Consider the following 60,948-nt stretch of genomic DNA (forward strand, 5'->3'; position numbering starts at 1 on the left):
TTTGGAGTGCGGAGTTGGTTACGTGGGTGGGATACATGGTGTGTGAGGCATATGAGTTAGTTATACTGTTATAGTGAGTGAGTAATCATGGGAAGGGAAGGGGGCATCATTGTGTGGTGGGTTTTGGCTTTGGGACTGGAGCCACTGTAGAGAGACTTCTCCTCTGTAAAGAGCCGGGCTCTTGGAAACGTCTCAGCTGAGATTGTTCTTCTTTTATTTTCCTCATCAACAACAAAACCTCTCATTATTTCTATTTTTATTGTCTCTGTTATTTTGGATCCTACCAGGGTGAAAGGTAGTAAGAACGCAATGTGGAAATTATAAAATATCCCAAATTTTATTTGCCAGAGAACAGATTTTTTAAAAAAAATTATTTGACAGCAAATACTGACCATGTTCTGATCACTCAGTGCTTACTCTATAAAGTTAATTTTGAATATAATTCATGAATATAAACATACAACAATTAAAGGTCACTGCAAGCAACAGCATAAGTACTAGTAGAGACAAAACTTATTAATGCCATTTGAGATAAACACCATAGCAAGAACAGGACTCGGTACTATATATAGCTTATAGCCTTAATAACACTCACATTCATTTGCACATCTATGACAGGTTCTACAACAGAGTTAGATGCTCTTGAATACCAACCAGGATCTTCTTCCTACATAACAAAATAAATTTAAAAAAAAAAAAGAAAGAAAAAACACAATCAGCAAACATTCTTTGACACACCAAGGAAGAATGATTATATAAAAATTACTTGCATGACCTCCAATATTTTTACAAAAAGACGCATAGCTTCAGTGGAGGACATGTTTCCAAGCTGGTTCCAACTGCATCAATAATTACTACTTTTAATAATATACTCAACGAAATTAGAGTAGGAGTGCAATAGTGCATATTACAAGTACTATTTATATATAAAAAAAAATCACATTGATAAAAGAGTGTAGTATTCACGACAAAATATCTGCCCAATGTAAATGCAAAGTCTAGCATGGTAAAACCTTAATGCTACACAAATGCATATGTATATATTTTATAATAACAGCATACAAAAAAGTAAAAAGCACCAAGTGTGTTTTAAGCAAACAAACCTGGCCCATTTGCTATGCTCCACAAGTTTCCATGTACTGGGTTCTGGGATGTTACAAGGTCCTACACTAGCCTGAAATAGCAATTTTTCCAATAAATCAATATGAACTTGAACTTTTCCATTTCATTTCAGAAATATCAGTACACCTGACCAAAAAGAATAACTAAACAAACCATTGGCTGAAGAAGCTAGAATGGCAGGAAACACAAGTAAACCATCATCATTTCATAATTCCTTCAAGTTTAAACCGTGAGTTCTCTTATCTCTAGCTTTTGTCAATTAAGGCCTCTACCTCAAGCAAAATAATGATCATACGCATTTCATCCAAACATAGGTTTATCCAACTACATAATTTTGTAGACAGCAATTCCATTGAGTTGTATAAAAAGAAAAACACATAGATCAACGTCAAATACTTCAATGCACGGCAATTGGCAACAAAAAAAAAAACTTTCCATGAATGAATGAGCAAAAGGAAGAAAAAGCAGATCTAGAAGGTAGTAAGTACCTGTTGGTATAAGCTGTAGAGAAGAAGAGCGGTGGACTTGGCGAATTTGGAGGTGAGGGTTTTGGTTGGAGAGGATCCATCAAACCCCACATAAGACGCCGCAGCGTAGAACCGCTCTGGGTATTGCAGACCAGAAGTTGCTCTCGCCATCGCCATCTCCCTCTGCTGCTGATTCAGATCCACCAATTCGCTTCACTTTATACAAAATAAATGGATTGAGATTGAGGATGCAAATGCAATAGGAAGCTGCTGGTGTCTTATATATCAAGTTTTTTCTTTCTGCGCAGATCCACTCTGATTCTGTACCAAGTTTACCATATAGCCATATGCCCCCAGCTTCTGTTAATTTCTCTTTCGCCACTGTTCTTATTTATGGGGTTTTTAATACGGGGACATGCTTTAAAGGCAAAGAAAAATGTGTTATAACTTTGCATGCTCAATAGTTTTCTTTTTTCTTTTACCTTTCGGTTTTTGTTAGTTTTTTTTTTTTTTTCTTCCTCTCTCTAAGTAATACTTAAGATACTTTGGGTTTATTTAATTAGGATTTTAAAGAATTTTAAAAGTTTTTTTTTTAGAAAAAGGTCTGTAAGTAATAAAAAAATTTAAATAATAGAAATAAGTTTGGTGGTATTTAATTAAAATTATTATATTTTTTAAGTAATTCAATAAAATCTATTGATATTCAATTAAAAAAATTTATAACTTAAAAAAGTTATATTCAAAAGTATACATATTTAGATGGATTCTTTTTAAAGATGGATTTTAATGAATTTTATAAGACTTTTTAATAGAAAATAGATATCAAACAATTTTACCTAAACTATTAAGTTCGCGGAACTTTTTTTTCTTTATTTTCTTGCCTATTAACATGTTTTTTTTCATCATATATAATCATTTGTCTTTTTTGTTGAAAACAATAGATATTCATAATTTTTTTTACTCTTTTGACCCAAAGACAACTTATCCTCAAACATGTTCTATGAGATATCTTTTGCAATTCTTTGAATTTGGGATATCTTGATTACATGTTTATTTTTAATGGAGGTGAGAAGTTGATTTATGTATAAGTGAATAAATATATAAATGATATTTTAGCACATCTATAAATGGAATTTAAAACAATTGCTGGACATATATTTTTGTTTGGTGAGATTGTTGTTATAGAAATGATTACAAATATTTATGTTATTGGTCGACATTATGTAATTTTTATACAATTAACATGATTAATAATTAAAAGAAAATAAATATATTATGCTTGTGAATATGTTAGAGAAAATTGACATGTTAAATAATACATTTAGAATTCTTTGTATAGGATGATTTTATTTAGAGTGTTACGTTAGAAAAAAATTGTAAATTTTTATAAATAATTTTAATTTAAAAAAAATCACAGAATTTTTTGAAATCTTAAAAATTATATCTTTTTAAATCTTACAAATTCATACTTTATAAATTCATTAAAATCTAATTTAAATCTTACAAATTCATACTTTATAAATTCATAAAAATCTTTAAAAAAATCTTAAAAATCATTACATTCTTGCAAAATCTTTTAAAACTCACATGATTTTTTTATATCTAAATAATTTTTTAAAATTTTAATTCAATACACACTTTCGTAGGCTTATTGGGGGTAGAAATGAGAAAAATAGTTAAAAGGATAAATTATTTTGTCATTTGATTGCTAGATGAAAGTTTGAAAAAAATTAAAATTATTAAATAACAATCGTTGTAATTTTCAAAACACTAAAATGCATTTTTTGTTATGGTAAAATTGGACATATATGTTTTTCTTCTCTAAAAAATTTAATATCTTTTCCTCTCAGTAAAAATTACCATTTTTTATCGGAACAAGGTTCAATTATAACAAAACTTATTATTATGATTTTTTATATTAGTTATTCATATAATTAATATAAATATAATATTTAAAAAAAATAATTAATTATACTTATAATCAATGTAACACTACTAAAATTATTACAAGAATGAAAAGTTTATCTATCTAATTATGTGAGAACGAAAAATATATTTAAACATTAACAAATGATTGTATTTAATAATATTAATAATTAAAATCACATTCATTTAATTAATAATTTTAGATATTAAAATAAATACAATAATCAGTATTCATAATTAAACTATAGATTGCCTTCTAAAAAGATAATTAAACTACAGATTTTGTCGTCTTTTGTCCTACCTTTGACTTCTTGAATATACTACCTATCCTATTGTAGGGATGAAATATAAGAGTCATAGTCATAATCCTTGTTGGGAGTTGAGTTTTCCCGTCTTGTCTCCAAGTATTTATTTCACATTTTTACATATACTAAAGTTATAAGCCATAATTATGGAACCATAATTATGTTATCCGGAATTATGAAGGTTAGCTTTCTAATACGGAATTACAAAATGATGGTTGATTCATGAGTAATATGAAATCATAAGTTCGAATCCCAAATCCGAAGGTGAAGGAGGTTGTGGGGGTGATGCGAGGAAGGAGAGGCAGGAGGGAAGGGATTGATTCCGCAGTGGTGTCAACAAGGAGGTGCAATTCCATGGGAGAAAGGAAGAGGAAGAGGGTGAACGAGGGGAGAGAAAGATGGGTAAGCAAGGAAATATTACAAAATTTGGGAGTGCAGAAAGCAAAAAATAGGGTGCTTAACTTAGAGTGACTTAATTTTTTTTCCTTCTAATTTAGGATTTTTTTCATTTTTTTTAAATACATCTTTGTTCCTACAAGTTTTAATCCTTATAAATTTTTATTTTATTTTATTAGAATGTTTTAGATAATATTTTCTTTATTGTTATTCAAAGTGTTATTTAAAACACTTAAAAGACAAAAAATAAAACAAATACATTTTATAAGAATTAAAATAAAAAAATTGTGGAGATAAAAATGAACAAAAAATAATAAAATACATGAACAAAAAATATATTCAAATCTTTTTTTATATTTTTGTATTTTAATCCTTAAAAATTTATTTATTTATTTTTCCTTAGAATGTTATTCTTTACATAGTGCTTTTGAATAGTAGAAAAAATGTTTTGTATAATATTTTTTTATTGTTAAAAATAAAATTTACTTTTAACATTTTGATCAATTAAATTTACTTCTAATAAAAATTATTATAATGTTATTTTATCAAGTTTGAAACGTGGTGACTGCTACATGTTATTCTATAGAACTTAACTAAATCTGGACCATTTCGATCGTCTTATCATAAATGGCCAACTTAATACACAAATTAACGTTGCTACAAATTTTCAGCATATTGCCATATTCCATTCTTATTAATAAGATATGAAAATGGAATGACTGAAATTGAAATGCTGTGAAGTCGAAGTGTGCACATTGAACTAACTAAATGTGCAGGGCAATTCTTCTGATTATTCGCCATTTAAAGATACTGATGAACACTAATTTAAGGGACCAAATTAAAGTGTCCACACACTGATTTGTCACAGGAAAACCAATCAGTGTTAATGTGTAGACGATTAATTTCTGCAGTGTACTACTAGTTTGATATGGTCGAAAAGGAATTAATTAGTTCATAGAACCAAACTAAGCTGAAAATTCCACCTTTAATTTCCATAATAGAAGAGACATGCAAATTATTCTTCCCTCCCCCCAGCAAGGTCAGTATCATTCATATGGTGCTGTTTGTTGCTGAAAATGATTCAAGCCCTGCATTCTTATTTGACCAATTTCCCCATATTCCATCTCCACCAACCATTTCTAACTGTTGATCACCACCATAGAAATTACCATCACCACCACCACCACCACCTCCTCCTATCCCCAACAAGTCCAAAGTCATCACATCTTCACTCTCTTTAGTTCCACCAACTTCAATGGAACCACTTGACCTACCATTATTCATTGCATGCAAAACACCATTATAAGTACTGCTTCGATTGTTCTGCTCTATGATCTTCGACAAGGCCTTACTTTGATCCAATATAGCATTAAACATATCCAAACCACTCATTCCCATGCCATTGCTACCACCATCCACCACCCCATTGGCAATGAAATTATACTGAGACAAGTCTTGTTGACCGTTGTGCATGTTGGGGTTCATGATCCCATATGATGGTGGTGCCATGCTTGTGACATTAATAAAGCTTTTTTCTCCACTCATCATCATGCTGTTGTTGTTGCTGTTACTATTCACTGTTGCACCCATTTCTGCAGCTTTTTGGAGCAATGCTGTGGCGGACATGTGAGGTGAAAGGAGACCATTTTCCTCGAACATGTTAATGTTTGGTGATTTTGAGCTTAGTTGAGAGGTGGATGAAAGGCTTCTCGTGAATGCTGCAGCCATGTTGTTGTTAAAGGGTTTTGCGGGAATTGTTGTCATGAGGTCGTGAGGGAGTGATAGTGGGTGCTTGTGATTATTGGCGCCATTGATTGGTAATGATGCAACTAGGTTTGGGATTATTGTTGGTGGTTGCAAGTTTGAACCATGCATCTTTGGCAATTGTCCTTCGTTGAACTTGTTGTTCTCCTCACTCAGTGCATCGCAGAAAGCTCTGTGGGTGATGAAACTATCTCTTCTGCAGATCATAAATAAAGCATGGAGTGAGTTATTTTTTGTGCACTAAAATATCAATTAAATAAACAGAAATTAACATAAAGAATAATGGGAGTAGAACGAATTGAGATAGATAAAGGACATAAGATGAAGAAAAAAAATTAAAACGATGACGAGCACAGTGAAAACTTGATAATTCTGTATGAACACTATGCATGTGGAGTTAATATTATGGAATAGAAAAATGCTAAATGATACTAAAAGTTTAGAGATTGGTCACTCAAATTTTACTACAATCACTCATGCATGGTTATTCATTTTCTGGTTGGTCAAATCACTGGTTTGTTTGTTTTTTCTTTCTAACAATAGCATCACTTTATTGAACAAAAAGACTTGACGTTGAATCTTTGACTGGAAATACATTATAAATATGTAGTACTAGTGACTCAATTATAAATGCCGTGGTAGAATAGGATACATAGTGGATGAGAGAGAACCAATTTATTGCCAAAATGAATTTAATTAAAGAGATGAGACTGACCTATATGTATCACAATTTTTCGATTATAAGTAATTATGAAAATGACTAATGGCGTGCGTGGTCAAAGTCGAACATGGTACACTTTATCTGTGGAGGAGGAGGACCAAGCTATATATTGCATGCAACATGTGCACAAATTATGAATTAATTAATATTCATGAATCAAATAATATATATATTTATATATATATATATAATCATATTAGATATTATATAGTATGATTAAATTTGAACCTAGAAAAGATGGTGCCACAGTCACATTTGTATTCCTTTGTTCCACATATTTTCGAATGGGCTTTCCAATCAGACTGAACAGCATATTTCTTTGAGCACTTCTCACATTTCCACTTCTTCTCGCCGTGCTTTCTGCTAAAGTGCTTTTTAATGCCAGTAAGATCACCTAGTGCACGAGCTGGGTTGTGGTGCACACATGAGGGTTCTGGACAAACATAAACCCGTTTTCGAACATCAGTCGTGGTTCTCAGTTTCAGCTTCCACGGTAGATTATGGCCTCGTCGGTGCAATTGAAGGTTTTGGTCCCTTTGAAACCCTTTGTTGCATATTTCACATACGAACCTGTTTGTGGCCACTAGGGTGTTTGGTGATAGAGCTATGACTTCAGCACTTGGATCTGCACAAGCGTCATACAAATTATTAATTGAACTATGTATGTGTGTATGCATGCACATGTTTTCTTGTCCTAGTGTATGTGTTCATTATTAATTGACATGCACCGAAAGCAAGCAAACCGAAACCCTTCTTTCTAAATTTCTTCAAAATTAATATTGGGATAATGTGAGAAAGTGAAAAAAAGAAGACAGTGGAGATGATGCAATTCAAAATAAGGAAGAGAATGTGTGATAGTGGATTGTTTGTTCACATTGACAAACAAAAAGAGAACGGAAGAGAAAGGTTCAATATAGTCGTCTTGGGATAAATTTTACATATTTTACAATAAACTTCTGTTAAAAAATATATAAAAAAAATGTAATTACTTTCTTTTATAGATATAATGTTAAAATTAGCTTACACATAAATTAATTAATTTGTAAAAATTATCTCATTTTAAATTCTTCAAAAGCTGCTTTTTAATTTATGAATACTTATAAATAAACAAAAAAATATTTTTTATTTTCTTCTTCCAGCTTAAGAAAAAACTTAATAGAACAGAACTATAATTTGAATAAAATTCAAAATATCTCTCAATGATCTCCTCTTCTCTTTTTTATGTTGATACGCACCAACACAAGGAAACAAAACAAACACGTCAACCGAACACTCATGAGTAAGGAGCCGGTATGAGAGAGGAATTTATTTTTATTTTTTATTTTTCATATGTAAAGGTATGTGGTCTTTTACTTGAAACAGTTGTGAAACAAAAATAAAGGAAAAAGTAGGAGATCAAGCCAGCAGTGAGGAAAAGTCAACAGTGAACAGCAATGATTGTGATACCCTGCAGGCAATAATTGAGGTTCTTTCTTTCGATCGACTACTTCATCACGCACCAATAATTCTACCATTTTTGCTATTCAATTTTTGAATTAAAACACCCTAGATCCTCGTTTTCCCCGCTCCAAAGAAGATTCAAGAGAATAGAATTCAACTGACAGATCAAATCTTATACTAGCTTGAAGTATAGTAATTAGTAATTAATTAAGCTTGCCATTATCCTTAAATTTGGTGAGGCCTATCTGATTGTGGATTATTTTAATTAAACCCATTTTGGGCAATGATATATCAATTAAACTTCACATCATTTCATTTTTAATTAGAATTACTGAGAAGGGCTGAAGAGGTATAAACATACCTGAAATTTTAGTAAATGAAAACAAGATTACTAAGAATATGCAGGCCAGGAAAAATAATATTCATTTTATCATCCATTAACCAGTAACCAGAGGACGTTAGTCTAGTAATTATCATGGAGATTAAAAAAAAGAGTTAAGAAACTGAGATAGTTGTTAATTAGAGAAAAGCAGATACCTGGATTTCCTGGTAGGTTTCTTTTCTTCTTAGCAGGTGGTTGTGAATCTGTGTTTGAGGCACTACCATTGCTATTATTTGTTGTGGTTGATGTGTTTGAATTTGGACTATGTAACTGGCCAAGCATCTCCAATTGCTGTTTAACAGCTACTGCTGCATCTTCTCCACTATTAATATTATTCTCTGTAGAGAATCTCCAACTATCACAACTTGTGATGTTTGAGTTTGACATTGAATTGAATTTGTTGCTACTCGATCTACTTCTTGTTAATTGCAAAAGGAAATTAGTGAGAGGGAAATTGAAACAAAGAAGATGGGATTTGTGAAACTGAAGAAAGGTATGTAGACAAAACCCACGAAACTCTCCTTCTTATGGTGTGTGGAGGCGAGTGCGACTGAGAGAGCTTATATATAACTTAAGAATACGGGAATACATATGCATTTAATTAGCTGTAATAAAATATTATTATATATATAACGCACCTGTTATTTGTAGCTAAGCATATACTCCTAGATTTGCTTGAAATATTAAAATACTAATTAGAGAACATCCTTATTCACTTAATTTTCTAAGCATTTAATTTGCCACTAAGCATTATCCTCAAGAGTATTTACTGCTTAAATAGAAAATTTAACTGCTAATTTCTGCGACAATATCTTTGGCTTAAGATAATTATGTTTGAATATAAAATTTAAATTCAAAATTACTGGTTAAATTAAAATAATTTTACACCAATTGATACACATGTTTCTTAATTATCATCCAAATATATTTAAAAAGTAATACATATATTAGGTCTTATTTGGCTATTTTTAAATGCTTAATTTATTTAGATATTTAAAAAAGCTTGATAGATATATGGACAACTATGTATATATTATTAACTAATTAAAAAATATTTTTAATATAATTATTATAAAAATTAATAACTTGTTAATTATAATTGATAGTTTATAATTGAATACTAGTGTGTAACTTTTACAATATCAATACACCCAGGCTTTCATTCATGGGCAGCACAAATCATATAGAATGTGGACTGTTGTTAACAATGGCCAACCTATCCAAGTCTCCATTTTGCATTTGATTTTGTTTGACTCTGAAGTATGTATAATATCAATAAAATTTTGGACTTTTTACCTATCACTTAGAATATAACAAATTGTTTTATTTTTCCGTTTATCATACCCTGAGGTCTCACAATTTGTTTTTTTTTTTAGTTTAATAAAATTAAATTGAATAATATATCAAATTGGTTACATGTCAGCAAGAACATATTATTGTATATGTTTTTCTTCATGACTAATAAATTCACTATTATTAGAATGTGTGTTTGCAGTAATAATAAACCACATAGAGTTACAAACCACATATATAAAATTTTGGACTTTTTACCTATCACTTAGAATATAACAAATTGGTTTATTTTTCCGTTTATCATACCCTGAGGTCTCACAATTTGTTTTTTTTTTTAGTTTAATAAAATTAAATTGAATAATATATCAAATTGGTTACATGTCAGCAAGAACATATTATTGTATATGTTTTTCTTCATGACTAATAAATTCACTGTTATTAGAATGTGTGTTTGCAGTAATAATAAACCACATAGAGTTACAAACCACATATATAAAATTTTGGACTTTTTACCTATCACTTAGAATATAACAAATTGGTTTATTTTTCCGTTTATCATACCCTGAGGTCTCACAATTTGTTTTTTTTTTTAGTTTAATAAAATTAAATTGAATAATATATCAAATTGGTTACATGTCAGCAAGAACATATTATTGTATATGTTTTTCTTCATGACTAATAAATTCACTATTATTAGAATGTGTGTTTGCAGTAATAATAAACCACATAGAGTTACAAACCACATATATAAGTTGATTGTGGTGAGATACTTTGTAATTACATATATTAATATAGAAATTACAAGTCTTCTAATAGAGTTACAAACCACATATATAAGTTGATTGTGGTGAGATACTTTGTAATTACATATATTAATATAGAAATTACAAGTCTTCTAATAGGTTGACCATATCAACTTATGTAGTTATGTTTTATTATGAGAAAATCATTACTAATTTTATTTGTTGTCTTTTAAAATTAAATGTTTATGGATTACTTACCAGAATGTAATTAGAAATAACTTATATCAAATATGGACATCCAATCAATAGAATTTTCATATTTTTCTATGTGATGGAAAATAAATATACAATTTTTATCAATGTATTATTCTATGTGACAGAAAAAAAAATTCAAATAATATTTATAGAATTTAAATAGTTTAGCATTGATAAGAAATGAATCAAATAACAAAGTTTATATTAAAACAATTTTGCATGTCATAATCACCTGTCATATAAGAAGGTAAATATTGAGTGAGATTCACAATTAAATATATATAATTATATTATAGATTTAATTTTGGAGCCTCAGCCGTAGTATCAAACTTAGTTTTCTAAGGAAAAAAAATGTCATTAGCCTGATGCGTGCCAGCCATCTGACATGGGTACGTAATTACAAAAATAACCTTATGATAACGAGTCTTTTCGAAAACAATCCACTAAGCCAGATTTATATGCAAAAATACGTCTTTGTTTCAGTTTATTTCAGAACAAAATGTTTTGTATTTTTCTTAAAGTATTCATTTTTTAACACGGAAAATATTAAAATGTTCATTTTTTAAAATAAATTATTCTATATTTTATTTTTTTATTAATAAATGGTTTTCTTATTGAAAATCGCCATTTTTTACTCTATATTTTATGCTTAATGCTTACGGTGTACTTTTGACTTTCCTCTTTTTCAACGATTTTTTTTATCACAACCTCTTTTTCAACGTTATTTATAAATAAAATTGTCTAATATAATTTTAAAATCGATTAATTTCTTAGTAAATTTCTATATTAGTTTTACTTCTCATTGATTTTCTGCTTTCTTGTCTTTTTATATAATCAAAATTCAATTTTTTAAATAATATTATGTATATATTATTTGTATTAAGCTTAAGATAATTTCGATTAATTTGTTCCATAATATTAAATTTGAATATATATATATATATATATATATGACAAATTTTAATTTATTTTCTCACTTAAATGAATAATTAATATTATTTTTATTTTATCTTAAATTATATTTGCTTAAAAAGTAATTTACTTATATTAATTCAAATATTTTCTCTTTATTTACTCTAATTCTCTTCAATCAATTAATCTTTATCTTTACCTTATTTGTCACTATTTCTCTTTTCACCTATTTTCTTTCCTTTCTCATGCCAAAACAGAGAGTGTTAACTGTTCATTAGTTGGCAAGTACATCAAATTTGTCACAAGTAATAAAGTATTTGAAAATCTAAGTGTTGAATCTATAGGGATTTTGTTTGTATTTAAATTAATACACGCCCAATTTAAAGATAAAGAATAATACCAGAGAAAAGATAAAAGATTTAAAGATAAAATAGAAGATGAAAAAAACTAAAGGATAAGATGAATAAAAGATAAGTTCTGAGAGTGTGATAATGACCTAGCCTGCCTTATCTCAAAGTGTTCGTTTACTTGCGCCTGATATCCCATGATAACAAGCTTATTTTATTTCTCTGTCTCCCAAATGCCTTTGAAAATATTCAACAAATAAAATGCATGAAGTCTCAATTCTAGATGTTTGCAAAAATGCATGGATATAAAATTATCATTCTATGTCTAGCAATGATTTTCTCATGATATTTTTTTTGTTTTATTAGAAGTTATCCTCTGTCGAACGTCTAATCCCTAAAACTAATATATGCATACCTTCTTTAAATCTTATTTAGAAATTACCCTCTGCCGAACACCTAACTCCTAAAAGAATGTAAAGATGAATAATGCACGAAAGATAAACAGAAAAGACAATAGGATATAAAACACTTGGTATTACATTGATAAATAGTAAAAGTACATCATACATTATTTTGGCTTTTAGGTTTGTCAAGCCCTAACTAGGAGTTTAGCCTCTCATGGACATTGATGATTTTACACTAGATGGGGTATGAGAACTGGTGGAATAAAAGGAGTGAAAGAAAGGGAGAAAATGGTGTAAGGAAGGAAAGATTTCCCCTACTAGAGGTGGTGTATTTTTCCTCTTTAGTCTGGTTCTCTATTTATAGCTGCTGAAATAGGCTTTGGGTCTTTGTAGACTCGCTTAACGCGAACTGTTTCAATTTTGTCCGCTTAATGTCTGTTGCGCGCTTAGCGCCATTGTCTCTAGTCGCGCTCAACGCGAGCTGTGGGTTGAGCGAGACGTTGGACTAGGCCTTGTTTGCTGATTTCTTCTTTTCTTTATTTTTTCATATTTTTGCTTTTAGCATCACCAGTTTTCATATATGTAGTCAGAATTTAACGAAATATCAATTCTTTAACACTTAAACGCAAATAACTATTAAATAATTATTTTTAAAGATAATTTTACTTAATTTTATATTATCATAGTACAATTATTATTTAGTAGTTATCAGAGAGTAAAAGTGGTTAGGGTTGATGATAAAACTATAATTTTGCAATTAAAAAGAGGAGGTGAAGTTAGAAATAAATTGGGTTCAGAGTAACAGGTGATATTTGTAATTGTCCCACCGTAATAGAGCAATTTTTCGTAGTGTAATTAAACATGATCTCAACAACCGTGCATAATTAATATATCATTTTTCTCATTAGAATTAAACAGAAAATAATGATGTTATTTGTTAATTTATAAATTAAAGGTAATAATAGCATCAAAACGTCGATAATATGAAATTTATCAATCACTCAAAAGTTTAAGGATCATTTTCTACTCCATGAAATATATTGACAAAATGAAACCATTGTCATTATAAATTCAACCCACTTCTTTATTTATGCCCTTCTTTATTTTTTTATTTGAATAACAAAATGATATTATTTGGATAATGGTCAAGGGGGGAAAATACCGTTTTCCTCTATTGTTTTTCCAAAACCATGACTTTAACCTATTGTATTCATACATCTATTTTTTTTTTTTCAGATGAAGGTAATTATCATTGATTGTATATATAGTTCATAAGCCATCCCAACAATCTTGTATTAAAACAAAAAGGGAATGGCAGAAATTTTATTCCACAAAGATGGTGAAATACTATTATAGGAGTTTGGCCACACGTACGGATTGACCCCACTACGTTTTGAAAAAATTGGAGTAATCCTTAGGTCTCAATGCCCTAATTGGGAGACCTCAATTTTATAATATATGGTCAGTGTAATAATCAAATCTTAACTGTCAAATGTGACGGTTTGGCCCATTCATCATTCAAAATATTAACTCGATGGAAATCCAAACAATTTGGATATAGATTATATTTGGAAATCAGTTATAAAATTACTTTTGAGACAAAATATTTTTTAAAAGAATGATAATCCTTGCTTCTAATTTCATTTTACTTTTTTCCCGTTAAATATGCATTGAAATGCAAACCATACATCTAATTTTCATCTGAAAACTATCATTTCATGACTGCACTGACTAAGCAAATTATGGCTGCACCCAATTTGGATCTGGGTCTAAGTAGTTCCGTGTTGAAAATGTAAATATCATTCTCTATCAACAAAATATAAATAAGCAATTAAGTAATTTAAAAGTTAAATTTAATAGAATAGATGACACGGCTAAATTTAAAGTATTTGGTTCATGTGATATATCATATATATTTGATTTCCTTTAAATAAAATATTGATTTAAATATCGCAGGTGAAAAAAAAATCGCCTCAGAGAATTGTCTTAATTATAAATTGATCTCATTAAAAATCCTTATAGTATTAGAAGAAAAAAATAAGAAATTTAAATTTAAATTATTAGAAAAATAAATGATCAACTGAAACTAAAAACTAAATTTTAAATAATTAATTAATTATCCAATATTAGTTAGAATCATATCTATTTTAAGTCATGCTATTATCTGCCTGCACATGATGATACACTTTTCCGGAATATTTTAAATAAACTATTCTGTTGTGATGTGCTTAGGTTCATGGTAGAAGTTTCCCTTAGCCTATTGTATTGACAAGTTATAGGGTAAAGGAAAGTACAAAAATAAGATGTATAAAAAAGTTACACAATAAGACAAAGAGACAAAAGGCAATGAGGCAATGAAGCAATGAAGAAATAGCAAGTTGAGGACAAGCTCCCTCTCTGATATATACCCAGTACCCACCTCATTTTTGTTTGCTTTTATACTTAATTTGTCATTATTTCCCTTTTGCGGCATTGTTTATCATCGACAATTATTGACTCGTGTATGAAAGAAGCCGACATAAAAAGAGGAGAAAAATAATATAAATAAGTATCTATTTTAGTCCCTAAAAAGAAAAGAAATAATTATATATTCTATGTTGGGTTGTGAGGTGAAGTTCTACATCGAGTAGGAGTGAAAATGTTGAGCACCATATAATTAAGGAGAAGACCATAAACAGACTTCGTTATGTGTGGTTTCGTAATCCACATGTGTACCCCTCGAATCTCTCAAACAATTTTAGTCCCTAAAATTAAAAAAGTTGTTATATTTATTAGTCTTTAAAACTAAAAAAATGTTATATAAATTTCCAAAAGTACAAATCTACAAAATTTTAATAGTCAATTAGTCATCATTGACACTATAAAATAGTTTTATATTATCAATTAATCATAACTTATTGTTTTACATTTTTAATATATGACCTATTTTCTCAATCCACAATCACATTAGTTTAAAGTTCAAAAAACATGTATGAGCATTTGTTTACGAACTAATGTCAATAAGTAGTTAAGTCTAAATACTAATTTGACATTTTTTTTAGTTTTAGAGACGAATGTAGCATAATCTTAAACATAAATAAATAAATATATCTCTCCAAATAAATGAAAAGGAAAAAAAAAACAAAATCATTTTTTTGTGACTTGCTTAAATAATAAAGAATAATTTATGTAAATACTATGGAATAAGATTTGTTCTTATAATTCATGGAAACTAATTACGTAAACATTATATTTTATAAAAAATAAAATGACTTTTTTATACAATCATGATAAGAAATTTAGAACATAAGATCTTATACAAATTGTCTAAATTTTCACCACTAAACCGACCAAGTAAATTAATTTGAAACACTTCTAAATCTCAAACAATTCGATCGGGTCACTATACAAATAATTAAATCAATTTTAAATATGCTCCATTTCTAAATTCACAGCTTTCCCAATAACTTCATCAATATTACCCACTAAATAAAACACTTATTCAAATATCTCATCTAATTTTTTTAGAAAAAATCAATTTAAACTATTTAAATTTTTTCTATTAGACCAACAAGTTTTTTCAACATATCTTTAATATACTTCTTTTAATAATAATACTTTTATTATTAGTTAAAATATGAAAATTATAAAATTATGAGTGAACTTAATAGCTAAAATGTTAGAATAAGAAGAAAAAAATTGTGACTTTTTTTATATTTTTGAATTGGACTTCTCGAGTCATGTGAACTTAAATCATTCTCTCCCATTAGATTCACGTTTAATAGGGATACAAACACGCAAAAAAAGTATACTAACATGACCTTTTTTAACTGGATGTACTGATGTACGAGTAACATATTTTCACCTATTCCGTGATGATGTCTTGACCGTGAAATATATTTGGTGATGAATTTTGTTCATATCCTTGCACGTACGTGTATTTATCGAGGGTGCATATGTAAAGGATACTTCGTTCTTAATCTTAGTCCACAGTAATTCTGTAAAGGTCTAAAGACAATATAGTGTAATACATCTCATTGTGCAGACACAACAATAGTATTGAAATTTAATTTGAATATAAAGTATTTATTGATGTGAGAGGTATTAATTTGATTTTTTTTAAGTAAGATTTTATATTCAAACAGTATAGATGAAAAAACTAATTAAGAAAAGAAAGCTCACTAAAAGTGGCATTAGACATTTGATTATAATTTCGCACCAACATGATATAGTGACCTAAAAACTATCCAAATTCTTTATTACTAGCTAGTTCAATCCGTTTAGCACCTGTTCCACCTTAAATTACCATATGCATATACACACAATACATGTTAAAAAAAGCCAAACAGTCAAGCATGTCCCCATCTATACACAAGTACGCACTCTTGTGTTTTAGATCTATAAATATTCGCACTTTTACAGATGGGAAACGGTACCAAGTTCAATTCACAGTCTTATTTGTGAAAGTTCAAGAGACAAGTACAGAATAAGTAAAATAAGCGGAATTAAGGAAAGATAAATTAAATGGACTTATGAGCATCTTAGGAAAAAAAGAAGAAGAAGAATAGAAATACAACAATCGCATGATCGTGGCTTACAGCAGTTTTATAATTATTAAGTTGCACCTCATTTTCTTCCTTTAATATATAAGTTATTATATTTCAATTAAACAAGCAAGATATCATTAGAAAAACTTGAATCGTGACATGATTTTCTCATTTAAATGGTGTTTTTTTCCGATAACAGTTAACAAATTTTCAAACCTTAATAAGGTCCTTAGGTCCACGCCATTTATGAGGGGCTTCAATGCGACCCCTTACTACTCATTACATATATAGGTTGTGATCTTTCGAAGATTCTTTTAATTTCTATTCTGTTTATAGGATCGAAACATAACAAGTGATATGAACCTGCTCAATGGTGTGCTCCTCTTCATGTGATACATCTTTGTTTGAACTTTGAATTGCTATTCAATCAAAACTCTTTTTTTTTTCCTTTATCAGTTTGCATGGAAAAAGGGGAGGAAATAGATGGAGAATAATTGATGATGATTTTTCTTTTCTTTTGCATACATAATCTAACTCATGACATGGTTAGATCCTCTAAGAGATTATGAGCTCTTTTTGTTGGCGTTTGCATTGGTAGATAATAATAAAAAGAAAAACCAGATGGGTGAGTTGGATGTGCAATGATAGTTAGGCTTTTAGCCTTTTTTTGTTCCACCTTTATTTCAAAATTTGAAAACCTTTTTTCTTTCCTGTCCCTCCTTTGACGCTTTAATTATAAATTGGGTTAAAGAAAAATGAATGAATAAAAAAAGGGCACATACTTTTGGATTGAATTTTATATTATATTAACTCAAAATGATCGATTTGCAAAAATTGAGTGGCTTTAAAAAGGTATGTTACAATTATGGGTTACTTTGGGCAATCATTTGGTATGAACAATTCTTTGGAATTGTCAATACAATAATATGATTCGATAAAAAAAAAATTACATCTTTCAGAATTTCATAGAAATTTTTTATTAATCATTTTGATTTCAAAAAAATATATTCTTTACGAGAATGATTGGTTTGTTGGAAAATATGGTAGGTTAAAACTTCATTTCTTTTACTGTTCTTTATTACCAAGATTTGATAGGTATTAAATATATTTATATCTAATCCTAAGCCGGGGAAATAAAAAAAAGATAATCAATCTGAAAATTGGATAAATAGAAAATGCTTGTATGATGATAAATCGAAATTTATTTTATTTTTTGCTACAGTAAAAAACTCAAGAATTTGGTTTATTAATTTTAATGCTAATATATATATATATATATATATATATATATATATATATATATATATATATATATATATATATATATATATATTATCCAAAATTTGTTGGTAGTTAACCATATTCTGCACGTATAACAAGATATATATAGCTTTTGAAGATTGTTATTGAAGGAAGAACGAAGCTGATAAATATATTTGAAAAATGAACAATTGATATCTAATTTTGACATGAAGTTTATATTTATATATAATGATGAATGAAATGTCATATCCCTTCACTATATAATGAAAGACTTGTGAAAAGTATATCATCCCACCCTAGAAATCTTCATCAGAATGATATTTTCACCATTATTGAAAAGAGTTGAGATAGAGAAGAGTGAGAGATAGTATATATACCATCTGATGATAAAATTCATTGAGTGATTTCTTTTTAGTATTAAACAAAGTTTGTAATCCTATTTTCATAATGAATGGAGATGATTTTGCTGTTTTTCTTTGTTTCTCTACACTTATTTCTGCTTTTGCATAGTTCCCATCATGTGTTCACAGAAAAAGAAATTTGGTTTGTTGATTTTCAACAGTAGTATATAGTATCAGATTTCAATCACTAATTAGGGAAAATTTTGTACTGTGTAACTATTAAAAACAATAGCTTTATGTTAAACTCTTTTAATTTTTTAAAAAATAAGTAAATACAAAAATTCACCTTTATTTTGTTTTTAATAATATAAAATCAAATGATGTTTAACCATCATCAAATCGCGACACTGCTGTAAAGTAGTTTACGTAAGGATCGTTTAGTTTAGGATTAAAAATCAACTTCTCACATCATCATATATATTTTAATATATGGTTAAAATTAGCCTTGTTTTGTACATATCTTAACTATATCTAACAGTTTAAAATTATATCTATTGAAATATAAAATGAATACTTGATGATTTTCAACCCTTATATACGGCAGCAAAAAAAAAAAAAATCTTTCTTAGACACTTGTTAATTTTTTTTAAAAAAATAATAAAGAATATGAACTTTAATATCATAAAAAAATTATTTCTATTTAATAATTTTATTTTTTAAATCTTAACAAGCCTACTGATAAGGGACGGTGGCCGCCTACGCTATTAGGGGGCCAATTACGAAAATCAAAATTCATCAAATAAAGTATAATAATTTTATATAAAATATTTATAAGCAAAGATTTTAAATTGTGATTACAATATTATATTAATTTATTATAATCTTTATGTGTAAATATGATGATTATTTTATTTATTTCTCATGCATCTAGGGAAATCTTGATGAGTATTTTGTTATAATCCTTGATATTACAAGCAAATATAATTGATGCAGTTATAATTATGATCATAATAATAAACATAAATATGTGTCAATCCTATTGACAAGGGCTCTGATTCTAAAAGGCACTCGTTAATAGTTAAGTATAGCAATTAAAATCCATAATAAAACTGATTAGCATGATGATGATGATGGATGATAGAGTAGTAGTCCATTTCAATTCCTTGAAAAAGTGTGAATCTCACTGTTTGCGAAAACAACAAGGGGAAGATGTGGAATGAATGAATGAGTGTAGGACAATGGGGCCCTAACGAAATTGCCTGGTGGAACTCATCACTCCAAATGTGACAAAACAAAACAGCGTAAAGTGTGGAGAGAGTATCATATAACGTCCCAAACTTTTTCCCACATGCGAAATTTCCTCGAAGTGCTCTCACTTTGTTGTTTCTCAGTATAATAAATTTGCGAATACGTTATACGTAGCAAGCATCCCTTGTCTTTCTGCGCCAACTCAATTGCCACTATGGCCAAATGATATCTTAAAATTAGTGGTACAATACACTTTGTACAGTTGTACTTTTAAAATTATTATTGTTTGGGGTGGTCTATGTCTAACTCACCCAAAGGAAAAATGGTGTAAAATAATCCTATCTTAGATGATCAAATAAAATTAGAACAATTATATTATGAATTGGACCTATTTTTTTTAAGTTTTTATACGTAAATTTTTAAGGTCAATAGATATAAATTAAGAAATATTTAATTATCTAAAATATTTTATTCAATTTAATTAAATGCCTCGACTATATAAAGGTTTTCACTTGATTGATTATCTAATTACAGTATGTACGATTAGGTTATTGACATTTATAATAACTACTTTAAAAATTATATATAATATGATTTCTAATTTTTTAAATATCATATAAAAATCTCTACAACGATAATCTATGAAATTAAACTTATATTATTATTAATTAATGATAGTTAGGAGAAAAAAGTATTAATAAAATAATATAAAAGAAAAGAAAAATAATAGAAAATATATATATAACTAACTAGCATTTGAACTTTGTGGATTGTAAAAGATACATGTTTGTTTTTATATAATTAAAATCTATACTAAATAAATATTTTAAAATATATATTATATGATAATTCAAATTTATAATAAATAAATATCTTTAAATAAAAAATTACATATTAGATTTTCTGCTACCTATTGATGGTTTAGTACCATTGTAATTAGGGTTTTAGACTCCCTAGTAATAATAAGCCAAGATATTTTTATTAGTTGCATTCCTTTTGATTGACTATTTATCGTCTCACTCAATAATATATTACTCAATAATATATTATGTCGAAATAAAATTCAGATCTTATCTCATAAACTCAACGTGTATTGCCAACTAATCTACACTCATTGGATATTGTAAAATGTACATTTAAGAAAGAAAAAAAATATTGAGAAGTAGTATTTTAGTTTGTATATTTCACAAGATAGATGTTTATTTTTATATAATTAAATATATTATTAAAAATTATTATATGAATTATATTATAATTAAAATTATAATAAATAAATATATTTAAATATATAAGTTAAATTATGATAAAAAAATATTGAAATTTAATTTAGAGATTGAAGATATAAAAAGATATAAGATTGTTTGAGTCGAGTAACAGAAAATTAATTGCATATTCATATCAAAGAAAATAAAAGAAAGAGTATTGAAATGAGCATTGATATTTATTACAATTTACAAATTAAATAGCATAGGCACAAAATAGTGTACATGGCTTAACAGCATTTTTTTAAAAAAACAAAATATATTATTAAAAAACTAAAAATATGTTTTAACGAAAATCAAGGATTGCACATATTTAACGAAAAACCTATCCGTATGAAATAGTATTTTCCAATTTAAAATATCTATTTGTGAAGAGAGTCTTACTATCAGAGTTGTATAATCTAATTTACAATAATAGAAAGAAAATGTCTAACAAAGTAACAATGATTAAAAAAATTTCTGCTGGTTGCAAACATTCCAAAAATTAGTTTCCATAATGCATAACAACAATATCCAGAGTATATAACAATGCAGTAGAAACTCTTTAAATTAATACTCGATAAATTAATAAACTCTCTAAAATAATAAATTTGTCCGGTCTCGACTTGGACCAATGTAAAAAATTGAAAAATTCGATAAAATAATAAGATAATAATTTTTTGTGAGATCCCTTTATAATTTTCGGTCCTAAGAACATCATAAATTAATAATTCATAAAAACTAAAAAAAATATATTACACTCTATTGAAATATAATTCAATAGTTGTCTGTTTTCCAATGCATATGAACACAGTAGTTATTAATTTACGTTGAATATCAAGATTCGCTGTAACATAATTTCAAGAGACATAGACTAATTTGCCTTTTTATTTGGTATGTATAGTATAATTACTTAAAAACTCTTTAAATTAATAATGATTAATTTATCGATAAATTAATAATTCTCTAAATTAACAAATTTATCTGGTCCTAACATTATTAATTTATAGAGTTTTAACTATAGTTAAAATTTTAATATTTCATATGATAATCAATTGAATTAAATCTCTTTTAGAACATATTTAATACATTCTAAAAATTAATTTCTAGAGGTATTAAATATCTATAAAAAAAATTAAATGTATTTTTGAAAATAATTTCCAAAAGCATTAAAAAATCATTTATGAATTCCTTGAAATTACAACCCAAAAATATACTTTTGTGGAAAAATACAAACAAGTGGAAGAGAGTACAAAAATTGAAAGAGAAAAAAAAATGTGTGGAAATGGAATCCTGAACCAAAAGATTGACCGAATTCAATGGCCTAAATCGAAAGAGAGTAGCAGGTAAATGCTAGTAACGCATATTCTGCCATGCCATGCTCCATATAAATATATATTTTTAGCAGATTATATAGGTGAGTGGCTGATATTTAAGGCTATCAATTAGTATTTTAACAGTATATTTAATTTTAATGGAACCATCAAATTGACATTTTATAAATGGTGATTTAAGTTTAAGGGCAAAAGTTAGAGTGTAAAAAGATAAAGGAATTTTTCTATAATTAAAATTTTTAAATTTTATGTTTGAATCCATATGTTGATGTGAATTTTTCTATAATTAAAAGTTAGATTTCACAACTATAAATCAATAAATAAGAGTTCAATCTTAAGGACTAATGATACTAAACCAAAACATTTTGAACAATTATTTGTATTCAAACTAGCCATCATTTAGATTTTCAATTTGATAAAACGTATATTTTCTTACAAATGTGAACATTTTTCTTTTAAAAGTATGAAATAACATTTGGATTAACAACATTTAAAAATACATATATATATATATTTTTTTTTTAAAAAAAAATAAAAAAATGAGATATACATAGGAAGGAGTTATAGATAAAAGAAAGAGGTATCATAATAAGATGCCATAGGAAGATTAGTTTACTAAAGAGAAAATAAATGAACAAGAACATACAAGTTTTCCTAAATCCTAAAAACCATATGTGCGATAAAGTTGGTGTAGTGAAAATAAGCAAATATTTGTAACTGAATAAAAATAATACCTCATGGTTTATTTATAAAAAAACATAAATAATTGATATTTGAAACAAATGACGACATGTGTCTTCGATCATCAAATGACTTCTTCATATCTTGTCACTTGTAACATGTTTCTTCTCATTCAATCACTCTTCAACTATCATCTAATTGTCAATTTTACCGTTCGAATTCATTCATTATAGATAACATTTTCCTTATAAATATCGAATTAACTAATCTATCATTCAATTATTTCTTCCTCAAACTTATGTCACTTTGGGTGCATTTGATTCGCTAAAAAAATAGGACTAGACAACACAAAAATATTTGTCCAACGTGGACAAATATCCAAAAACTTATAACCCACTAAATCCCGATACAACTTTTTGTCCCATGTTTAACAAAAGTAAAAATACAATATCATCCCCATTCACCTCCCTCCTTGCCTCCACCACGCTCGTCGTTGCGGATCTCTCGGACCGCTCCTCCCTCTACATTCTCATCGTCCCCAAGCTTACCTCACCACCGACAACCACCTCTCCCTAGTCGCCCTAGTCAACGTCCTCATCACCACGCTCCTTCAAACCACCGACAACTTCAGCTTTGTGAACTTACCCGCAACTCCCAATTTGACATCATCTCGATCTGGTCCCTCACACCATACTTCCCCTCCAATGCCACCATCCTCCCCCTCTGGCTCGTCATAAACCACCATGTCGTGGAAGAGAAGATCCTCACGAAGCTAACAACGATGCTTACTTCCACTCGCAACGACGACCGACAATGTTGGATGGAGACAGTGGACTTTGAAGAAACGGAGAAACTTGTTTACTTAAAAGCAGTGTTAGCCGAAACACTGTGATAATAAATTTTATGTTAAATAATAAAATAATTTAAAAAGTTTACTTTATATCTTTTCCTAATACAAACCAAACATTACCCAATAAAAAGGATATTATAAGTAAAATTTACATTATTTTATCTAGTACATAAACACATTAAACAAGATACAACACAAAATTACTTGTATTGTCCACCACCAAACAACATACAATACAAAAAATTGTCATGTGACTTAACTACTTGTCCAACATTATTCTACCCATTCAGTATTATTCCACCTATCCCACCTATCGTGTCTTTTTAGCATTCACAACATTTAGGTTTTAATCCTCCAAATTTAAATTTGCAATTCTTGTCCATCAATTTCAAAAACTACTCTTTAGTCTCCATAAAAGAAATCTCAAAGTGAAAGTGGGATTAATGAGATGTTTTTCTAAAGACTAAACATTTTTGGAAATTGAGACAAAAGAAACAAATTTAAATTTAGAGAACCAAATACAAAATAACTCAATAACTCAAATTTGAGAGACAAAACATATTCAAGCCTAGATAGTATTTATAACGCAGAGAAGAAAAGAAGGAACCTTTAATTTTGGTAGAAACTATCAGGAAAAAGAAACACATATGGAAGAAAATTAATATAACATTTTTAGAAATTGAACTAAAACTGAGACAATCTGAGAAAATAACAGCTTGAAACCAATACCAAAAAAAAAAAAAAAAGAGAATCAGCTTGCTTGAAACGGCCATTGTTCATTGTTCATCAAAGTATTTTCTCCTCACTTTTCAACCTTGCCAGTTGCTAACCTTGACTTTGTTGTTACATACATCATATCTGCAAGACTGCAACCTCATCCGCCAAAAGGGGAAGGCTGCATGCCTCTACAATTCATCAAGAACAAGAGTACCAAAAAATGCCCAAAACCCTCCTAAGAACCTTAGCGCAATGGCAAAGTATAACGCCTTTTCTTTTTTATGGATGTTGCCATATGTACCTCATCAGTGATAAAAAAGAGAAAAATGGCAGGAGGATATGTGGGAAATGTTCTTTGTTACGAAAATAAAAGACAACTATTGATTCCACCCCAACACACTTAATGGCTCCCACTTCCCCCATATTATATTATTATCATAGCAAGAACAAGGGAAAAAATAGCTAGAAAAATAGCAATTCAATATTGTAGTGATATTGCAATATTAATGAGCATGCAAAAAGATAATATGACAGAAAACAGCATGACACTTGAAGCTATCTTTAAAGCTTAAACCAGATCGAGCAAGAAATATTCAAATAAGTAGTATCACTGTCATTTAAATTGTTCTTGTCCTGACACAAGTATACAGAAATTTAGAATTGGAAAAGGTCGAAGTCCCAAGAATTTAGCAGATGTTCAGATTCCACAACATCATCCGATGTTAAATTTCAATGAGTGAAAATTACAAGGACATTTGACATCTAGAAACCAGAGACAAGCTGTATACTCCCATTCTCATATACCAAATATAGCCAAAATACAGAATACTGAATTACTCTTTTTCCCCATCCAATGACCCAAAGTCAAGTGTATCAACACAGATAAAGGCACCAAGAAGCAAACATCAGAAGGGTATGGTAACCCTGGAAATTCTAACCAAAGACTCATTAGTGATTAGACATCCGTGACATTCTAAACAAACTTCAGGTCCCTTGAAAGTATACAAAGGGTCACAAAAAGGAAAAAGATGATGAAATTCTTTGTACTCAATACATCAATTTCATGGAGAAAAAATGCCCTCGTGCCAAGCAGAATGAATGCAAACTCAGCAGAAACCAATATTTGTGAATTGGTTGTATTTGACCAGACATACTTGCCATACATTTGTTAAAGCAGGTCAAAAGCTGAGAATGATATCATCTATGGGCCAAACCAATGCAGATGCAGAATCGAGACCCTAGCAGTGAGCTGAAAAGAAACTATTTTAGTGGAGGGAATTTGCTAAATTGCTAATATGGTGTTGCAAAACTCAAGTTTAAAGTTAAAAAAAGAAAAAGATGCACATCTATTTGTGATCTTTACACTGTTCTCCACTAAATGTACGATTATCATTAAAGGTTTCTTGCATATGCAGGACACATTATTTACACTCATTATACAAACATAAATGTTCTAGGAAAATAATTACCAGAGCAGAAGGCATCCACTCCTAACAAATGACTGGACTATGCTACTTTCCCATGTGAATCATCCTAGACTGCATAAACGGGTGAAAATCGACAATTCAGTAATCACAATCTATAATCTATACCATAAATCAACAATGTCAAAGGCAAGAGTACAAATGCAATGAAATGCATTAGATTTCATGCAACAAAATTTATAAGTTGCGCATATAAAACATAACCCAGTGGTGTTCAAAGAAAAATTTGTGCATATCTAAAGCACCAGTACAAATGTAATGGAAGTCATCAAATCTCATGGTACAAAGTTTAAAAGTTGCAGATATAATACATAACCTAGTAGTGTTCAGAGAAAATTGGTACACAAAGGATGCCTTTCAAATTTCCCCTCTGTAACCTCCAGATCCAAAATAATCCTTTCTATTATTTGCTATCGCCATGCTCTTCTGATGTTCTAATTTGGGACAATCACGGATACGATGACCAAGCCCACCACAATATGCACATCCTTTGACCCCACTTATGTCTGTGATCTCTTCATTATCTTCCATTGGATCATTCAACTCAGCCAAAACTGGGGGAATCCTTTGCTTTGCTTCTTGCAAGAGGTGTTTCAAGTCAAGTAATGTTGTCTCACTTTGATTCTTGTTTATAAATGTTGTCGCTATACCAGTCTTTCCACATCGTCCAGTCCTTCCAATCCTATGGACATAATTTTCAATTTCAGCTGGCATATCATAGTTAATGACATGCTGAATATCAGGAAAATCCAAACCTTTGGATGCAACATCAGTTGCTACCAACACATCTTTCTTTCCAGCCTTAAAAGCAGCAATGGCATACTCTCTCTCTTCCTGATCCTTGCCTCCATGGATGGCCACTGCTTCCACTCCTTTCAAGAGAAGGTATTCATGGATGTCATCAACGTCAGCCTTATTCTCACAAAATATCAGAACAGGAGGTGGGGTTTTTTGTAGACACTCAAGGAGATAAACTATTTTTGCCTCTTGCTTAACATACTCTACCTCCTGAATTACATCAAGATTTGCAGCCCCTGCACGTCCCACATTGACAATAATAGGTTTCACCAAAGCGCTTCTGGCAAAGTTCTGAATTTTGGTAGGCATAGTAGCAGAAAATAGAAGAGTCTGCCTTTGAGCTTTGAAGTGATCAAAAACTTCTCTAATGTCATCTTCAAATCCCAAATCTACCAATCGATCAGCCTCATCTAATGTTAAATACCTGCAATTATCAAGATTCATTTTCTTCTTGGCCAACATATCTTTCAACCTCCCAGGAGTGGCAACAACAATATGAACACCCTTCTTCACAATATCAAGCTGCGATCTCATATCCACTCCACCAATACAGAGCAAAGGCCTGAGCTCTGGATATCCAGCTTCCTTCAAAGGTATCAAGAACTGTTCAATCACTTCATATGTCTGCCTTGCCAGTTCCCTTGATGGACAAATAATCAAACCAAATGGACCTTCTCCAGGAACAATAGGCATCATGATTTCCTCTTGCATTGCCATCATGATCATCGGAAGCACAAAGACCAGAGTTTTTCCTGAGCCCGTGAATGCAATCCCAATCATATCCCGCCCAGATAAGATAACAGGCAGACCTTGCACCTGAATGGGTGTTGGTTGTACAATCCCCTTAGCTTTCAACTTCTTCAAAACCGGCTCCGGAAACCTCATATCCTTAAAATTCTTAATCGGGGGTGGGATATCACCGCCATCAACAATTATATGCCACTGCTTTCGAATCAAATCACACTCCTTCTTAGACATCCTTCTCACATGCAAAGGCGGCTTCCACCCTGTAGGCAAAGGTTCCGTATAAGTAATCCCCTTGGCCAATTCGCGGACAGACATGAGGGTTTTCCTATCTGACAAGTTTTCAATCATCTCCTTCTCCTGTTGAACAATCTGCTCGGTCACACTGATCTCAGGTTGCTCTCGTTTCAGCTGCGACGCTTTAACCAGAAGACTGGGCTTAGTTTCAGCCACTCTTTGTTTCTCCAAATCATCGTCAGTGACAGCAGAGGCCTTCCCTTTGCGTTGGAGAATCTTCTGAGCTTCCAAGGCACGACGCTTGGCCACGGGCACATACTCCACATAATCATCTTCTTCCATATTCGCCGGCAGTTTGTACACACTATAACAGTTCTTTTGGTCCTAATTTCATTCCAAAGAAAAATAAAAGTCAGAAATAAGCAACAAATTAATTCCAAAGTATAACAGCTAAACCTAATATAGCCTTATCAAACTCAACAACCAGTGAATAGGCACTACAACATAAGTGAAAGAGAAACCTGCGAAGCGTTGTTGTGGTTCTACGCGCTGATTAGAGAAGAAAGTGAAAGGCCACAGCAAACGGAGATACTCGGAATTCGTAAGGAGTGAACTGCAGATACAAAACAATCGGCGAGAGACCTCTCTTCTGATGCTGTGATTGTGATTTGGGACTTATATTAGGGTTTGGTTTCCTATTTTCTGTGAACCAAAGCCCCTCCAATTCAGATGCAATACACCGATTCTCTCTCTCAAGACGAAAGGGAAAATTGAAACGATGTTAAAATGGGCCCCGACCCAATTTAACACTGAGTTTAAAATCTCAGTCCAACTCAACTAATGATTGCGGGTTGGGTTGTCACACCAAAATTTAAAAAATAAATAATTCATAAGTTATTTAATAAATAAGAAATATAAATAACTTAAATGTAAATGTATAATAATATTATCTTTTAAAATTGTTTTGACATAAATACTTCATGTAAGTTATTATGATCTATTAAATAATAAAACAGTACAGAATAGTAAAACAACGTAAAATTTATAAGTTTATATATTATATTAATAAAAATAATATATAAAAATATTTAAGTAAAAAAAACTCAATATGGCATGTTCGTCCAATTCAATCTAACCCAGATATATTTGATTAGTAGGTCATGTGAATTGAATCAGGTTGATTAAGTACATATTTAATTTGTAATTGAAATTGTTATATTATGATATGTGTTTTTAATACAATTCAAGATAAAAATAAAATAAAAACAAAGGTCTTGATCTTTTTGTAAAAGTACTTCTTCACCTTATTTTTCAACACATGCATTAAATTATATAACCTAATTTAACTCATTTTTGCAAATCAAATTAAATAGATTGACCACTTGGCAATAAGTTTCAATCTTTTACAACTTTTTGAAGAAATTTTTTTATATTTTTTATAAAAAAATTAAAATTTAAGTTTAGCGATTTATTTAATATAATTTAGTATTTTAAAAAACTCAATTTAAAAATCGGTTTACAAGTTTGGTTAATAGTAAGACCTTTTTTTCTTTAGGAATTCAATAGTAAGACTTTTTTATGTGTTAATATATACAAATTTATACATACTTACATCCGTACGCGTGTGTGTGTATAAAAGTATAGCATTAAAGTGATTAAGGTAATTATAATCGGTATAATTTTATTTTGAACATTCAAATTAATAATACAACATGATATAATAATGTAGAAAATATTGCATACAAGGTTACTGTCGTGATCTACTACTCCTCAACTTCATTGACTACTTGTATACCCTTTGCATCACTTTTTGTCATGACTTATGTTATGAAGGCAACCAGAACTTCATGCAGGGTGAATCCAACCATTTCCAAATCGAAGTAGCTGTTTCCAGTTCCTCGTACTCCATATAATTAATGGTTTTACTTTTGCCTTTTCAAGAAAAGAAAAAGTTGAACATTCAGGAAAGAAAGGCATGGGTTTGTTAATTATAAACTAAATCAGAATTACGTTGGACAAAAGGGAGGCCAGTCCATCAAGGTCTATGCTTTCCCGAATTGATCTTGATCTCATAAAAAAAAAAATTGTTAGTTGTAATAGTCTGATTCAAAATTCAAGAGATCAATTCAGTATTCACCATAAGAATAGGACACAACTCACCGTCTGACCCATTTCTTGCTTGTCAAGCAAGATCACACAAACAAAAGTCAATTTGTAATTGCTAAAGCACACTCAAATTTCCCGACAATATTATCACCAGCTAAAATATTTTATTATAATTTCTACGGGACAATATTAGGCAAGTTTTACTTGCAAATTGGTGAACAAGCATGAGGTTGGGATCTTTCTAATTTTTTTTTTTTTAAAAAAAAAAACTGATCTTATCAACATTATGTGCAGTATGTTGAATCACTATGGCAGCTTTAGAACATAATTTGTAAGTCAGACAGGAGAAGCTTCAGTACTTCTCAACAACAATTTGTTTCTAGATGCCAAAAACTTCATGATGATAAGCAGCTTCAAAGATACCTGGTATAATGGATCACTAGTCTTAACTTAATCTAATGGTTCACATATATTTCCTTATCATTGCAGTCTCCATTCAAATGTTTTTCTTCCGCTACAACAGCAGTCCCATGATCAGAACTATGATGGTCCGGCGGTGTTTTGCCTCTTGTACGTGCCCTGCGGCAAAATACTAAATTCATCGTTGTGTTTGGATGTTTTTCCTCTTCTGTCTCCTTTCCCCAAGCGTGAATTCATTTGCTAGAGATTCCAACGCTCTAAGTGACAGTGATCGGTTTCTTGTGCTCTGCCTCCTGGAATTCATATTAGGCTGATTTTCCATAGAACCAACATCACCAGAGGTTCTCGGTGGCTGTTCAACCACTGCCTGAGCATCAGATGATAAACATTGATCATTTGCCTTTAGGCACTGCCCATCTTCCTCCACCGTTGCCCTTTCACCATCTTCAGAGTTCAATGCAACTTGGGGTATCTTGAAGGTGACTGATGACTGTGATTCAGATTTCTCAACTTTATCATCAGAAACACTCGTGCATTGACAAACTTCATTGAGAATGCTTTCTTCGTTATTCTCTTCCACACTTTTTTCAGCAGATGCTCCACTCTTCTGACAGCTAACAGGATCATCAACATTTTCTTGAGAGAATGTCATTTTTTCGGATCCCAAGTCTCCTGAGGAGTTCCCAATGATTTGGCTTGTCTCTGCCTTGGCACAAGCAGTCAATCTCCTCTTTTTGAAGGGAAGAATGGGATGTTTGGAATAACCTGGTCTCACTCTCGGACTGAATCGTTGCTTTATGGCGCTCTTTAGTTGATTATCATTAGACACGGAGGTCTTCTGATTCTCCAGGCTTTCTTCCATTTTCTTTGCATTGTTTTGGCTATCAGCATTACTAATATTATTTTTGTCATATATCAGCATATTAGCTTCCATCTTAGAAGTATTTTCCACTTCAACTGACAGATATTTCAGTTCTCTCGCCGGCAATAATTTACCTTCACAAAGCATGCTGGTATCAGTCAACTTTTGATCAATGTTTTCAGGCATATCCTTAATATATTTGGCCCCTTTATGTGTACCAGCAGCATTTACCTCAACGTTACCCACTGAATTAACAGGTACAGATTTAAATTCTCGTAAATCAGATGACTTCCTTCCATGCACCAAACTGGTATCGATAACCGTGAATTTTATATGATCTGTGTTGTAAGTAGAAGAACGGGGCTTGAGGTATGTTTGAGGATGATAATCAGATTGATCATCCTTATTCAATCCCCTTTCTGGCTCTTCATCATTGCAGATATCAACTTTAGCTTCTTCAAGATCAAGTAGATTTGGTTCAGCTACCACTTTGCTCAAGATATCACAAACAGAATCAAAGTAATGGTCACCTTTCACAAGTTTTGTTCTTGAAAACTCCTCAACACCAGGGACAAGAAAAACCAGATAATCTTTGGAGCTGACATAGCCTTGATTCTTTGGTTGCTCAGAGTGCCAACCTCTTGCCAGTAAGCGGGGCCAAACAGCTTCCCAGAAGAGATCCTTACTTTTGGCCTTGCTCAGTCGAAATCCTGTTAAAAATTTCATTATATCACTAGGTCCAAGAGAAGACCAAGCTTTGCAAGTTGGCGCTGAAAACACCCAATTGTTCTTCCCAGGTTCCACAGCAAGACATGTAAGGTCTTCCTTCTCCTTTCCAATACCTACTGCTTCCACAAGAACACCAAGTCCAACAGTGGACTTTAAAGAAGATATGTATTCTTCTAAAGAAGCTCTGCCCTCCGTATATGACTTAGAAACCTGATTATAGACAAAAGCAAACTGAGAGTGAAGCATATAAATAAACAACTGAAAAGATAAATAAATAAAAATCCATTGGCCATAAAGGTTCAAATAATCACCAGTGTGCATCACAATTCACAATAAGATCATAATTCAATCAGTTATTCATTCCACTTTAAATACAATTGTTTCTAATGTAAACATCGGATGGACCAGAAGAAATACTATAAGTATTGTTTGAAACTCATAAACAGAATGTATTAGGTACTTCCAAAAGATATGGAATCCTTTTATTGCTAATGTCTTCTATTCCTCTGCATGGTTAATACACCCATAAAAATGGACAGACAATCATCATCATCATTATATAGATAAATAGGTATAGATAGATACATATTAATGTCTTCGACAAAATCACGGCACTTCATGAAGTTAAAGAAGATTATATTGAAAACTACAAGGGGAAAAAGTTTATAAAGGACTATATCAGAGAAGTGACACATGAGAATAAAAGAAATTTCAAAATCATAGAAGGCAGAGAAACAGGCTAAGCCACTCATCAGGCAAATGAAATATACTTGCTGTAGTTCAGTAACAACACTGAAGATGAGATGACACTGTTGATACCTGTAGCAAAATGTCTTTAGATTCTTCTGAGACATGGGGAATCAAGCGAGACAATAGTTCATGTAGCCTCCGTCCAGTGAAAAGTTTTTGTCCTATCGTAGACTTTCTCCCTTTTATCTTCCTGCAGTCTGACCATCTACGATATTCATCAGATTTGTAAAACTTTCCATAGTAAAATGCAAGTATTTCCCCTATCCCTTTGTTCTCTAAGAATCTTTTTATCTGAACAAAATTCTTCCGAAAAATATACAGCCCAAGGAGAAAACTTTTTGCATCAGTGTCACTCCAGGAGTTACTTAATGTGCCAGGGACCAATGCATAAGTTTTGCTTTTACCCAGTTGGCTTGAATTGTTGTCTCCTGTCATCACAGATTGAGATGTGATTGGTTTCAATTCTTTCCTGTTGTCTCTAAGATATCCCCATCCTTCATGTCCACTATTCTCCACTTCATTATGTATCCATGTAACAGAGATGGGTAAACCAATTGCGAAGGAAAGTGAATTGTCATGCCCAACTTCTGACTCAGCAGGATTCATTAGAAGTTGAAGCTGTTCTGATTGTTTTATTATGGAAGGAACTTCCACCTGGTATTCAAGACCAACCCGAGGATCCAGCTGTGGAGCACCGACTAAACCGCTTATATAAGAGGAATTTGGAGGACTATTAGATGCATGATCCATGAAATTATCGTTAAAATTCTCCTGAATTAATTCCATCTGCCAAGAAACATAGTATAATAAACCAGGTAAGAAGTAACTATAAACTCAAATCTTCAGAAATATTATAAAGGACCTGTAGATTAAACAACATTATGAAGGAGCTCAATTCAAACGTGACTTTCTACTAGATATAAAAGTAATGACAGAGTTATTCAACATGCATTCATTTACCTGGCCATTTATTTTACAAAGCATCACACTTATTGAAGGAACTAAGATTTCCTGACCATTAACTATCCATAAGGAATTGATACTTAATTTCAGAACTTTTCAACCCTTTCATATCAGATAATAGCTATAGAACAACAACAAAAGTCTTATCCCATTAGGTGAAGTCAGTTACATGAATCACACAACAAATTGAATGTATTTTTCAATTATTTCTATAAGATAAAATCGATATAGATAGATTTTATCTTATAGAAATGATTGAATTCCGCTCGGATAAAGACCAAATCTTTTATTAGCTAATAGTTATGTAACAAAATGTTAGGTCTCTAACTATTTTTTCTTTCAATTATTTTCACCACTATCAAATTCTTAAAAGAATCCATTGTTCACAAACTCGGGATTAGAGCACAAGTAACAGGATCAATGGGTAAGGAATTCTTCATTGGCCAGTGACTAAAAAAGGATTACAACAAATAAAACAATTTATTTCCATCCCTAAAAAATTGAAACACAGCTGAAGCTACAACAATTGCCTATAAGATAAAGTATCAGAATCCTCCACGTAGATACCTAAATCACTCACATAAAACCCTATTAATTTTTCTATGCCAGAAAAGCAAAATTTGTAAACTTCTTCTCAGGCACAGCATTCCTCAATGGCTGTAACAGGTTAAAAACAATCACACCATACAACAACCGCTATACATGATTGCATGCAACCTAAGAAGGGGAGAGAATAAAATAAATCCCTGTGTGGAAAACGATGTAAAGGCGAAGAATTTTGATTACCAAAGAAAAATATAATAACCAACCCCAGATCCACTTGTATGCAAGTTCACAACCAAAGTGCTTGTAGATTAACACATAACAAACTGATTCACACGTACAACCCTGTAGGAAGAGCAAAAGAAGAAGAATAAATCAGCGAAACCAGAAGAACATAACAAGTACATTCACTGACACAAAGATTGAGCACACCCCACATACCACGTACTGCTAACAATTAATCAAAATACCAACGACCCAGAAATATTCACAGGTATCTTTCTCCATATCCTATGTTATTACACATCACACACATATAAACTGTATGATCCAAAGCAGAACAGAAGAAACACGCATTGGACATGTTAAAGGTTGATGACAAAGAGAGATGAATATTTCTTAACCTTTTGAGTAAATGGTGGAAACGTCAAATGCTAAGGCTTTGGAGGGGAAGCAATAGCATCATCAAGTAAGCACACACATAAGTTAAAACAAATAATAATAATAATGGGCGGTGATAATATTTAGAGTTCGTTGATTTTCATATATATGGTGTTATGAAAGTGAAGAAAGTGTAAAAGAAGTTAACGTGGAGAGAGAATGGGAAAGAGAGAGAGAGAGAGAGAGAGAGAGAGAGAGAGAACCTGGTGTGGTGCTTAATGGCTCAAGTGAACGAAACACGAAGGTGAATTCATGAAGTGAACTACTACTGCTTGGTCCCTCCTCACTTTTAAAACACAACCGAGTCTTGTTTCCCAACGTGACTCGCCCGAGTTGAGTTGAGTTGAGTTGAGTTGAGTTGAATTGACGACGTGGTTTAGAAGCAAGTCCTACTTGCTGTGTTGTATTTTGACGTAGAACGGTAATTCAAAACTTGAACGAGGGTTTACTTATTAGATTTTTGTGTTTTTAACCGTGGTCAGTGTAAGCCTCTTATGTTACTAATTAAGAGAAAATAAGTTTTCTATTGATAATGTAAAATAATACTTCGTCCGATCACAGATGACAATGCATAATAAAATTTATTTTTTTTACAATAAATAACTTAAAAATCACATCATGTGAAATTACTTTATATTATTAAAACATGTCCATTAAATTCATTAATATAAATGATTTTGTAAAATTCTTACACATAATTACATACATAAGTTTAAGATTATATAAAAATTATAATTTACTGACTTCTTTCTTAAAGTTGAATAGTAATAAATTTAAATATAAAATTTAATTTGAATGTATAAATGTGGATTGTCTTATATGATAAAGTAAAACCGTTACACCGAATCTGATTTTCTTAAAATTAAGCTACAATAAATTTTAAAATATAATTTAATTCAAATATATAAATGTGGATTGTCGCATATGATCAGTAAACTGACTGACTGATTGAGACTGTTAACCGTCCATATATTTTATATTTGGCATTTGAGGAGTTATAAATCATTTGAAAATTGGACTTACACGTAGCCAACTTAGCAAGAAAAGTTTCATCGAGCCTAGCACCAAATATAGGTTGACCCACACTTGTAGACTAAGTGAAGTTCATAGATTGATTGTTTGTTGTATTTGGCTCACTCTCACATTGCATGGCTTAAAAAACTTATGAGATATGTATAATTAACTCTAGTAGAATGAAATTTTAGATTATTTTCACATGTGACTAAGACAACATTAGCATTACCCACTTTTTACACATGAGGGACATCATACACACCACCCCATAAAAAAGTGAAAACGATTGGAAGTTGCACTTCTTAGAACATAACCATTAAATTCAATAATTAATTGATTGTATTTTGATGTGTTGGTGAAAAAATTAAGAATATAATTGATTATTTGAAATTCATATACATAACTACACAAATAAGTTTAAAATTGTAAAAAAAAACTATAATTTATTGGCTTCTTTCTTGAAATTGAATGACAATAAATTTAAATATAAAATTTAATTCGAATGTATAAATGTGGATTGTCGTATATGATAAAGTGAATTGTTTGACCAAGTCTGATTTTCTTAAAGTTGAACTACAATAAATTTAAAAATATAATTTAATTTTAATGAATAAATATGGATTGTCGCATATGATAAGTGAACCGTCTAACTTAGAATGGTAACTAATCGTCTAGGTTTTAAGTTTGACATTTGAGGAGTTATAGGTCATCTGAGAATCAAGTTTTACATGGCCAACTAAGTAAGAAAACTTCCATCAAGCCTAGCAAGTAATATAGATTGATCCGCACTTGTAGATTGATTGAAGTCCATAGATCAATTGTTTGTTGTATTTGGTTCACTCTCACATCACAAGGCTTAAGAGACTTGTGAGTTACGAGCCCTTGAGTTTAGAACAATAAGATTTTATATTATTTCCACATGTAACTAAGACACATTAGCACCACCCACTCTTTTTGAAAAAAGTGAAAATGTTTGGAAGTTGCATTTGTTAGAACATGACCATTAATTTCATTAATTAATTGATTGCATTTCGATGTGTTGGTGAAAAAATTAGGAATATAAATGATTATCCGAAATTCATATACATAACTACATACATAAGTTTAAAATTGTAAAAAACTATAACTTATTGGTTTCTTTCTTAAAATTGATTTGCAATAAATTTAAATGTAGAATTTAATTTGAATGTATAAATATGGATTGTCGTTTATGATTAAGTGAATCGTTGTCAGCGAGTTTGATTTTCCTAAAGTTGAGTTGCAATAAATTTTAAAATAGAATTTAATTCAAATATATAAATGTGAATTGTCGCATATGACAAGTGAACTATTTGATTGAGACCGACAACCAAGCACCTGTGCGTTTTAAGTTTGACATATGAGGAGTTATAGGTCATCCAAGAATCAAATTTTACATAACCAACCAAACAATAAAAGTTTCATCTAGCTGGGCCTAATATAGGTTGATCCACACTTGTAAATTGGTTGAAGTTCATAGATGGATTGTTTGTTGTATTTGGGTCACTCTCACATCACAAGGCTTAAAAAATTCATGGGTCATGAGTCCTAGAATTGAGTCTAATACAACGAGATTTTAGATTATTTTTATATGTGACTAAGACACCATTAGTATAACCCATGTGTGTGAGGGACACCATACATACTATCCTTGAAAAAAGTGAAAATGATTGAAAGTTGCACTTGTTAGATGTGATTCATTTGGGTCAAGTCAAGTTACATATAGTAAATATTCACATTTATAACTTAACTTGTCTTGGAGTTAATTAACTTAAAAAATAAATTGATAAAAAATGACTAATATATCATGAAAGTTAAAAAAATGAATGTTAAAACTTGTTAATTTTATAACCAAATTAAATTCTTAATTTCATCAATTTTACAATGGAATGACAAATTTATTAAGCAATGTAAATGACACATTTAAAAAATTATTTTTGTTTTCATATTGATAAATGCTTATATCATATTTTTTTAACTCTCTGATGACAATTGTTAATTAGTACCTTTCAGATATTCATACTTAAATAAAAATAATTTATTATTATAATAATATTAATGCATTCTATCATTCATATTTAAAATGTAAAATTTATAATCTAAATATAGGATGATTCTATTTAAACTAAAAATAATAATTTTAAAATAAATTTTTATATATGTATTTTTTAAGAAAAAAAATAAGATTTACTTCTTAAAATAAAAAGAAAATTATTTTTTAAACAAAAAAAATTTAGATAAACACTTTAAAAAAATATAAACTATTTATTTCTTAAAATAAATACTTATTAACAAATGAAGTTATTTTATTAAAATAATCATATTTATAATTAATTGTAGTGGTAATTAAAATAATCAGTTTTTATTACGAGTCCTAAACAAATATTGTGTATAATATAGACTTTAAATATAATATAGAATTATTGTGTATAAATACCAAATAGTATTGATTAAACAAATATTGTGTACAAAAATTATGTCCAAGAATATTGTCATTTTTTTTATTGAATATTCTTAAACAGATAATAAATTAGAATTAGTTATTATTGACTAATTAATATAAAATAAATAATAATTAATATATCATCAATTTGAATGAATCAAAATAGACCTCTAAATTTTATATTTTCACGCGTGACTTTATTTGAATCGTACAACATATTTTATAAAAAGAAATAAACTTTAATTATAATTTCATTACTAAATCTCTTCTGCACCGCCATAGAAGAGTCAAAGACGTTTACCAAAAAAAAAAAAAAGAGTCAAAGGCAAATTTTGTCAAAGGAAAAAATGAGTTGATTATATGAGATGTATTGAGATTTATGTTTGATTACATTACTTGTTGCGAGAAATGACAACCAAAGTGTGTTAGTAAATGATTTTGTTTCTTTTTAAAAAAGTAAATGATTACATTTTGTTGCTTACAAGAAATAATGTATTTAGATTGTGGTATATGAATGAGTTTTACATGATAAGCTTTACAACAAATGATTGGACGTGTATAGTTTTGTCATTTGACAATTTATTGTTATTATGTATCTTATCCATCATATATAAGTTTTTTTTATATTTTTTTAACTGTGGTTTTTTTACATAATTCATAAAATTTATTTAATAGCTTGCATTGCATGTTGCACAAACAATTTAACAGGTTTGGTTCATAAGTACTGACACAAAAAAGGCTTGTAAAAATATCAAAGAATTTACTGATTTTTTGTCAATTAATTCTCCTTAAATCAATTAACCATAATTTCAATGTACTTTTTTTTTTTTTACTAAAGGGATAAGTGTCAGTGGATTTTCCCTATCTTAAAAGAAAATATATTATTTTAACAAAAGTTAAAGAAGTTATCAATATATTTCCATATATATACAATAAATTTACACTTCTTACAATTCTTCCGTGCGGACTGTGGTTCGCACGATCTACGGTCTAGTTATATTTGTATTATACAAAATAAAAATATAGACATATACCGAAAAAAATAAGAGGCAAATGTTTGCTGCCTTATAGCTCGTTGATTGAACTTCTCATCAATTTAAAACATTTAAATACAAATAATAATATAACAAATTAGAGTTAATCGTATTTTTTTAACAAAACTCACTTTTAATCCCTATACCATTTTTTTATGTTTTTATTCTTATATTTTTCCTCTGTTAACAGTTTTAGACTTTTAGCTCTTGTTATCAAGTAATAACATTAAGTGTTGATTTAATGTTCTCATGATTTATAATGTGATTAATGAATTTAACTTGATAAACATGGGTAATTTTTTTGAAAATTACATTTTTGTCCCTTATTTTTTAAGATTAATTATGAAATCATATTAGTTAGCAAAAAAATTAAAAATACAGTTTTATCAAAAAATTTAAATGTGACTATCAAGTTATACTTATTGACTATGTAATAATTTAAGTAATTATCATGATTATCATTAATATTATTGCTCGATAGAAGAGATTAAAACTATTGATAGAAGACAAATATATAAATAAAAAAATACTAAAAAAATGTTTAGGAACTAAAATAATTTTTGCAAAAAGTTTAAAAAGTAAGAACATAATTAACCCATTAAATTATTTTCAATAGAAAACCTTAAATTTAAAATACAACACAGGTACATATAATATACATTATTAATTATTGATAAAAATATAATAATGTTTATTTGAACAAAATATTTTTTTGTCTAGAAAACAAACACATGTTTTTTATATTCAAAATCAATCAAAAATTAAATATTTAGAGTTTATAAAAAAATATAATTGTTGCAAGCTGAAAATAATTTATGAACATATTATAAGTTATTATCATTAGTACTCTCAAACATGTACTATACAAGTGTTTATATTATAAGTTGTTATCATTATTTATTTAAAAAAATGGTCTAAATTTGACTCTATCATAAGCACCTTTTTCATTTCATCTTTAAAATAACACAACCTAAAAAGAACCACATATAAAACTATAAAAGAATAATTAATAATACACTATCTAACACACTTTTTACTATTAGTTAAAATTTATTAAAAATAAAAAAATAATAAAAAAATCTCATCAAATAAAAATTAAGACCTACAAAAAGTCACAATTTCAAATAAATTTTAACTAATAGTAAAATATTCTATAAAAAAAATAATAGTAAAAGATGTATTTTTAAAAAATGACAACAAAATGTATTGTTACCATTTCTTAAACCACAAATGTGTTTTTATAATTAGGAATTACAACAAATAGAACTAACTCAAAATTAGTTTGAGACTCAATTTTATCATTAATTTAGTAAACTTAATTCAACAATAAAATGAGTTGAAAATTGAACTTATTGAATAAATTAATTGATTTTTTTTACAAATTTGTATAAATTAATTGAATTTGAGCCGTTTAACTTATTTAGTTGATGAATTAAATCAAAATTTTGAAATGAACTAAGCTAACGAAATACTTATTTGTGAGTTTAAACTAAATAAAAATATTAATATCAAACTCAAGTGAAATTAGTTATCGATCAAACGAATTCAATTTACTCAACTTAACTAATTTCAAGCTCTATTCCCAACATCCGTTATGACTCATGACCCAACGAACAATAAATTGCAGTGGGGGAAGCTATCCGAGAATCACGTTTAGTTGTAGGCCATTGCCGCAGCTCGTCAATGGGTCTTGATTATCACCGTCAATTCAATTCAAAATCACTTACCACTCAAGAAAAGAAAAGAAATTAAAGTTCCTAATTAAGCTACTCATGTTTGAGGCCCCACGATAAGATCCCATTATGTCATTTTAGTTTGTATCTCCTTTTCATTGGCAACAACGAAAAAACAAAACAAGAGATTCGAGGGTCCGTTTGGTTGGCAGTAAAATCAATCCCCCCTATGATGAGATACATAGCTTGCTTTGTGAACCAACCTCATAACCTAGATTCCATGGAAACTCATACCACCAGCACCCACATTGTTTCTTGACGTGAACACATCTTTTGGATTTCTCATGAAAAATGCAAATAAGGAAACCATCGTGTAGTTTCACTTAAACTTTTTTAAATGTTTTAACTATTTTCAATACGTGCGTTTCATGGTAGTTTTTTTTTTGTTAAATTATAAAGTTGTGATATTACTAAACTAATATTAACATATGTGTTTTGTTAAAAAAATATATATTAGCATATGTGCAAATCCAGAAAACAATCTTAATTAAGCATGTACTGGGAAGCAATAAAAAAACTATTTTTTTTTTATTTTGTTTCTCAACTTAAATTATCACTGATAAAAAAACTATACATACAATCCAATATATATTAGATCATAAAAGGTGTGAAATAACATGAAAGTGATGTTTTAAAAATTATGTTAGATATGAATTAGTCGTGTTCTTTAATACTATAAAGTTTAATTAACTTTATCAATTAAATCATATGAGCCATGATCAGTGAATTTTACAGGTTTGGGTTTTCAAATTAATCTTCAAGCTTATATATAACAACTAAAATATAACTAAAAATTTAATTAAAATATCTGTCGATTTTTTTTTGATTAAAATATATTGATAGTGTAAAGTTGTTTTTTAAAATTATTTTAAAAGTTGTATTTTTTGGTACATAGCATGAAACTTAAAGTTATATTTAGAATAATTTTTGAAGCGATAAAAAATGATTATTTTTCTTTATAGAAAATGAGTCGGCTCAAATAAATATTTATAAAATTTGACAGTTGCACTGTGATATTGCATATAGTAGCTTTTTAACCCAGTTTAATTATTTAGATTTGGATGTGTTCTTCTGATTTCCGAGACCCACTGTATTGTTTCCCTCTGTTTCTCTTCTCCCTTTATTCCCTGCCTGCCATTTTTATTTTTATTTCTTAACCATTTATTTATTTAATTAGTGCTTCCCCCTCCTCCATTCTCATTCTCCCTGCATCACATACACACATCATTCTCTCTCTCCTTTTGACCTAAATCATCTTCTGCTGATTCCGCGCATTTTTCTGTGACGAATTGCTCCCAAATTGTACTCACCTTTCGAGACTCAATGGTGCTTTGAATTACTTTTTTTTTTAATTGTTATTGACGTCAGTCTAATTCGTTGATTTTCTGGCGGTGAATTGTTGTCGATCAAGAGGTTTCGGTTAACAGTGCTCGTGATTTTGGTACTATTGCAATTAGGAGTGATTGCGAAGGTGCACTGCATGTTCGATTGTTGAGGAGAGGGGGTCCTCTGTTCCGAGGATTCCCGTCGCTGGTTGTTCAGATTCGAAGTTGGCTCTAAATTTTCGTTGGGGAAATGTTTGCTTCGGTTGCGGATGGGGCATTTGAGGGGAGTGGAGTTTCAGGACCCTTTTTGATTCCACAGCGCTTTGTTTGGCCTTATGGGGGAACAACGGTGTTCCTAACCGGTTCTTTCACCAGGTATCTATCTTATTACCTATTATTGTTACAACACAAGTTTTTGATATGATTTGTTATTCAACGTCATAGATGTGGTTGTTTTTTCTGATGTTAGGAATGGGAATTAATTTACTAATAATGACTTGTTTGTATTATCTACACAGATGGTCGAACCATATAGCTATGTCTCCGATGGAGGGATGCCCTGCTGTGTTTCAAGTTGTTTGCAACTTAATGCCGGGGTTTCATCAGGTTGTTTGCCCTCTCTGAATTTGGTTTGCAAACCATGAGGATATAATCCATTAGTATAATTCACACTTTTATTTTACATTGTTTACTTGTATGTATGTACGTATGTATGTGCCGGATGGTCATTAGGTTCAAAAGCATGTGCTTCTCTTTGAAAGATCAGTGTAAGGGGATGAGCTTGTCATATTGAGTTTGCCAGTGTTGCCAGAAAAAAAAATGAAAACCAAAAAAGAGGAGTGAGCTTGTAAACTAATTATGAATTAATTACTTTAAACGTCAACTTGTGTGGTTGTGATTTTCTATTTAGATTTTGCGGAAAAGGATAGGAACTTCATGATGATTTTCAACTTCCATTAGGAGTTTGTATCTGTAGTTGATGGGTAAAAATTGGCATGGCCTTCACGGAAGGCATGAGAGTTGGCCTTGTTGGAAAGAGTGGACAAGTAAACATTGATGGTTGGATTTGAAGTGACAAAACATTTGGGTAATTTGCATCATTTTGACTGTGGAGGAAGTCATGGGAGCTTGTTTTCTCAGAAGCAGGATGGTCAACTTGGTGGTAGATTAGATTGATGATCTCTATTTGAGGGTACCATGTAATGCTTTAAGCTTATTATAACTTAGATTGCCAATCAAGAGCTTTAACACATGAATTTGAAGCATATCATATTGCTGGAGCTCCCACCCTATCAATTTTACAATATTTCATTTTGACTTGCAGCTTTTTCCTATTGTACCTTTGTAGAATTGAAAGCCTGTGAAATTTTTCTTGTTTTAATTTATACATCAGAACAACTGACTACATATATAATCAAGCCTTGTATATTTTGAAGGAGCAATTTCTGTCATAATTGATTTTTCTTAAACTCTGTTTCTCCTCTTCTAATATATGTAATGGCATGAGAAAAAATATTATTAAGGGGCTGTTGGGTTTGAGAAAACATTTTTTGTTTTCACTTTTAATTACAAAAATGTCACATTGTTTTCACTTTTTTTTCCTTCCTGTTTTAAAAAATTTATATAGGAAACAGGGAAAACAGAAAACAATAAAAAGTTTTTATTGTTTCCTGTACAAGATTTTGTCAATAGGAAATAAAGTGAAAAACTGTGGCATTGTTGTAATTAAAAGTAAAAACAGACAATGTTTTCTCAAACCAAGTGGTCCCTAATTTTCATGTATTAGTTACCTCTTGAACAAAGGTGGGGTGGGATTTGGGTACAGGTATAGAACATTCCTTATAAAAAAATGGAAAAAAGAGTGGGAGTGTTATTTTTATTTTTATCATGATTCAGACTCATGAATAAACATGCAATGTGATACTTTTGGTAAGTTCTACCAATTTTTTTAGTGTTGTAGAAATTATTTGTCATCTGTCTGGTTGTTTCTCGGGAATTAATTTCCTTATTGTGGGAGATCTAAAATTTTTGATAACTAGATTGAAGAAATTTGGTAGGTAGGTTGCGCTCATATTTTGTTTTATCATGGAACAAATATTGAATAGAATAGAACCTGGATGCTCACATTTTTTTTTGGCACATCTAGATTTGTTTGTTTTTTTTTAAATGTTCCATTGTTACATATGTTAATATGTAGATATTAATTTAATATTCCATTTATCTATGTAGTATTGTACTTTTCTTCCTTTTACATTCACTTATAGTGCTGGTATGTTTAATGTAATCCACCTTGTTGATATAATATCTGATCTGATTTAGGAAATTTTAAAATACTGCTAAAACACAATATGGCAATGGTAACTGATTCATACTGACAGGGATAATATTGTTTCCAATCATGTGCAGTACAAATTTAATGTAGATGGTGAGTGGCGGCACGATGAGCAGCAGCCATTTGTAAATGGGAGCTGTGGAGTAGTGAACACTATTTATATAGTGAGAGAACCAGATATCTTACCTTCCATCTTAAATACTGAAACACCTGGTCGATCACACATGGAGGTTGACAACATGGTAAGTTTCTTTTCCTTCTCACTTTTTCCCCCTTTGGCTGTTGTTACACTTTAGTGTTTGGATAGTATTCTAAATGACACAGGAGCTTGACTCCTCCTGTGTGGATGGACTGCATTTTCCAATACAACAGGAATGGCAGAGGAGCTTGAATCCCACATTCACTCTGTTGCAGAAACTGAATTCCCATTTAATATAGAGGCTTTCCCCTCTTTAGAGACTGGCTTTTGGGAATGGATTCTCCCCTGTATCATGAATGTTATGTTTTTAACATCAGTTTTATTATTGTTGTCTTCAATGTGGGATTCATTTCATGCAAAAAAACATGCTTGCATTTGTAGTCCTATACATGTGACCGTAAAATCCCAGTTTAATAAATTATTGAAGTCAGAATTTACTGTAAGGTGAAAGTTATCAGCTATTTAGAAGAAATAATGATGGTCTGTTTACTTTAAAGTGACTTCATTGCCTTGTTCGTCATACAGTAGTGGCATAGCAAGATAAAATTACCAGAGGAGGCAAATGTGATTTTTGCTGGATTATTTGAGCTGCTTGCAAGACCAACTATGTTTGCCTAATTCCCTGAAGGATTTGATCATATTGGATTTGAATCTTCTAGATTTCCTTTTGCTTTGAAAAATTAGATATCTTAATTTTCTTGTATATAATATCATTTCAAATGGTGTCAGATTGCATGCCATAATCCTTGATTCCCTGTAGTCTTAGACTATATGCAACACAAAGAAAGCTACTTGACATGACCTGGAAATTTTACCAGGAAGCTAATCCCAGGATGACTGTGTCTGATCTGGAGGTTTCTCGCCACCGTATATCGGTATTCCTGTCCACGCATACTTCATATGATTTGCTTCCCGAGTCAGGAAAGGTATGAATATTTGTAACTTCTCATTTTCCATCCCCATTCAATAAGGATTTGAAAGTTGAAACTTATGTTGTTTTAGCTCATTTTTCTTGATTGGTTTGTTATAATTGCAGGTCATTGCCTTGGATATAAATTTACCAGTTAAGCAAGCATTCCATGTTCTTTACGAACAGGTTTTCCCTGCCTCTTTACTCCATTTTTAATCATGCCTTCCCCCTGTTCTTTAATTTACACGAGGGCACACACACCCATGTCCATGGAAGGTATGTCCATCTGCACATTAGAGTTTTACCTTGTATGAATTCTAATGCAAGCTGCTTTCAGGGTATATCTATGGCTCCTCTATGGGATTTTTGCAGGAGCCAGTTCGTTGGAGTTCTTAGTGCAATGGACTTCATTCTAATATTGAAAGAGGTTTGTGGTGAATAAACATTTATGCAATTCTTACAATAAATCATTTAAACTGTTACAAGATAATTTAGGCTTGTAAAAAATATTTTAAAGAGACATTTTTTAGCATTGAAAGTATTTACATTCTAGAATCTCTTTGATACCTTTGTTTTTAGGCAATTATCTTCTAGTCCTTCCAATGTTAGATATGTATGGTTTTAAGAGCCTTCATGTTGTCATCATGATTGTTCATTGTTACTAATTCAGTATCTAATATATGATTCACTCTTATAATGGAATGCATGATGCATTGGTGCATATTTCTTTGAATTCTATAATGATGTAACTAGCACAATTGCAGCTGGGGAACCATAGTTCAAATTTGACTCAAGAACAACTCGAGACTCATACTATAGCTGCCTGGAAAGAAGGAAAATTTCAACAATTCAGAACACTTGATAGTAATGGGGGATCATATCCTTGGCGATTTGTTCATGTAAGTGCTCATGAGCTGTTGTGATAATATTTTGTGTGTTTTCTACATTATTCTTCCGATTGCATATCATGTAAGATTGTCAACTTTTTATATGTTCAGGGTTGTAAGCTGTGACATATTCAGGAATGCATTTGCAACATAATTGATGAGTATTAAGTCCTAGACAATATGAATATCTTTTAAGACATTTAGATATAGGTATATACCATTGGTTCAATTTTCATTTTTTTAATGTGCAAGTTTCATTTGGTTGGATTTTGAGAAAAATTGTACAATTTAGTTCTTGGTGGGCTTTTGAGCCAAACAATGTGTACTGAACCAAATGTATATAGTATATATATGCATACATGATATGTGAACAAAAAGCAGCGAGACATTATCTTATTTTAGAAATCATACTAGAGTTTGGTTCTGAAAGTTTGTTTTGGTCGTGCATCTAAATTGTATGTAATAGACATATGTAGAGGGAGTAGGATAAGGCTTCTGTTGTTGTATTCCACATAAAAGGAACACCTTTTTTAGTGAACTGGTCAGGTACCATAATATCATCCTTTCCTTGTGATTTTCTCTTATTAATTGGGACACGCTTCTGCTTCATTGCTTGATTTGCTTCTCCCAGTTATCTGTTATTCCTTTTGCTCCATGCTCTTTATCATTTTGTTTGATGTAAATCTTTATGTATTCTTTTGCATTCAGATGCTTGATGATGATTTAACATTGTATAGAAAATGGATTTTTTAGTCCAACCCTTCATTCTGATTATGTTTTATGATTGGATTTTTTTCTCCCCCCCAATCTTCAGGCCGGACCCCATGAATGTCTTAAAGATGTGGCTTTGAAGGTTTTGCAAAACAAGGTGTCATCTGTTCCTATCATCCACTCTTCTTCAGAGGATGGTTCACATCCTCAACTGCTACATCTTGCTTCGCTATCTGGAATACTAAAAGGTAAGCTACTGAATCAATTGGCTATAGATAAATGGTTTGGAATTTGAAACTGATGTATGGATTCAATTTTCAGTTATATGCAGGCAGTTTAAGCACTCCTTGAGTTCTTTTCCCATTCTTCAACTTCCAGTGGCTTCAATACCTTTGGGTACATGGATGCCTAGAGTTGGGGAACCAAATGGACGGCCACTAGCGATGTTGATGCCAAGTGCTTCTCTCGGTGCTGCTCTTTCAATGTTTGTTCAAGGTGATCATTCTTCTGTAAGAAATTAACAAGGTGCTTGTTCTGTTTAGTTGCTGAGTTATGGTTTTCCCCCCCTACTATTTTTCCATGAAGGGTTCCAACTTCAAATTCACTCCAAGGCTATTCTTTCAATGACCTTCTTTAATTAAAAATTATTATCAATTAAGAAAGGGAACACAAAATTGAAGGGGAGGTTCATGCACACATTATGCAACCTTTCATTTGTGCACTAACCAATAGGAGCAATCATTTTGTTTGACAAATATTATATGTTGAGACTTGAGACTCAAATTTGAAAATGTAAAAAATTTAGTTTCAACAGTACTGTGTATGGAGTGGTACAACATGTTTCACTTAGAATTTTCTTAATTAAAGTGTCATTTCATGAATACGATTATGATTTTTTTTTTGGCAAGAGGGTAATATTTGGTGAATAGCTTTCACCGTTCCCATGGGAACTGAATTTTCTTTTCATAGTGTTGCAAAAGTTAGAATACTTGCAAGAGAGATGTGTATTGGAATCTGTGTCAACTATACAGAAAATATTCATACTGAAAGCAATGAATACAAAGGATTTATTGTTACACAGTATACCACATAATTACCCTATTTCCATTCTTCTTAGCAAATATGCTTTCTCTTTGCAGCCAAAGTTAGCTCAATACCGATTGTGGATAATAATGATTCGTTACTTGACATTTATTCAAGAAGGTAGTATTTCTTTTCTCCCCCTTCTGTCCCATGTGTATGATGATTTTACTATGTATACTTTGAAAGGTTTCCTCAAGCATATATGAAACGTGCCTATTATTTTCTTTTCAGTGATATTACTGCATTGGCTAAAGATAAAGCTTATGCTAGGATATCTCTCGATGAAATTAGTATTCACCAGGTGATTACTACGTGATGGATAGCACATTGATTTTGCTTGTTAGCAGAAACTAGATCTAAATATTTGCACTTATGATTGTAGGCATTGCTTTTGGGACAAGATGCAACTTCTCCTTATGGGCTTTACAATGGTCACAGATGTCACATGTGTTTGAGATCTGATTCGCTTTACAAAGTGATGGAGCGGTTGGCTAATCCTGGTATTGTTTTCTTTACTAAGAAGCTCGTTCTACTTTCTTAGAAGAAAAGGAAAGGGTTAAAAATGACATTAGTTTCTCGGTCACCAATTTCCTCCTTCATTTTACAGGGGTTAGGAGACTTGTGGCTGTGGAGGCTGGCAGCAAGCGTGTGGAAGGGATTATTTCTTTAAGCGATGTGTTCAGATTCTTGTTAGGCTAGTTGGGATATATTGGCCGGCTTATATGAAGGAAATAGCTGTGGTTGGCATTGGAAGGAACTCGTTTGTTCTATTTGCACTGCTTTTCTGAGCTATCCCCAGTCTTCCTTGGTGCTGTTGCCCTCGTATACTGTTTTAGGATAGAAACTGGAGAGAAAAATCTGTAAATTGAGGATCGTTTTTCTCCGTTAAACATCTTAACGAAATTGTTTTCTCCTTGTGTGCCGGCACATCTGCAATACATGTGTCCAGTGCTAATAGAAATCAAGGAGAAGCTGTGGGAAGAAAAAAAAAAAAGACTAGGAAAAGATAAAAATATAAAGCCGTATGCAGCACCATGCGCTAATAGAAATCAAAGGAGAAACTGTGGGAAGAAAAAAAAAAAATAAAGACTAAGAAAAGCCGTATGCAGCAGAATGCTGTTGGATGGAGTTGGTTGTATCGTTGTATTTTAAGAGTCTTATTTTTTCCGGATCATCATGACTTCAGATTTCAGCTGACAAGTTCATCAGAGCGTTTCCAATTGAGAAGGCTTCTTGACTTTCTTTTAGTGGGTTTTACATGGTTACATAGAATTTAAAAACTTCAAGCATATGTTCCAATGGTGTAATTCCTTTTCACAAAAAAGAAATGGTGTAATTTTTAAGAGGTTGAAAAGTATTTCATGGACCACAGTGATATTTATATATTTTTATTTTAATTTAAAATATTAATTTTTATTTTTAATTTTGAAATAATAAATTCAAAGAAATAAAAATATTAAAGTATATTTACCTGGAAGTTCGTTAATTGCAAAAGCTATCTTAAAAAGGTAAAAAGAAAAAAATGTTCCGTTAAGATTTAAAAGCGTACGTGATAATGATTATTATGTTTCAGTTTTTTTCTTAACAAAAATATTCCGCAGCCACAGGCGAATAAGCAAAATTCCTATTTAACCCGGATGTTGAGTGCCCCCGGCTAACAGAATATCCGTATTCCGAAGCTATTTTAAGAGACAAGGAAATATTACAAAACTGGATTGGTCAACTATACTAATTCCAGCGCTTGACCCTGTTGACCATGATATAGATGGCCAGAAACTTCTATTTCAGCATATCCTATATACAACAACAAGAAGGCGAGAAAAGGAATCAATTATTGATATGGGCTAAAATCTGGCTCTTAATTCTTTGCATGTGCATTTGAATATCTCTGTAAACATGAAAATTTCGTAGACTGCGTGGATGCAGGATGGTAACAGCAGTATCAAATATTGGAGTCACATCAGCTGGAGGACATTGTTGGTTGGCACAAGTCTGCAAGTTAAAGAACATTAATTAAAATGTGGTTAGAATATTCTCAAAAACATGGTGTAATAAATGTATAGAAGTTCAAAGGCAAGATGGTAAAATCCAATAAGATGTGCGCTCAAAACCTCACGGAAGCATTTTTGTGGCCAAGTTACCTAGGCTCTGCCTAGATAGAAGGGATCGGGTTCAAATCTCATCGTTAGAAAAAATTAACAATACTAATAACTAATCTTTCTCAATAATAATAATAAAAAAAACCTTAGGCTCTGGCCTTGAGTATGACAAGAAACAAGCTTTTGGGCGTTTCATGTCTCATTTAAATTACCTGTATCGTGATCCCTGTGGCGACACAGGAAGTGATGAGGTCCAGGAGAATTTGAGTATTAACTTTGTCAGAATCATTATGCAGTTTTCTACCAGATGCATTATTGAGTAGAGGCTTCGATGGATGAGAAATTGACCGATTATGGTAATCAAAACTTCCACTAATTTGCCCTTGGGACCTAATCACAGGTAACCTTGAGTTGGTTGCCAGCTGCTGATTATCCGCACAATCCAATGCCTGTTCAATCCTCGTCAAAGCATCTTCACCTTCCTTCGTCGAAGACAATGCCTGAATTATAACATCAAGTAGAGTTTTTAGAAGCTTATAGATTTGAGGCAATACTTAACAATATTCCAATGTATAGTCGTCTTCTATGGTTCTTCTAGATTATTGAGCCGTTGCAATAAAATCAGTACGTCTGACTTTATGTTTAGTGGCATATCATATTATGATTGCAGCTTAGACTAACGATACATCATTTTTCAGAACTGGATCATCAACAATAAATGATTTGCAAATATATAGAAACATAAGTGTTCCTGTATTGCCAAAGCATGGACAGAAATCACAGAATAAAATGTGTTAAAAAACATTTTACATATAACTCATGTAGAAATTAAGAGACAAAAGCTTTTCTGAATGTGCTCATGCTAATAAACACCTAGCTGAATGCTTTAATTTATTCTAAGTACAATATATCCAGTAGTGTTCTTGAATATGCTTGAGTGTGAATAGACACCCAACTGAATGCTTTGGCTTATATACGTGAAGTTTACAAAGATAATAAATGTACAGTATAACTTGCAAGAAAGTAATTAAGCTTTCACTATTTCCTAAGATGCATCAAACCTATTCTACTTGTTATACAATGAATCTAGACTACTTGGGAAGTAGAACATTAATGTGATTCTATTTCCAACAATTCATAACGATACCAAAAGCAAAGGCGGCAAAGGATCTGTGGGCCGTCCATACCTGAAATGCAGCATCCACCATAGCATGTGCTCTAAGTTTGGATCCTTTAATAATTTCAACAGCTGACCCTAACTCTTGCACCAGAGAACCATCCATTGTATTGGGAAGGCTGTCATGATTGTCAAAACTTGCTTTGGGATTCATCTGTGGTGGCGGAGAGTTTCTGATGTGCTCTGTATTATGTTTCCTCGAATAACACAGAGCATTAAAAACCTGAAAATGAAATAATCAACCGCAAGTTGCTTCAATGTTACGACAGACTGTTGTAATGATAGATTTCTGTGAGAAAATGTAACTGTATTTGTCACTGAAAAACCGAAACTGAATTCATGAATTTACACTCACGTCAGAGAGGGCTCAGCTATTTATAGCTTCCCCAGACTCATGATCAGAAAACACAAAAACAGAAAGACTTAAGTAGCTGTAGTTAGTTACAGAAGCTAATGTTTTCCCTTTTCTATATTGTTAGTACATGTTAGTGACACACTATACTTAAGCTGTAATAACAAAACAATAATCCACGGAAGCCACATGCCTGTCCACTGGCTTCCTTAAGCTGTATAACATGTGGCGTAATGCTTCTTGAAAGCCTCCGATCATTAAAGCAGTCTGCATCATTTTGGTTTCCCACTATCTCACTATTTGCATTTTTAAGTTCCAATAACAATTTCCCCGGTGACAGTGCCTGGAGAAAAAAAAAAGTCAAGAATATCACCAACAACCAAGCTACTTTTAAATATATATGCAGACGAATAACAAAGCACCCAAATAAACAATGAAAATGAGAGGGTACAATAGTTTCCATATTAACTGCATGAAATCAACTAATAATTGTGCTTTTTATCTAGAGCATGTGCTAGCATGGAAAGGGCATGTATGCCTGCTTCCTTCATTTGATCATTTATCACCGTACATGATTGAGCACACACTGCTTCTTGTGCCCAGAGTTGATCAATAATAGCAGACTCATGAAAAAAGGGAGAGGGAAACCAAGGACATTGGAGGAAATTGTTAGGAAGGATCTCATAGTAAATAATATCACTGGCGATTTGGTCTTTCACTGAGTTTAATGTTGTTGTGTGATTCATATAATTGATCTCATCATACATAGTGGGATAAGGCTTTTGTTGCTTATTATAGCAGTTGAAACAATTTGATTATGTGGAGGTTTGTCCATTTATCAATCATTCTAAGAAGTAAAGAATAACAATTGGTTTGCCATTACAATAATAATCTATTGTAATCCTATCCTGTCAAGCTATGTGAGAGAAAATAACAGGAGATTAGGTAAAAATGGAACATATAAAACCAAAGTATAAGCACCAAATAATATTTATTTGGGGGGAAGGGTGATGGATAGAGGAGCAAAAAGGAACAGCCATTACATCATGGACACGGTATTCAGAGACTAAATAATTGTCCATCGATAGTTGTTGATAAGCAATCAAACCTTTTTGGGCTTAGCTAATGCTAAAGTACTTGAAGAGGTGGGTGCCTTCTCCACAGGTCCACTTGAATTATATGTCATGTTCCCCCCAAAGCGTGAATTTCCTTTCTTGTGTGGTTTTTTACTTATGCGAGGAACATTACTAGCACTAATCTGCTGCCTCAGAGTTTCTGGCATAGTATCCAATGGATTCAAAGGCATGCAATCAATGTCCTACACCCAAATTTCTACTAATTAAAAGCACATAGTAAATATAAAAACCAGTTTCTCAATTTCACAAATCTTATGCCAAATTTTTTCAATTCAATAGGGAGAAAAAGAGTATTGAGTTTTGAAGGATCAGTTATGGAATTTGCTAATATCAATTGCAATAGGAAGCTTCAATATATTTTTGATGATTATAGGAAGCTACAGTATATATAGGCTTTGGGTGCTAAATCTGGTGCCCAAAAATCAGGATAGTATCTTACTATACTACACGCAGAAGAATCACAATCCTAAACACTATATCTATTGCAATAATTCCTAAGGTGCTCTTTGAATAAACTTCTCTATAAGCATTTTAGGAAAAAAAAAGAAAGAAAAATAAAATAATTTTTTTTCATAAGTTCAAATTATAAGCATTTATCCAAAAAATCGATTTAACATGCATATACTAATTTTAAATTACAGGAGAAATTTATTTCATTTTTTATTATTTTTTCCTCCTATAAGCGCCTATGAGAGACTTATCCAAGACCTAAATCAGAAATTCGTACAAATCCTGAATCCAACGACTTGAATTGGCAATATCTTCACACTCCACAAGCTGGGAGCAGAATTTGATAATGTTTTGAAAACTGGACCAATTACTGAACGAATGGGCACTAGTTCACGGTACTGTTGTTGAGCCATAGTCAAACAAATGATAATTAAATATACATTTCAATATTATATAATTATACTAAGCAATAAATTAAAAATCAGCAATAATCTTCAACTTTTTTTAGGAATGTGCCATAGAAAGATTTCATTAAATATTTGTTATATTCTACAAGACATTTAAATTAATTTTAACTTTTTTTATTAATTAAAAAACTTGTTTGAATATTTGATAAATAATTTTTTTTAGTAATATCTATCATTTTTTTAAAACGTTACTTGAAATAAAATTTTTTAGTGTTAGTTTTAATTTTTAGCTTTTTACATTTTTTTTACTTTTACCCTCAATCTATTATTTATTAATTTTTCTTATTATCTTTAAACCATGATTTTATTAATTTTTATGTTATTTTACACTTTTCACTATTTTAATAATTATTTTTGTCAAATACTTATAATTTAATAAGTTAACTTTTTAGTTATTAATTAATTTTGAGTTAACTTTTTAGTTACTAATTAATTTTTTAATTTTGAGCTAACTTTTTAACTCATTTCCTCAAATGATGATGAGGATGAAAATATTGGTCTTATTTGAAACTACATACATCTTCAAGAAGGGATGTAATAACATTTTAAAAAATCTGTATATGCTAATAAGAGACCGTATTACCATGACAGAATCAACACCCAATTCAGGACGGTCAAACTGAACTCTGTAATTGTCATGGTCAACTGTAAGCACACTGCCATCATGAATCTCTCTTGTTTTTTTCGAGTGGAAAGCAATTACTCGTTGTCCAACACATAACGGCTTAGACAAATCTGTTGGAAGTCCATCCCTGATACCAGTCCGCAGTTCATCGTAATATTTCCGAACAGATTCACGATACTGTTCAAGTTTTTGTCTTTCTCCGTGAAGAAAGCGTTCTGAAAACCTGCGAGGTTTGCCAAGGGAACTGCAAGAAACAATTAAATATAACGTCAAATATGAACTTTCCAATTCCAATATTTACTTAACTGGATTCCATACCTTCTAATGACACTCCACTCAACACGAGTTAGCCTTGGGATTCTCCCTAGATCAACATGATTTAAGTATTCCATGAACTCCCTTTTGGAAAACCATGGATAATCAATTGCGCTATAAAACCATTCAAACATACACCATCGACGAACCATATAAGATGACAAACAACCAGAAAGCTTTTCCTGATACGTACCAACTAAAATGTTTAATGCCCCACCGTGGACCGGGGTCAAATTCTTATTCTGTTTACTTTTCAATATTTTCTCAGAAGATTTCTCTTTAGGTGTGAATGGTCTCTGTAAAATCGTCTTACGTCTACTTCTATGTTTAGTTGATGAACCAACTCCAGGGACTGCATGATCAACCTTCTGTTTCAAACCCTGAAGTTTAATTTTATCTCTGTTTTGCCTTGTTGATTTTCCTTCAGGTAAAACAGACTTCTCATCTTTTTTGTGAGCCATTTTTTCTTCCTTTAACTGGACAGATGATTCTAGATGGGAGAGGAAAAGGATGAGAACACAGTAATGAAATAAAAGAATTTGAACAGAAGAAAATATGTAAACTCCCCCAGGATGACTAAAACAAAAAACATGAACAGGAGTAGCAACTAACAACAAGAAGTAGATTTTCATCAAGAAATTCATGGAATTTAAGTTGAACATGAAAATACGCAAATATTTGATTCCAAATCATACGAAGAGGTTAAAATGCAATTAATTATGCCAATGTGAAGAAGTTGGAAAATAGATGTTTCATACTTTTAGGAGTTATAAGGTTGTCTTGGTGGTTAAAAGGGATAGGGGGGGAAGGGAAGGGAGAGGTTGTAGGTTTGAATCCCTCCCACTAACAAAACCTAACAACTAACAATTAACATTAGCCGATAAAAAAAAGATGTTTCATACTTTCATTCTTGTATTGAACTCACAAATGCTCTCAATATCGTGTAGACTGGGTTATTAGATGGGCTGAAATGAGACAAATATATCTTAACTAAGTGAATTAATATAAATGCATAATAAACTCTCTCTGTTGGTATGTGTACAAGTGAGTTTGTACATGTCTCCTATACCAAAAACTCCTTTCTTACCAGATTCCATTGTAGATGTTGATACCAATAGACACATGTCAGCCAAAGTGAGCAAAGCATCCATGGAAGAGCTTTTATCTGTCAGATAAAATAATTACATAGTCTCTAAAGAACAATGTGGAGGAAAAGGAAATTAAATTTTTGAAAATTCCAACCATTGCCCTTCAGCTCCCCCACCTTCTATACTACCTTTCAAGTACTCTTCATCAATAGAAGCATCATAAAACTTGGCAGGAACTGTCTCAGACTCTTGGTGCTAATTAACGGATTAGAAAATAGTTAATTCAAATATTGAAAACATTTGATAAAACATGGTATGAACACAAGAAAGTCAACTAGAAAGCTTGCCAGTTGCCACAAGCTTGTATTTGAATGTTGATGTTTATTCACAAAACCAAAATCGAAATTCATCTTTTGAAGCAATAATACAGCCAACAGAATCCAGCTAATGGCATAACATGCAGGACGGCTGTTAAATACCATTATTTGCCCACTCTGAACCAGAGAGAACTCCTGCTTTGATTTTTTGTATGGATTTTGAGATACACGGGGAGAGACACCTCTTTGTGCAGCCTCAGTTGATGCCATAGTCACAACATGTGCAGCTTCGTCATCATTAGCATCAAACATTGACTTTGGGTTTCTCTTATTAGGCAAAACATAATTTTCCCTATCATCAGGCTTAGAGTCGTTAACTGGGAAACGAGGCGTCCTTTTCGCAACTGGCCAAGGTGGGATACCTGATTAGTTGTTGAACAATCATCAATATTGCAATCAAATGTAGAATGATACATATTATAGAAATATATAACCAAGTATTGAGTTTAAAGAATTGAAAAGAAGTATTCAAGCTTCATGTTCGAACCTAAATGGCTAATTAACATGCACTGGAAGGGAGGTGAGTACAAAAAGGTATAGTTTTATTAGTGCTACTATTTAATTCAAATTTTTTAATTGTAAGTATTTTTCACACATAGTGAAAGCAAATTCTACCAAAGGCAAATGATAAATGAAGTTTGTTCTCAAATACCAAACTACATCAAGAAAGCAATGGATAAAGATTTCTGCATACAAATTTATCTTGATAGAACTTGACATCAGCTGGATCATATTCTAATTGAAGAAAAACAAACAAGCACCTTACATACAACAGGCACAAGATATAAAATATTGCATAATTGCAACCATTCTGTCAAGTGAATGATTTAGATATCAATAGTGCTATACTGGTAGAATAAAGTCCAAATATACATATAATGTAAATCTTTTCTAAGAATATTTATGTAGTTTTTTGGGGGAGGGGGGAATGGGAGAGAGAGATTGAGCTATGGACTAGTCATCCTTTCAGTTATAGGAGAGAAATTTGCTTGTCTTTCGTCTTAACTATCAGTCTCTAGTTACATCGATTGTAAACAGATATAACTTCTACTTTAGTAATCCAAAAATGATGAAAAAAGGTCAGTTAGAGGAAAGCTAAGGAAGATTCCCTTCATGATAAAGAGGGGAGGGGGACTATGAATGGTAATTCACCATCAAATTGTCTTTTCTTTAATAGAGAAAGGCAACCATCCTTGGAAGCAATTGACTGAGATTGGACAGAATCATTGGATATACTAAGCTGAATTTTTCCACACTTTCGTTTCATAGGTTGTCGAGATCCTGGTACATCATTTCTCTCCCTTTCACTATCACTCTCTTCCTGCAAATTTCCAGTCCAGAATTTTAATAAAGATGAAAATGCAATCATAAGCATGAACTACATCACTTGTAACGTCATGACAGTTGCCGAGGAAAAAGTAGCAGTATTATGCTATAAAGGTACGGCGTTGCCAATAAACACAATAGTTTTTTAATTTAGTTTTAGGCATAAAAGTTCCATCTTTCTTTCTTAGCTGAAAATTTTTGCTTCTGCAAAATATTTTTTCACACCAAAAGCTGCTTTTAGAACTCAGATTTTTTCCCTAGAAAAATAACTCCTCCTACCCGATGGAAAATGTTATATTTCATCTTAAACAAATTGGCAGTATGAGAAGTAGTTCAACAGGTATATAAACCACATCCCAATAATTGAGGTAGACAATATGTACTATAGGCTCAGATACCAACTTGAAGTGGGACTAAAATTGGTAGTGAATTGCTTGAGACTAAAATTGGTAGTGAATTGCTCTGTTAACAAATCTGTACAACGAAATCCCTTGATTATAGGATCCAAATCTATCCTAATTACATGAAAAGTATATAGGAAATAAAATTTACACAAAAAAAAATCTCAATCATATCTCAACAGAAAAGAACAACAGAGCAAACATTTAAAGGAAATTGTTAGACAACCACAATCATAACAAAGCGGCAAATTTTTATCTTTGACCATACCACCATACTATAGTGATCTGTGATCATTGCAATTAGGCCAACAGCAGAAGCTGACTCCTTTGGCAGAGATAGGTATGCCTGTAAATTACAACTTGTAGTTTAAATGACACTTAAAACAAAAGAGCTACACAAAATTAGTTAGTTCATGATACATAGAGAAAGAAATCTGCAGGTAATATGGACTTAAATATTCAAACTAATTCAAGCATATAGACAAATGAGTGGCTTTATGGGGGTGTATGATCACTAGTCTTTACAAGTGGGTCAACAGACAACCATTTTTGTTGCTCTTCAATATTCTACTGCTAACTGCTATGAGGACAGAAATCATCTACAGTCTCAAGAAAAGTTTGAGAACCCATAGGGATAATCCAAAACTCAATTAATCAGTTTCCATAAAAGAAAATCTAAATTTTAGACAAATCAGCCAAGATTAAAAAAATGAATACAAACAAAAATAAGACTGAAATAAAGACAGTACATAATGATAAGTTTCATACCATATAGCTACAGACTAAGCTACTGGTAGTATTAATGTACCTTACTGATATTGTAAAGGGCCTCCACCATTTTAGCAGATCTACTAGATACAATTTCAGCCACCTGGAATTCAAAATAAATCAATAAGAATGTAGAATGATAACAAAACTTCTAATGACTTAGGTGAATTGGTGATGATAACAAATAGGAAGCCAAAACAAGTACAACTGGCCTCAAATTTCGAATAAAAAAAGATGCCAGGATATAGTAACTGCAAAACTGAAGCACACCTTGGTCCAGTCTTTCCCGTGCTTCCTGTACGCTTCATAAAACTGGTTTAGTTCTCCGGCTTTCCATTTAGGTCCTAATTCATCAGACATATTTTTCTTCTGCACACAGGACACAGCAAATAGTAGAAGAAAAGTCAAACTTTAACTAAGAGAAAAATAATGTTTGGAACAAGCAGAGAAATGGACCAGAGAATCAGCAAAAGTTACAAATATAAGACAAATTCTTGTCAAGTGAAATCTTTGAAAAACACCTATTAATAACTCCAATACTGCACATTAAACAAATCCCAATAACTATCATTTTATCTAATTTAACAGCTATTCTAGTATATGCTCCTTTCCGATTTCAACTACCAAACCAAAAACACTTACCCGTTGCTTATTTTTACTTGAGCCGACTTCATCTTTCTTGGTAGAGACTTCACTTGAAAACCGCTTATTCTTCATAGTTCTAGGTTTCTTCGTTGGTGCCATGAATCCTTTATCTATCATCATCAGCACGAAAAATATAAAATAAATTAAACCATGCAATAACAAAAGCTCAGTTACAACTTACAATTCAGCTCCAGAGCTGATCAATAACGCATGATAGAAACATAAACACGTAAAATCTTTCTCCAATAAAAAATCAAGAAGAAGCATGTTAGCTTTATCAAAAACAAACAAACAAACAAAAAAAGCGAAGAAATTGTTTCTTGGAAAAAAAGCAACATTATCAGCAAGAACCCACCAAAGGCCAAAATTCTGAAAACTAACGGAAGATCGATCAATCGAAATTGTTTCTTACACTGAAATTCAGGTTCCAAATCACAAATCGAACGGTGAAATTGACTTACCATTGGTAGCGCTTATTGGATTCGCGCGAAAGAGGAGAGAGAAGTGGAAGAGTTAAGACTTTAGAGAGAGAAGTAAAGAAAATTTGCCGCGAAATTGTTTATATTTTGTTTTCCCAGTTTGGCTAATGCCTTTGCTTGTTTACACGTGTCTTGGTATGTCACATCCACGGTCCTGGTTACGAGCCTAATTGAAGATCCAACTTGTCGTTACACACGATTATATTTAAATTTATGTAATATCATTTCGAAGAATTTTCTCTCCGAGTTTTAGTTATTGCAGTTTAAATTAAACCCTCATAAGTTTGAAATATTATACTTGCATTATTGTGTTTTTTCCTTTTTAATTTAAAAATTTAGATGTCGGACTTCGCACAGTCACAAATATCAATCGTCTTCAAATGATATTTTATTGTTAACTTTCTTTTACTAATATCTTACAGTAATATTTCTTTTAAAATATTTATTTTTTGTAATGTTTGAGAAAAATAATTGTTTTGAACCAACTGCTGCATGGATATGACTACAAGAGATTTTGCTTGAGCCTCCTTCATGTTGCGTTAATGTATATGTTCAAATTTAGTATCCCAAATAATTTCAA

At 31.0% G+C, this 60,948-nt stretch overlaps 6 protein-coding genes across 14 annotated transcripts in view; 1 reads left to right on the plus strand and 5 right to left on the minus strand.

Moving 5' to 3' along the window:
• Positions 1-1,988, minus strand: part of LOC114407595 (acyl-CoA-binding domain-containing protein 4-like) — an 11,056-nt gene extending 9,068 nt beyond the window's left edge. For 2 of the 4 annotated variants that reach the window (XM_028370764.1, XM_028370762.1), the window contains exons 1-4: positions 1,611-1,988; positions 1,104-1,174; positions 776-839; positions 596-667 (exon numbers count right to left, since the gene is read on the minus strand). In XM_028370764.1, coding sequence (XP_028226565.1) covers positions 596-667; positions 776-839; positions 1,104-1,174; positions 1,611-1,766 — 363 coding nt within the window. In that variant the 5' untranslated portion in view covers positions 1,767-1,988. The remainder of the gene's footprint in view (positions 1-595; positions 668-775; positions 840-1,103; positions 1,175-1,610) is intronic. The other 2 variants (XM_028370765.1, XM_028370763.1) reach the window with 1 other exon arrangement.
• Positions 1,989-4,805: 2,817 nt separating this feature from the next.
• LOC114407596 (zinc finger protein GAI-ASSOCIATED FACTOR 1-like) lies at positions 4,806-9,065 on the minus strand. The gene is made up of 3 exons (XM_028370766.1): positions 8,679-9,065; positions 6,930-7,326; positions 4,806-6,176 (listed from the first exon to the last, which is right to left on the minus strand). The coding sequence occupies exons 1-3, from the start codon at positions 8,908-8,910 to the stop codon at positions 5,267-5,269; spliced, it is 1,539 nt and encodes a 512-aa protein (XP_028226567.1). The 5' UTR covers positions 8,911-9,065; the 3' UTR covers positions 4,806-5,266.
• Positions 9,066-23,978: 14,913 nt separating this feature from the next.
• Positions 23,979-28,725, minus strand: LOC114407597 (DEAD-box ATP-dependent RNA helicase 35). Of its 4 annotated transcripts, none has more exons than XR_003665661.1 (4): positions 28,463-28,725; positions 26,479-28,325; positions 26,148-26,216; positions 23,979-23,997 (listed from the first exon to the last, which is right to left on the minus strand). XR_003665661.1 is itself a non-coding variant. In XM_028370768.1 (3 exons), exon 2 carries the CDS (start codon positions 28,281-28,283, stop codon positions 26,520-26,522), a length of 1,764 nt encoding a protein of 587 aa, XP_028226569.1. In that variant the 5' UTR covers positions 28,284-28,325; positions 28,463-28,725; the 3' UTR covers positions 25,980-26,216; positions 26,479-26,519. The 4 variants fall into 4 exon arrangements, 2 of the variants coding, with proteins under 2 accessions (XP_028226569.1, XP_028226568.1); XR_003665660.1 differs by lacking the exon at positions 23,979-23,997 and adding an exon at positions 25,269-25,927; XM_028370768.1 differs by lacking the exon at positions 23,979-23,997 and having other exon boundaries at positions 25,980-26,216.
• A 1,453-nt stretch (positions 28,726-30,178) lies between these two features.
• On the minus strand, positions 30,179-35,296 carry LOC114407599. 2 transcript variants are annotated; one of them, XM_028370769.1, is made up of 4 exons: positions 35,178-35,296; positions 34,558-34,659; positions 32,878-33,594; positions 30,179-32,268 (listed from the first exon to the last, which is right to left on the minus strand). In XM_028370769.1, exons 3-4 carry the CDS (start codon positions 33,592-33,594, stop codon positions 30,646-30,648), a joined length of 2,340 nt encoding a protein of 779 aa, XP_028226570.1. In that variant the 5' UTR covers positions 34,558-34,659; positions 35,178-35,296; the 3' UTR covers positions 30,179-30,645. The 2 variants fall into 2 exon arrangements, with proteins under 2 accessions (XP_028226570.1, XP_028226571.1); XM_028370770.1 differs by lacking the exon at positions 35,178-35,296 and having other exon boundaries at positions 34,558-34,663.
• Positions 35,297-42,255: 6,959 nt separating this feature from the next.
• Positions 42,256-50,020, plus strand: LOC114407600 (sucrose nonfermenting 4-like protein). Of its 2 annotated transcripts, none has more exons than XM_028370772.1 (14): positions 42,256-42,542; positions 42,674-42,916; positions 43,060-43,147; positions 44,948-45,115; positions 45,891-45,998; positions 46,109-46,168; positions 46,320-46,409; positions 46,747-46,881; positions 47,684-47,828; positions 47,902-48,075; positions 48,720-48,783; positions 48,895-48,964; positions 49,046-49,163; positions 49,271-50,020. In XM_028370772.1, the coding sequence occupies exons 2-14, from the start codon at positions 42,792-42,794 to the stop codon at positions 49,360-49,362; spliced, it is 1,437 nt and encodes a 478-aa protein (XP_028226573.1). In that variant the 5' UTR covers positions 42,256-42,542; positions 42,674-42,791; the 3' UTR covers positions 49,363-50,020. The 2 variants fall into 2 exon arrangements, with proteins under 2 accessions (XP_028226573.1, XP_028226572.1); XM_028370771.1 differs by having other exon boundaries at positions 42,256-42,518; positions 42,628-42,916.
• A 173-nt stretch (positions 50,021-50,193) lies between these two features.
• Positions 50,194-60,409, minus strand: LOC114405333 (protein ALWAYS EARLY 2-like). The gene is made up of 17 exons (XM_028367915.1): positions 60,351-60,409; positions 59,887-59,999; positions 59,515-59,613; positions 59,285-59,347; positions 58,745-58,822; positions 57,902-58,070; positions 56,654-57,111; positions 56,561-56,627; positions 56,341-56,449; positions 56,210-56,249; positions 55,288-55,973; positions 54,928-55,213; positions 53,400-53,609; positions 52,485-52,634; positions 51,950-52,162; positions 50,975-51,262; positions 50,194-50,655 (listed from the first exon to the last, which is right to left on the minus strand). The coding sequence occupies exons 2-17, from the start codon at positions 59,986-59,988 to the stop codon at positions 50,491-50,493; spliced, it is 3,183 nt and encodes a 1,060-aa protein (XP_028223716.1). The 5' UTR covers positions 59,989-59,999; positions 60,351-60,409; the 3' UTR covers positions 50,194-50,490.
• Between the last annotated feature and the right edge of the window lie 539 nt (positions 60,410-60,948).

The sequence above is a fragment of the Glycine soja genome, chromosome 3 (genome assembly GCF_004193775.1).
Source record: "Glycine soja cultivar W05 chromosome 3, ASM419377v2, whole genome shotgun sequence".
In the NCBI taxonomy this organism is placed as follows: domain Eukaryota; kingdom Viridiplantae; phylum Streptophyta; class Magnoliopsida; order Fabales; family Fabaceae; genus Glycine; species Glycine soja.

Bases quoted from the DNA above. Each gene is read 5' to 3' on its own strand.
- LOC114407596 (XM_028370766.1), bottom strand. From the start codon at position 8,910: ATGTCAAACTCAAACATCACAAGTTGTGATAGTTGGAGATTCTCTACA. The intron at 7,327-8,678 runs GTATCTGCTTTT...ACGCTTGTGCAG, and splicing joins AAACCTACCAGGAAATCCAG to ATCCAAGTGCTGAAGTCATA. The intron at 6,177-6,929 runs GTTCAAATTTAA...TATGATCTGCAG, and splicing joins TGTGGCACCATCTTTTCTAG to AAGAGATAGTTTCATCACCC.
- LOC114407597 (XM_028370768.1), bottom strand. From the start codon at position 28,283: ATGGAAGAAGATGATTATGTGGAGTATGTGCCCGTGGCCAAGCGTCGT.
- LOC114407599 (XM_028370769.1), bottom strand. From the start codon at position 33,594: ATGGAATTAATTCAGGAGAATTTTAACGATAATTTCATGGATCATGCA. The intron at 32,269-32,877 runs GTATCAACAGTG...GTCTATAATCAG, and splicing joins CTAAAGACATTTTGCTACAG to GTTTCTAAGTCATATACGGA.
- LOC114407600 (XM_028370772.1), top strand. From the start codon at position 42,792: ATGTTTGCTTCGGTTGCGGATGGGGCATTTGAGGGGAGTGGAGTTTCA. The intron at 47,829-47,901 runs GTAAGCTACTGA...TTCAATTTTCAG, and splicing joins GCTATCTGGAATACTAAAAG to TTATATGCAGGCAGTTTAAG. The intron at 48,784-48,894 runs GTAGTATTTCTT...TTTTCTTTTCAG, and splicing joins CTTGACATTTATTCAAGAAG to TGATATTACTGCATTGGCTA.
- LOC114405333 (XM_028367915.1), bottom strand. From the start codon at position 59,988: ATGGCACCAACGAAGAAACCTAGAACTATGAAGAATAAGCGGTTTTCA. The intron at 56,450-56,560 runs GTAGTATAGAAG...TTTATCTGACAG, and splicing joins TGATGAAGAGTACTTGAAAG to ATAAAAGCTCTTCCATGGAT. The intron at 52,635-53,399 runs GTTTGATTGCTT...TTTTTTCTCCAG, and splicing joins CATTAGCTAAGCCCAAAAAG to GCACTGTCACCGGGGAAATT.